Genomic DNA, 54,823 nt, shown 5'->3' on the forward strand with positions numbered 1-54,823 from the left:
CCTGCGGCTATAGATGCCACATCACTGCCAATTTGGGCAGTGGCGCCATCTCCTGGTCCCTCAGGAGCGGCGTTAAGTCCAGTATTTGGGACGTCAGTCCTTGCAGGCACATTTGCAGCAGGTATATGTGATCTCATCACTTTGGCAGTATCAGAAAACGCATCAAGCAGAGTATCTGCTACGTCCTGAAGCTCAATAATTCTTCGCACTTCAAGTTCGGACGTACTGTACGGTACGGGGATAAAGATGAGACATAGTGGGGACAGACCATGACAATTCTTGTCGTTCCTGCTGAATATGTGTGTTCTTATCTCCCCCTAACGACGGGAATACTGTCTCATCAAAGTGACAATCCACAAATCTAGCGGTAAAGAGATAGCATGTCAAGGGTTCCAAGTAGCGGACGATTATTAGAGCCTCATATCCAACATATATGCTCATTCGTCTCTGTGGACCCATCTTAGTACGCTGTGGCTGCGTAATAGGCACATAAATGGCACACCCAAATATGCATATGTGCGAGAAATCAGGCTCGTACCCAGTCACTAGCTGTAACGCAGAATAAGGTCAGGTTGCACTGGGTCGTAGACGAATTAGCATCGCTGCATGCAGTATTGCATATCCCCAAGCGGAAACAGGGAGATTGGTGCGCATAACCAATGTTTGTGCTATCATTTGTAGGCGCTTAATGGCGGCTTCCGCGAAACCATTTTGGGTATGAACATGAGGAACTAGATGCTCTACATCAATCCCCAGTGACATGCAATAGTCATCGAATGTTTTCGATGTAAACTCCCTAGTATTATCAAGTCGAATTGACTTAATTGGGTGGTCCGGGAAGTGAGCCCGTAGACGGATAATCTAGACTAGGAGTTTAGCATAAGCAGCATTTCGAGTGGACAACAACGCGACATGTGACCAGCGTGTCGACGCATCAACCAATACCATAAAGTATTTAAAATGTCCACAAGGTGGTTGAATTAGTCCACAGATATCCCATTGGATTCTCTGTAAGAACAGAATAAGTATTTTTGGATCTTTTGCGTAGGATGGTCTCGATCCTAATTTCCCTAAGGAATAGGCTTTGCAAAATGAGCGAGGGACCTTAGAAGCAACCAATGAGGATGTTAAATGGGCCTAAGCGTCAGAAGCGCTATTCAAAGAAAAATTGGTGACTACATCACCCATCATGGCGTCATGGCCATGGGAAGAGTCATCCATGGTGTCATGGCCATGGGAGACGCCTACCATGGCATCAGAATAAGGGACGGCAGCGGCCCTAGGCCGGCGGTGGATGGCGGCGGCGGTTACACTCAGTCCATGAATCAATCTTTGATTCTTGCTTCGTTTCGCTCAAAAGAATGGATGTCCGTGTGTACAGATCATCATATCATGACCAGGATGTCCTAGTCAGTCATGCCAAAGCCACTATGTGTCTGAATCCAAAAGATCTTCTCTTATCACATTATTGGATTCAATAGGTCGAATTGTAGTGACATAAAGTCCACTAGATTGACACAAAAGCTTCTCTAAGATGCGCTTCCGTCCGCAATCATTAGTGTTAATGCAAAGAAACTCTTTTCCGTTCTCTGTATGCATTTCCACATGGAATCTGTTGGCTCTGATATCTTCAAAGCTCAATAAGGTTCGATTTTCCTTAGGAGCGTAAAGAGCTTCTGTGACATTAATCAAGGTGCCGTTTGGCAAGAGGAATTGGGTCATTCCATGTCCTTGAACCAATCCTGATGGCCCAGCCATCGTAGTAACAGAGGAATATGTAGGCAACATCTCCAAGAATAATTGCCTATGGCGGAGAATGGTGTGCGTAGTCGCACTATCTGCAAGACATTGTAGTTCTCCAGAATTCATTCCTAAAAGAAAAAGCTCATAATTAAAAATGAGTCATAATAAAAAGAACTCAACTTTTATTAATAAGCCAATGTAATTACATCATTGTCTCTTTAACCAAAGAAAATCTAATCCAATGAACAAGCTAATGCAAAACAATGGTAGTCCTCTAACATCTTTCGGTAACTCCAAAATAAATGTGACCAGGTGAGCAGAGAGATGTCGGTGGAGCAGAGCTCACTTAAGTACCACTAATCTCAAAACCTAGGAAGGTTATCACACTTACTTTGGATGAGCCTAATTTGAAGAAAGACTAAACCATTGGCATTTACTACAAAAATAATATGGCAATTGCCTACATCTCTTGGAAAATATAAAAGACTTAAACAAAATCGTCAGTTTCTTGATCTTGGCCTTTGAAGTCTTCCACCCTCAGAGCGAGATCGCCTTCTTGATCTTCTTGCTCCATGTAATATGCTTCCCTTGCTTCACGATACATCTTGTATGCGTTGGCAACATTCTGGGATGCATTACAAGATTTGGCCCAATGTCCGGACGCTCCACACCGAAGACAAGCATCATTGTGGTCAGGCTCCCTTGATCGAGGCGCTTTTGGGGGGCGTTGGGCATGGCTATTATCCTTGGTGGCGTCACCACCACCATAGCCGGAGGCTCTGCCTCCCTTTCTCCTCTCACGTTGACCTCCACGGTTCCATGCACGCTTATCTTAGCAGTTTCCTTCCTCTTTGGGGCGAGAATATGGACCAGAACGTCCAAAATTATCCCTAGTCTTAGGGTTTTGCTCTTTGCGTTCGCCCTTAGGGGTGTGACTATAATTAGAGTCCGGAATTGACTTGGTTCCCACGGGTCTAGAGTTATAGTTCTTCACAAGGATATTGTTGTGTTTTTCAGCTACATTCATGGCTCCAATTAGCTCATGAAACCTTGTGATGCGTCCTGCATTTACATCGATGCGATAGTTCTTGGCAATCATCAATGCAGAGATGGGGAAGGCAAAGAGAGTCTTCTCAATCAACATCGTATCAGTGACATTCTTGTCACAGAATTCCATCAAGGATTTGATATGAAGGGTTTCCAAGTTGTAGTCAAGTACAGACTTGAAATCACAGAAGCAGAGGCTGTGTCATCTCACTTCTAAATCAGGAAGCAGGGAGTCACGAATGTTGCCAAATCGCTCTTCTAGTTCTACCCATAGCTTTCTAGTGTCTTCTTCATTAAGGTACTCATTTTAGAGCGCGACATTCATGTGATGTGTCATGAGAATAATGGCCTTAGCCTGGTTTGCCTCCATATTAGCTCTATTCGCTTCCAAAACGGCAGCTTGTTCAGGAGTAGGCACGTTCTGACTTGGCTCAAGGATCGTACTCAGAATCCTTTCAGCCTTAAGATGCTGGCACATCTCATGAACACATTTGTGATATCCTACACCTGTTGTCTCCAGTGGAGTAAAGTCCAACTTGTTCAGGTTACTCACCCTGAAAAACAACAAGAAAAGAGGGTTAGTTTAGGAGCAAAAAAGGCTACCACGAAAATAAATAAAATTTCTGAGCGTAGTCGCTCCCAAGAAATTAGGAATTTCTTAGCGATTCAAGAGGGGTTGGATTAGATCGAAACAATGATGTGTTTGTGGTCGATCGTAACTTCTCAACAAACTCTAAGTTTGGAGGACTCTACAAGCTCCAATCTTGGAGTGAACACGAACCCCTACAGTTCAGCTTATGGTCTCCCCAATGCAAAAGAAATTGGGGTAGAAGAAGGGAGGTTGCAAGTCTCCGAGAAAAAACGAGAAAAAGAATAAAAACTTCAAAAACGGGAATTTTTAGTAAAACCTACCTTGAATTAGAGTTGCTGGAAAATTGGCATGAATTTGGTCGCCGAAAGTGGCCGGAAATCCTCTCCGGAAAAGGGTCTGGTCGCCAGTGGCCAGAAGTTGGCAGGGCTTGTCTGGTAGAGAGGCTAACTGAAGGCAGGGGCTGCGCGTGGGCGTAGGAAGACGTGCGCGAGGCTGCTGGGCGAGGCGTGCTGCTAGCGAGGCTAATATGCTCGGCAGCTGTCGCAAGGGGCGCACGAGGGGGGCTGCAGGCCTGTGTGAGGGCTGCTGCGCAGATGTCGGCAGGAGTTGGCAGGGGCGAGGTGCTTGTGGGGGCTTGCGGGAGCTGTCGGCAAGAGGCTTGCGGGAGCTGTCGCCAAGAGGCTCGCGAGGGCTGTCGGCAGCAAGACCAGGGGCGCACGCGAAGCAAGCACAAGGGTGCTCAGGCGAGGCTAACGGGGGCGGTTCAAGAACTTCCGGTGGCCAGTTCGGTGGGTTTCCGGCCGGTTCTGGAGGTTTCGCCGCCGGTTCTGGGCTTTTGGGATCGAGGGCTTCAATGTGTACGGCGGTGGTTGCTAGGGTTTAAAGGCTACAAAATTAGGGTTTCAAGGTTAGGGCTTCCTGTTGATAACATGTTTAAGGAAATCGATATTTGGGAGAGAAATTGTTGTGTCTTTCATTGACAATAAGGGCCTCTTTATATAGAGGATTACAAACATAGAATCATAGTTGTACATAGAAACATAATCGTACAATGAATGGATATATATCTACGAAGATATCTCCGAGATATCACTAAGATTAACCTTATTACAACTTGCACAAGTAACCTAGAGTTTGGGCAGACACATATTCTGAATATACTTGAACATATATACAAAATAAAAAAAACACTCTTTATGCAAGGTCTTGTGGCATAACTATGGTGAAAACCTTAACGGCATGAATCGAGGGCATGGTTCTTGCCAGCAGGCAGGACCTTACACACATTCTACACCTGCCTTTTATATGCATTGCGGCAACGACAAGATTTGGTTTCTTGTTTCCGTAATCTGGTGGTGGTTCTTCCGCTAAAAGGGTAATGGCTAGTTGGCTTCTTGTGTGGTTTTCTAGTCATTGTTTGGAAGCCAAATAGTTAATATGATTCTTTGATTGGATATGGCTATGGCTTATGAGCGGTATCTTAGTGATTTAGATTGACTGTGATGTAAGCCGAATTTGAATCTAGATATGAGATTGGGGTCGGTTTACGGTATATTGATTATTGAATGAGAGTTGCAAGTCAGACGATTAGTTTATCTATATTTTTTTAGGCCTTTGTTATGGGCTCAAAGTGAATTTTGGCCTTTACACGTATATCCATGAGCCAATAGTGGATGTCGCTAAGCATAATTAGCCTCTAGGTCATTTGTATTCTTCACAGTAAGTTTCTTTTGAATCAGAAAATATCATCCCAATATTAAATTTAAGTAAGCTGTAGAAAAACGACACACCCCTAAGGATAGTAAAAAAGAGTCATTTTCATAGAGTACTCTAAAAAGCCTATTTTAAAAAACAGAATAAGCACCCAGCACACCTCCATGGCCCCGTTACACCTACCTTTTAAAGTTTCACTCCTTTATTAAACAAAAAATCTAGTATTCTGAAGTAAAATAAATGAGTTAACAGAGTAACTAGTTTTTTTGCGACCTAAAAAATTTAAGCAGTACTAGGAGCAGAAGATGACATCTCACCCTCAACTCCCCAATCTGAAGCACCCGCCATATTCCCCTTATAGAAAAAAGAATAAAGGCCAGAAATTAAAAAAATAAAGTCCTAAGGCAAGTTGGAGGCCCAAGCTGCCCAAGCTGCCCAACCAGACCAATCCCCAACTCTATCGTCGTCCACTGCAATCTTCCAGCCATCGCAGGCCTTCATCATTGATACAATCGCCGCTAGACAAGAAGGGCCCACAACCTTCGACCCCTCATCATGATTGACTCCACAGCCAACCCATTGTCGTGCAAGTGTAGGGACAACCCACCAAAACCAACCACTGAGTCGACCCACCATAACCCCCAGTGAGATGAGGGATAGGTTCTACTGACATTCCAGCACCTCTGTCGTAACCACGACGCTGCGCCCAGACCACAGCCCCATTTAGGGCTGTCAATTCAGACACGACCCGATAACACGACTCGAAACCCGCACGAAATAAAGCTGGTTGAACCCGCACGATTAAAAAGCGGGTCAGTCGTGGGTCAACCCGCCATGACCCATTTAATAAATGGGTCAGCCACGGGTTAACCCGCCAACACGAAGTGAACCGGTATAACCCGATTATGCTATACTTCTTCTTGAAATTTTGGACGTTGGGAGTATTTGATCATAGGATTAGACAATTTGAAATATTTTGCTTTATAATTATTGGATTTAATTATTTATGAATATATATATATATATATATATATATAATTATTTATATTCTTCGTCTTGTGGAGTTTTTAGTGAATTTAATCAATTTATGCATTTTTTTAGTCAAATGGGTCGCATTGTTAACCCTTAAATGAGTCATTTTGTCTAACACGACACGACCTATTTGTTAAATGGGTTAAGCGGGTTTAATAAATAGTTTGGGTTTGAGTTTAAATTTTTGACACGATTATTAAATGGGTTGGGTTTTGGTTTGTATCTTGCGACACAACAAATATCTTGACCCGACACGAACCCAATCCGACACGACCTATTGACAGCCCTAGTGCCCCCATTGCTAGTAGCCCAAATCGGCCTAAGCAGTCGGGATTTGATCGCAGGTCCCCAATTCCAACATCTCAAATGTGGCGCCCCTCCATAGTTGTCACCATCGCACCACAAGCCACCACCACGGTCGACCGACCCCAGCCAATCCACCCCATCAGATCCACCACCAAACTCCGCCCGCTCCAACTTCGGACACACCAAGACACTAGTACCAACAAAACCAAAAATGAGGAATGACACCAGGCCTAGATCTACAATTTTATCCATGATTATGGAGAAGGTATAGGAGCTACACCCACCAATTAAGGACTACGACTCTCAAAACCCTAGCAGAGCTAGGTCGGCTTTTGCAAATTTTGTTATGCTGCTAATGTACTTGGATAGTAATTCCTTTCTTCGGGCCCTACATAGGCATGTCATTGTTGATATTTTCTTATTATGAATAAATTGGCATCCTCCTTCTAATCAGAATAATCAATAATGTAAACCGAAAAAAGAAAAGAAAAAAGACTAATAATGGATATGTACATATAAAATCTTGGGAACAAAAAAAAAATGATATGCTTGAATTTGTTTGTTTGTTTTCTTTTTTTTTTAACAAATGATATGCTTTAATTGTTAGCCCACACACTGAGTTTGTTTGATTATGCTGGCTTCTTCAAGACATTAAGTACACATGAATCATGTCATAAAAAAAAAAAAAGTATACATGAATCATGTGTATTAGCAAGTCACAATCTTGCATTGCTGATAGTATTGCTTGTATTAATTCCACTAATTCATCAATATCTTGAAGAGTTGAACTGTTGAAGTTGACAATACAACTACCCCTTTGTTATCTTTAGAATAATAAACGGGACGCCCCCCCCCCCGGCCTAGTTGAACATGACTTGGTTATGAGAGAACCAAATTTTGATAGAAATTTACATTTTTGTTTTGTAATAACATTCACATTATCATTAGCTTTTGTTTATTGCGTTGTACGTTTATAATACAAGAGAATGAGCAAAGCACATATGCATGACAAAGCCAAAACACAAAGGAAAAAAGTCAGAGACAAACATGTCGGTGGAAACATTTGATAGTCGAATACTTTATGAAAATGAAAAAACAAATCAGAGCCGTAATCTACGCTCAACATTTATATATGTATTTTTCTCTTCTCATCATTTGTACTTTAATTATTTGTTTGTTTGTTATGTAGAAAGAATAACAGGAACATTAGAAGCAAAAAAAATTACACAGAGGCATGGCGCGCAGACAAAGCCATGACCTAAGTAAACTTACCCGATCATGGTACTATAAGTGCAAGAATTATTAAACAATGGCTTTAGAATCACAAAATAAAAATAAAATAAAAAAGTTAACTCTCCAGATGGTAAGCTGACACATCACTAGCTTACGCTCTGACCTGAGTAGCGTGAGATACGTGAAATCCCGTGTGAATTAGCAAGGTCCCGTTTGGATGGCAGGAAATCATGGTATGGAATGGGAATTAATTTCATTTTCCATTCAGACGTGCCGTTTGGTTGTAATTAAAGATTGGAAAGGAAATAAAAAATAAGATTTGACTGGAAATTGACTCCCTCATAAAGCCTGAATAGAATTACCTAGTCAGGGGTGGTATTCTATTTCCATTTCCCAATGTCAAAGGCAAAATTACATTAATTATCCCTCTAAAAATTTATATTCCCCACCAATAGTCCTTATAAATTGATGTACTTTAATTAGTAAGAGGGCATTATTGAAAATTATAATTTCATATTTCATTCTTATGACTTACCAAACACTACAATAGAAATGAAAAACTAATTCTAAAATTTAATTTCTAGTAATATTCCAAACACTCACATGGAAATACCAAAACATATTCCATTCCATATCCGTCTGGAAAGGAAAATAAATCTTTTTCCAATTTTGACATTCCTGCGAACCAAACGGGGCCTATAAGTGCAAGAATTATTAAACAATGGCTTTAGAATCACAAAATAAAAATAAAATAAAAAAGTTAACTCTCCAGATGGTAAGCTGACACATCACTAGCTTACGCTCTGACCTGAGTAGCGTGAGATACGTGAAATCCCGTGTGAATTAGCAAGGACCACCTTGCAAGGCTAAATACTCCTGAATGATCGATAGACGATAGTGAAACAAAACTTAGAGGGTAGGGTGAAAATCACCCCATTGTCATCAAGGGCCTATGTACAGTCAAGGATTAAAACATATGTATCTACATATCTATCTGAACTTTGAAAAACAGAGATATCGGAAATATCAGGGATATATCAGGAATATATGGGAAAATAAATCTTTTTTGAAAAAGTCAATTTATTGGAATTACATATAAATACATATGAATGTTAACTTCATCTACCTCCAAAAAGAGACTCTAGGTGGTTGAAAAGTCGCTCGGTGGTCTATGAAAGTACAATAATCAGACTAAGACATATGATCCATATAGTACGAATTGTTTCATCATGAATTCTCCTCGCCCTGATTCGTCTTCAGGGAATTTCTCCTCACCTGGATTCCACTCTTCACTAGGATTTCCCCTAAAGAGAATACTCCTCACTCAGATTCGCTTTGAGGAGATTTCTCCTCACCCATATTCACTTTGAGGAGATTTCTCCTCACCCATATTCGCCTTGAGCAGATCTCTCCTCACACAGATTTGCATTTAGAGAATTACTTCTCACCTAAAATCGCCTTAAGGTGATTTCTCCTTACCAAAATTCGCAGTGAGAAGATTTCGCTTCACCCAAATCTGCCTTCAGAGGTTTCACTTCGAGGTATTTTTCTCAAACAAGTTAATTTGCCTTTTTATTTGGCCACATCCTGACAAGAAATCGTTGTTAAAATTTTACACCCTGATATAACCTCCATATTCCATAATGTATGTTTATCTGTGAATAATTGATTTTTTTTTTTATATTTTTTTTTCCATCAGATGTTACAGATATTTTTTCATTTTATTGAGGATATATCCTAAATATACATTATATCGGAGAAATTTCGCAGAAACAGTGGAAGATACGATATTTTCCCCTATGATATATTGGTCCCTCCAAAAAGAGAGATATCGAAGAATATGTTAGAAATATTGCAAACGATATAGTAGGGCGAGAAAGGTCAAATAAGCTTTTGGAAATAGTCACTGATCGGTTGAAACATAAAAACATTTCATGTAAGTAATACATTTTAATATGTGATTTGATCATTTTGACAGCAAAAACATTTTGCTTTAATAGTTTTGTCCCATTTACCAATTAGTACTCGCGTACGACTTGGACAATTGCAAGTTTGATTAGTTTTTTTTTTTTTGATCAAATAAGAACTTCATTAATAATGAACTGCTTACAACGAGTTATAGGCGACATCTCTAACCCAGAAATGGCCTCTAGACTTCACACTGGAACTCTATAATGACTGACTCTAAACTTGCACTACAACTGTATGACAAAGACAAACGCGCAGGAGCAGTGACCCCTTAACATCTCACCTCTTGTCCAGCCAGTAATAACTCTAAGACTAGACAACTCACTTGTGTCGACATTAAACTCACCAACCAGAGTCCTCCTGACCAGCATTTGATTGACCAAGTCAACACTCGTTGTGACCTAAACTCAATCAAATGGATTACCAGACATTCAGACCTGGCACTAAAAAAGCCAACACCATCACCTCCCTATTGTCAACACCATCCATCCACCACTGCTCCAAAACGCCATCACCTCCGACCCGATCCCAGACAGGAAGGACCCACTAGAAGGCCAAGGATGATTGTCTATGCCAGACTTTTTCGCCACCGCTGCTGACCCAACTCCAGAACAGGAACGACCCCCAAGACTGCGAAATAGAAGATTGTCTCTACCACACCTTTAGTAGTGTCTTATTACCAAAAAACCAAACCCTAAAACACTAGTGACAGCCAATCCCGCCACCATGGCAAACCCGATCTTATTGCCAACAAAACAACTTAAAAAACAACATTAAATAAAAAGATAACCAGGGCAGGGCCCAAAATTGAGCCCAAACCCCACATCCAGCCCAAGTAGGAGAGGGCCCAGCCCAGTTCTTGCACAGCCCCCCATCTTCGTCCCCCCATTCCTGACGTGCCACCACCTGCGACGAACATCCACCGTCAGCGTGCCCCGAAACCAGTTGTCTCGCACCATCGCCGACCATCCACCAACCCGGTCGCGCCACCGCCAGAAATCCACAGCCCACACCCCAATCCAGAAGTCCACCCAACCCAGATCGAGTCGAGGACTCGTAGCGCCAACCCAGAATTGATCGACAATCCACCACCATCTCTGACCATCCAGGACTCGACCCGCCACAAATCCCATCTCCTTCGCCCTCTTCACCCCCAGACGTGCCGCCCAACCAACCCACAACTTCCACCTGTAAGTACTGAACCACCACCCCCCAGCAACTCTGATCTCCCCTACCACCAGCCATCAAACCCAACGATCAAGAACTAAGCCACCCCGATAGAAGGGACCACGCGCGATTACCCAGCAACAAGGCCCGTCCGACGACAACGTCCGTTGACGCGCCGCCGGACGGAGGTAAGAGAGTTTTTTTGAAAACCCTAGCAGAGTTGTTAGAGCAAGTTAGGATTTTTGTTAGTGTTTTTATGAGATTTAAGCTACGCAAGTTTGATTAGTTAGGGGGCAGTTGTTGTTGCGGGTTTTGTTTGTTAATCGCTGTTTTTGTTTTTTCTTTATTGAAAAAAAAAATGGACAATTGCAAACTCCATCATTCCCTTAAATTTTTCCTACACTTTATCAATTGATCAATTAATCAATGATTACCCCATATATATTTAGGTATTTTCACTGTTTTTTTTTTTCCTGCTAGTCATATTTCTTCGCCTTTATCTATATTTGCCAAAGAATTCGTCTTTTGTATTTCTCTGCCAACCTGGCAGGAGCACCCTCACGCCTCTGTTGCCAACCTGCAGTCAATGGTACCGCCACCATCTCCAACAGTCGCCCTTTCCACGGCATAATCTAACAACCTTAGGCCGGAAACCAGGATCAGATCCACCCGAATTGCAGTATGATCCAACCACTAGCTCTTCCGATCACCACCACCTGATGATCAACTACTATATAAAACCGACAACCGAATCTGCACACCAACCCAAATTGGAACGCTGACGCGACTTGACCCCGACGCCGACCTACTATGCCTAGATCTCGACCTAGTATGCCTCGACCTCGATTTGTTACACTCGCCGGACTTTAACCCAGCAATCCGACAAGCCAAGGTTCGCCAGATCCAAACCCGAACAACCACAAACCCAACCCCGCAACCCTTGAGGAAAAGGTACCCGACGTCAAGCGTCACTACGCAGGACAGGATCCGACTAGAGGTCGGCGCCGCCGCTGGGAACTCGAAACCCTAGAAGAGTCGCAGAAGGGTTTCGCTGTAAAGTTATTCACATAGATTTCAAAATAATTATTAAGAGCAATCATCGTGAACAATTATAATTGGTTTGGAGAGATATGTTATGTTTGACTATCGTAATAATTTATGATATTTCTTTTATCAAAAGAATGACATATAAATTAATATATTTAATTTTTCTTTTTAACAATTAACATATTTAATTTTATGTTATTTGATGAAATTATATTGTTGTTTAATATAATCCTAATTCATATTTATGGCTACGCCATTGATTGTCATTGGGGAGTGAAATAGAACATGAAATAAGCTCCCACGCAGGAACAATTCTTAGGTTCACCCCTAGGGTGAATGAGCATATTCACCCCCATTGTCGATTAACATATTTTTACTTAATAAATTTATAATTCAACGGTCTATATCTTAAATTATCCTTTAAAGATCATCTCTGTAAAAAATCAATCGAATCGGAAATTATTTAATTATCTAATTGAATCAAACAAATGGATGGTTCTAACAACACTTACTACTACTATAATGAACCGTCTATGTATTTCATAGAAATGACTAACTAAAAGGTCTTCAATTTGATTGATTTTTTACAGAGCTATTCTTTATATTACGTTATACAACATGAATGGTTGGATTAGAAAATTATAAAGTTATTATGCGTTAATCGCAAGAGATGATGAATTTGTTCATTCACCCTAGGGCGAACCTAATAATCTTTCCCCACGCAGTGGGAGGAGCGTTGGCCTTTGCTGCGTGCCTGTTAAAGAGAGCCGGCGACTCATAGGCAATGGCTTGGTTAAAGGAACCCACTAAAGCCGTAGATCTCAGATTCTCACAGAATCCATCCTATACCCCCCACCACACTATTCAATCCATAACTTGGTTGTTGTGATCAACTTGTGAGAGCAGGACAAACTCAATTTTAATTGAGGCAACTTGAGCAAGGCAAACACATCATTATAATTATGAATTTGAAAACATACAATGCGGTTGCCCTTTGAACCAAGCTAGAGGTTCAATGAAAGAGTCATTAACTATTTAACTTGACATTTCATCGGTCAAGTTTTGATTGCCTCTAGCCAATTACTCTCTTCGATATGGTAATTTCTTCGTTCTTCGCCACGATACAAAGCGAGGTGAAGCCAAACATTGTTAACCAAATATATACTTGATCAACCAGTATAGTAATAAATTACAAGGAGAGCTTCTCGTCGCCATGCACACGATGCCTAAAATTGTTGGAGGAAACGAGGAGCCCGGAACAAACCTGGGGTGTTGTTTTTTGAGTTAAATACTGCTTACTCCCTATACTTATAGGGTTTCATCGTTTCAGTCCCTGACCTTCGAATTTCACCTAAAAAGTCCCTGAACTCCCAATTTCCTCTCAATTGGTCCCTGCCGTCAAACATCCGTCAAAAACTCTGTTATTTTCTCCTAAAAAGTCTATTATACCCTCAATTATTTTAAAAATATATATATTTGTCCTCCTCTATTTTTTTATTTTTTATTTTTTTTTTCTTTTTACCTCTTCTTCTTCCGGCTCTCTCGCCTCCTTCTTTTCATCTCCTCATCAAGATGGTTCCAATCCACAGACCTTCAAGAGGTGAAATGAAAAAAAGAAATAAAAGAGAGAGAAAAAAAAAATAAAATAAAAAAGTAAGTGAGGGCATAATAGACATTTTCAGCAACTTTAACAGAAAATTTTGACGGCAGGGACCAATTGGGAGGAAATTGAGAGTTCATGGACTTTTTAGGTGAAATTCGAAGGTCAGAGACTGAAACGATGAAACCCTATAAGTATAGGGAGTAAACAGTATTTAATCCTTGTTTTTTTATACTCTCTCCCCCTGAACAAAGCTTTCGAGTTGGCTCTGGCATTATTCCTTTTGAACGTGAAACATATAGAAGATCACAAAGACATGCATCTAGCTCCTTGATTATCGCAAACACGACAACATGTAATCGTAAGCCATTGGTTGGTTGGTTGCTTCCAACAATATTCTCATCGATGAAAATGAAACCATTGCCCTCCCAAGTAAAACTATCTTGGGTTTTCCTTGACGGTGAGTCAAGCACTACGTATGGATCTGCTAAAAGACCAAACTTTTCAATAATGGCTTCTAACTGACCTATCATCAATGAAAAATGGGGTTCAGATTTCAGAAATAAAGGAAAATAACGCTGGCTGTACTGAAGGTGACATATGATGATTGAGGGAGTAGTTTAGCATTAAAGATAGTCAAAAACCTTGTGATTTTCTGACTTCGTGGCTTTGTGCTCCTCAATCCCCACCGCACTTCCTCAGAAATATATATAGTTGACCTCTCTTCTATCTCCACAAATACCAAAGACGATATTATAGTAATGCAATTTGGCCCGAAAATAAGAGTTGAACAGACGTCGTTTTGGGTGTGGTTAATTGTATTCCTTTTGTTACCGACAAGTTGTAAACCCAGGAATATAAACTTCGGTTTGACTTGGAAACAGTATAATTGCACGGGTTTCCATCGGTTTACACAACTTCAATCTGCAGTAAATATCACCGACTAGATAACTCAAATTGGAGTAAAACTTGGGGTTAACTAGCTTGAGAAAATATGGAAAAGAGGGTATTATTCATCAAGGAAGAATTTATTGTTGCTTGGTGGAGGAAAAAGAAAATGAAAAGTAATAAAAGAAAAAGATAAAGAACCTAAAACTTTATCCAATCTTGGATTAATTATTCCAAGCAGAATCTTTAGTGTAACGTAAGCAAATGAATTTACAACGTAAAATAATTGTAAACGAGGGTTTACTAGCCAACATACGGAAAAAAATCGCAATCACACTTGTGCATATCAAAAAAAAAAAAAAAAGGAAAAAGAAAAAAAAAAATTCTACACTAGTATTTTCTTTAGTGGAAGATGACAAATTCTATTATTAAGAGGAGGAAAAAACAAACTAACTAATATTGTGGAGCTGAGGGTTTCAAATTTCACTAGGATCAATAAAAGATAGTCCGGATGAAAAAACCGGTGAATTGGCATATTGGTTATTTGTAAAACCAACCTTGTAAAGTCATGAAGTTGAATCCCATTGGCATATGGGGTACTAGTTTATGACATGTTGCAGAAAGCCATAGACATATTTTTTAATCTACTACTTTTTGGACCTCATGCACACCAATGGAAGAAGGTGGGCTCGTTGACACTAGGTTGTGTCGACTTGATGATGGTTAGTATGTGAAATTTCACGCGTTATGCATGTGTTAATTGTTAGACAATGATTACCGTATTTCACTCCGATGTCCTGTTTAATAGCGATAAACATGGCTCGTGGCTTACTACTACATCAATATTTTCCAAACCTAACCATCTGTTTAAGTGTTGAATTTTAACTAAAAAAGTTTCTGTGCAATTTGTAGTTATCCATCCACTTATAAGTTATATTATCTTTTATTACTATTCTGAAGTGATATATTCCGATCGTCTATTGCTAGACTCTTTTTTATTGTTTTCCTATTGATGATTTTGTTATTTCTTTCAGGTTAGCATCAGTTATGGACTGAAATGATGACTTTGTTTAATTTTTTGCTATTTTTGTTAAATTTGACAATTTTGTTTTTGAGAAAAACACCAATATCATTAGCAATGTAGCAATATTACATAACGACTTGTCACATAATGACTCTGAAAAAAAAATCTAAACAAGACAAGGCAGCGAGGAGGAGGGGATTAAAAACACATCAACGCAAATAACTCACATTTTCTGTACAAAGATTTAGGTTTTCTGTTATGATCAACGGCATTGAAAGGCGTCAAATGAGAGATTTTGGGTTCTAAAATGGTAAAAAATCAACACAGAAAAAGAAGTTACCACCAGAAAACAAAAAACAGCTGCGAAGCTCACAGAACAAAAAAAAAAAAAAAAAGGGAAAAAAATGGGGGAGGGCAGCTACAGCGAAGCTCACAAAGTCGTTATCTATATAAATCCCTTTGTTGGGTTATTGCCCATATCCCGTCTCCCCTCTCTCAATCTGCTCCGTTAAACCCGTTTTAAATTGGGTTTTCACGATTGGTTGCAGGGAGGAAGAAGAGGAGACTGGGATTCACCCTTTTTTTTCTTGTATTATTTTGATTCAGGTTAGAAAGAAAGGTACTGCTCCTCCTCCTCCTTCTTCTTCTTCTTCTCTGTACTTTGTTCTGTTACTCTAACTGGCTCTCACTCACTCACTGTGTGTTATTACTCTGGTGGAACTGGCTCTGTCAGATCTCCCATCATCGTTTTGCTTTTGTTTTTTGGGTCTGCCATTTCGTCATTCATCATCTTCAATCATGGGTTTTTCTTTGTTTTAAGCATTGGATCTGGGTTTTGGACAGTCACACTTGTTTCTCTCTTTCGTTTTTACTATATTGGGATGATGATCACCATCCCAACTCGTTTAGCAAATGCTCGTTTTTCTTTTGTTTTTCAAACTCTAGTTTTGCTGGCTTGATTCGTGTTCACAATCAATGCTGGGTGAGATTGTTCCTTTGTATGAAGTCTCTTGGTTGCTCTGTTTCAGAGAGGTTTAGGTGGATTTCAAGCTGTGTTTTTTTTTTTTTTTTTTGTGGGTTTGTTTCTTCACGCTCAATGATGTGGAAAGAAAGCAGCTGATTGGCGATGGAATCATGCATAAAAACTTTTCTTACGCTTCAAGGAAATGATGGAAATTGCTTTATGCTTTTTCTTTCTTTCTTTCTTTCTTCCCCACTTTAAAAATTTCTCTAGTCTGATGATGGCTGTAAAGAGAGTCGCTGCTGCTTTGGCCTTTTCTGACTTGGTGAGTTGAGTGAGTAGAGAGAGAGAGAGAGAGAGAGGGGGGCCGGATTATCAGGGACGGCAGAGGTCGATGGGCCCATAGTCATGTGAGAAACATAAAAAGGAGGAAGCGTCGGTAGTTGCCATCAAGATCTTATAGTTTAAGCGATCGGCAGTCACTACTAGTTTACATTTCACCACTATAGGTTAATTTTTTTGTATTCATATTTCTCTCGTTTTCTCTCTTGGAAGCTAGTTCTTGGATGGAGTAGGTTTGTTTGTTATTTCTGAGCTGGGATCTGGATCTATTCGGGAAATAGACACAAACTCTCCACTGTGTGTGATCCACATCTTATGTTGTGGAGTAGGTTTCCTTTAGTAACACGTATGTTGTGATGTAGATGAGGCTTGTATGGATCAGTCTCTCTGTGACTTTGTCTGAGAAATGTAGACCAATGGAATATGTGATGTTGAAGTTTGATGCATTTAGTACTCATTTTCACAAGATGAGTCTAGTTTAAGTGGCTCTGATTCAGGGATCGGGATATGTGATTCAGGGCATTATGTTTTATGCTTGCTACTTGAATTGTTTTTCCTCTGCTTTTGTGGTGAATGATTTGTAATGTTTGCCTTGTACCTCTGCAGATAGTTAATACCTTTCCAAATCCATGAAGTATAATAAAGAAGCAAAACCGGGTGCGCAGGAGAAAAGCTCCAGGGTTTTACAGTTGGCAGTACCCTTTTTCTTGCTATGCGGGTTTTCATTCTATCTTGGTGGAATCTTCTGCTCTGAGAAGACCAGATTGGAGACTAATGGTGTCAAGATCGCAGTTCCATCTGCTAAGGAGTCACTGGCGGCCCCTCTCCAGATAAAAGCTGTGTCCTTCCCTGAATGCAGTGCCGACTATCAAGACTACACTCCTTGCACAGATCCAAGGGTATGCCCTTAATCATTGAATTTATGGTGCTGCGGGCTTTTGTGTAATCTTTGAAATTCTCTATGTGTTTCAAATTGTGATGACAGTGATCCATGTTTGTTGTACAGAGGTGGAGGAAGTATGGTGCTCATCGGCTTACCTTCATGGAACGCCACTGCCCTCCAGTATTTGAAAGGAAAGAATGCCTAGTTCCACCTCCAGATGGATACAAGTCTCCAATCAAGTGGCCAAATAGCCGGGATAAATGTTGGTACAGGTAAATATTTCAACAGTTTGTTTATATCAAACGACTATGTATTGTAAGCTCAAATTACAGTTTTAAACTTCTATATGTTGCAGAACATAAAAGAATGTTTCCATTTGGTAAGTTTGTCTGTCTGACTTTACCTTATGGCTCTGATTTCAGGAATGTGCCATATGATTGGATTAACAAGCAGAAATCTAATCAGAATTGGCTGAGAAAAGAAGGAGACAAGTTTCTTTTTCCTGGTGGGGGAACTATGTTTCCTAAAGGTGTTTCTGCATATGTTGATTTAATGCAAGATCTTATTCCAGAAATGAAAGATGGCACTATCCGAACTGCCATCGACACTGGCTGTGGGGTGAGTCCAATTTCATCTTTTAAAATTTCTGGATTTTATCATGTTCACATAAAAATGAAACTTGCTGGTGGGTGAACAAATACTGCCTTCAGTATTTACTTGGTACTTATGTAAGCATAATTTCGTCAAACATGTGAGTTGAATTCAACCTGTAGCCAAATAATAATCAATTTTTTAATGTTGCGTTAGCTGTTTACAAGAAACATTTATGTCTCTTACAAGTAATTCTATTTCTGAGAAGGTACATCAGTTAATCTGTTTAATTGATTAATTTCTAGGTTGCAAGTTGGGGAGGTGATTTGTTAGATCGTGGGATTTTAACTGTATCTCTTGCACCAAGAGATAATCATGAAGCTCAAGTTCAGTTCGCATTGGAACGTGGAATTCCAGCAGTCCTTGGCATCATTTCCACTCAGAGGCTTCCTTTCCCCTCAAAGTCATTTGATATGGCTCACTGTTCTAGATGCCTTATCCCATGGACAGAATTCGGTACTTCTCTATCCAATTGCTATCAGAGTCTTTCCATTCTAGGCATTATAGTTCAATATACAGAGATTTAGTGGCCAACAATAAAATGTTAGCCTGCAATAGCAGTGGGAGTACACATGATCTTTTGACAAGGCTGTAGTGCATTTTACCTATTAGTTCAGCAATATGAAACATAAACATCAGAAGTTAACATAAGGGTTCTCAGCATGCTTTAACTATGTACTGAGATATTTCTAATGTTAGTTTTGTAGCACTTTCATGTCAGTGTATATGCTCCTGACAGTTAAACTAGTATTAGATGTTAATTGCTATTATCCTTCTGCCAGGTGGAATTTACCTGCTAGAAGTTCATCGCATTCTTCGTCCTGGAGGTTTCTGGGTCCTCTCTGGTCCACCTGTCAACTATGAAAACCGCTGGCGTGGATGGAACACAACTATAGAAGACCAGAAAACAGATTACGAGAAGTTGCAAGATCTGCTAACTTCATTGTGCTTCAAATTGTACAACAAAAAGGATGACATTGCTGTTTGGCAGAAGTTGTCAGACAATAGTTGCTATGATAAGCTCTCTGAACCAGATACCTATCCTGCAAAGTGTGATGATAGTCTTGAACCAGATTCAGCATGGTACACTCCATTGCGCTCTTGTGTTGTCGTTCCAAACCCAAAGCACAAGAGGTCGTCTTTGGACACCATCCCTAAATGGCCAGAGCGGTTGCATGTTGCACCAGAACGTATTTCTGATGTTCATGGTGGGAGTGCTAGTGCTCTGAAGCATGATGATGGCAAGTGGAAGATACGATTGCAGCACTACAAGAAGTTGCTCCCAGCAGTTGGAACAGATAAGATCAGAAATGTTATGGACATGAATACCGTGTATGGAGGGCTTGCAGCAGCCTCAATTGATGATCCCTTGTGGGTCATGAATGTGGTTTCTTCCTACGCTGCAAATACACTGCCTGTGGTCTATGATCGGGGCCTTATTGGAACATACCATGACTGGTCAGTTTAAATTGATTTATAATCATTGAAGCTTTGATGTGCATGAATAGCATACTTTTGATGCCTCTCATTTGATCATCAGGTAGTCTTTTGTGTTGATTTTATGGTTTTCTGGTTTGCAGGTGCGAAGCTTTCTCTACATATCCCCGAACTTATGATCTTCTACATCTTGATGGCCTCTTTACTGCAGAAAGCCACAGGTAACAGATGGATTATCCATGTATATTTTCTTTTGTGGGGCACCTTTCTTGTATTTTTGAAAGCTGATGATGGATAACTACTGTTAGCATTCACTGTGAATACAACTGTATAAATGATTCTAATGGATTGTACGTTCCACAGATGCGAAATGAAATACGTGCTCCTAGAGATGGACCGCATCCTACGCCCCAATGGCTATGCAATAATTCGGGAATCCAGCTACTTTGTGGATGCTGTCGCAACTATTGCCAAAGGGATGAGATGGGGATGTCGCAAAGAAGATACCGAGTATAGTGTTGAGAAGGAGAAAATATTGATCTGCCAGAAAAAGCTTTGGTATTCATCTAACCAGAGTTCTAGATGATGAACATAGAAAACCCAAAAACCAAGTCGATCTCTTGGAGGGCTGGGAAATAGGGATAGAAGAAGCGGAAGAAGCAGTTCAATACCATTCACATTTCACAGAGAAAATTTACTTCATTCTATAAGAAGCCATGGATACTCGATTAAAGTCTCAGTACCCAAATAAGGTGGTTTAATTGACATACAGGGCTCTTCGGATAGATATATATTCTTTTATAAGGTGTCAACATGTATTCAGTATAATGTTATTTTTTTTACCCGCCCTCCCATTCTGTGGTCATTTGTTTCTGGTCATGTCAAGCTGTAATCTAATGATATCTTATGATTTGAAAATGTGCAATGGGTTTGGAAAGGAAGAACCCGATAGATTTCTATTTTTGTCCTAATGAACTCTTTTTGCTGCTTCTGATTTTACGTATTAATGATCTGCTGCAATTGTGAGGTGCTAATTTGTTTCTTTGTATCTTGAGCTCATGTAAAGATAGGTGTCTGCACTTGGTATATGTATATCAGGTGCACACATATCTACATGCTGAAGCGAAAAATAGTAAAATACAAAGGCCGTTCGAACGATTGAGGCTGCGTTTGGGGGGGGGGGGGGGAGGGGGGGGGGGGCTTTTTAAGTTCCTGTGCTTATAAGCAAAGCACCATTTGGTGTTTGGTAAACCATTAAATGACCAGCTTTGCTTAAAAGCAATGGCTTTTTCAGGGCAAAAGCAGAAGTCAGGCAGCCCGTCCTTTTGGAAGCAAAAACAGGGTGAATCAATCGAACTGTGTTTGTGTTTCTCTCGTCTGCACTGCAAACCTGACACTCTTGAGCTTGGTCAGAGTAAGTTCTATGGTTATCTTAATGAATGAATGTAATGGCCTCCTAAGCACTATGCTGAGGTGCAAAAATGGTAAAGTAATGCCACACAAAACAGTACTTTCTATACTCAATTTCTTATTGCAAAGGTGGCTAAACCATAGTTTATCCAATATAAAAGAAAAATCATAACCATCATATTGATTGTTTGATAAGGTAAGCAACACGACAATAGATGCCCCATAAGAGGTATGGGTACCCAATACTTATAGAACTAAAAATGAGGATGCTTATAGAACAAGCGAAAGTCAGGCAGCCCGTCCTTGTTATTTGCAGCGGACAAGCGAGAGACAATGAAGGTAGCCTGTTCTCTAGTTTTGGAGATAGAGAGTGCATGATTGGAAAAAAAAAAAAAAACCAAAAAAAAAAAAACCAAAAACAAAGAAAATTCCTGAGAAATTTACAAATAACACCTATTTTGGTGGAATTTGAAGTTTGAATTTTGAGTCGGTGTCTAAGGACAACATGCCATAAATGTCACATCATGAGTAATGACAATGGACTACAGGAATATAGTTACATATATCAAGAAGGAAATTAAGTGATATTCATAATTTTATGTTTGTAAATATACATTGAATTTCTCTTCACTTCTAGGATTAACAAGATTCAATTGTTTCATCATGTTTCTAATATAAAATTACCTGGAATTGTCATTTTTTAATTTAGTCAATAATATAGTTTTGTTGAAATATATAATGACACTTGGTTTAATGTCAATACAACCCTTATTGACACTGGTACCTATTATAAATAGATATCATTGATTATCATCAAATTTTCATCCTACGTATTCTTGTATGCATGCATTTAGGTATATAGGGGCCATTATGATGAATGCCACTTTAATAAGGATTAGTTGAATACTTTCTAATCAACGGTTTGGGAGGTACACATTTTGATTATGGCAAATAAATCGTTAGATGTTTATGCATGCGTGAGTAGATCACTTCTGAATTTTTTTTTCCAAATTGCTAATCATTAAGGTACCGAACTAGATCAAATCAATGACTGAATCAAATCTGTCAAATATGAGCCGTTCATATTCATAACTGATAATTCAAGATTATGAATGCCTTAAACATTTTCAATTTGGTTGAAAAATTGCATAAATGATCTACACATAAATATCTAAACATCTAATGGTTGATTTGCAGAAATGTGATTGAAAAGTTAATCTCACAAAAAAGTCATCAACTAGTCCTCATTTTAGTGGTACTCGTTAGAAGGGTTCCCTAAACTTAAATATATGCTTTTTCTATTTTATAAATACTAAATTTTCGGTTATTGTGTGAAATTGTGAACACATCCAAACTTTGATGTAATCAAAAGAAATTACACCATTGTTTTAAATTTCTATGACAAATATAATTTATTCATCCAGAGACAGCCTTAATGTAGATGGTCACTGAAAGTGGGAGAAAAATACTATTATACCAAAACAATATTAATACATAAAATGAAAATGAATTCTTCCACAAATGTATATTTACAAAAGTATATATTTGTAAACAGAAATATATAGTATATACAAAAGAAGAGGTCTGCTCACCTAATGGACAGTTTTTAAGAGACTGTGAGGGACAAGTGAATCTGATTGAAAACAAGTGCACTGTTTTAAGTTGTTATAATTTCAGCTTTTTAATTTAATATATGTAGTCAAGATACATTTGTCCCTCACAATCCTTTAAAACTGTAAGCAAGCTTGTACAAAATGCGTGAGTATAGTGATATACACTGTATTCAATATAAAAGTGAAAATTATACAAAACTGAAACTGTATACGTTTATTTCTAGCCATCAGCTTCTTCTTGAAAGTCTCTTAAAATTATCTTACAAAAATATCTGAGCAACCAAATTACAAAAAGATGACATATGCATATTGTCATATTCTTCTTGGAAATTCATTTTGACCCGAGATGAGCAACAAAATTACAAAAATATCCTTTGATTCCGTAGACGGAACGAGTGGGCTGCTATAAATAGCGGAAAGGTATGCAGAAATTAGGTAAATTCCTTGGATAGCACGACGTATTTGGCTCTCTCTTCTCTCTCCTCTCTCTCTTATTATCGCACAAACAGAAACACGGAGGAAATCGGTGGATTTAGGCAAAATCGGTTCTACATATCGGAAACTCTGGAGTCCACCTCTTCCCGTCCTTGGCGACGGTGCTTATGCCGCTTGGCTTTCAGGTTCGCTTTTCGATCTCATCTCATCCTTTTTTTGTCCTTTCCGTCCAGATTTGTTTTTATTCGATTTATTTGGATTTATTCGATTTGTTTTGCAATTTGAGATTGTGTTCGATTTGGATTGATATTCGATTTGGTTTTCGATTCGTCTCGTTTCGATGTACCCCGGGGTTTCGAAATCGGGGTTAGATTTTTGGTGGATTTGATTCGAGCTTGTTTGGTTTTGCTGAGATATTTTGGGGAATAGTGAGGGCGTTAGAGTCTGATAATTTGTTGTCTTATGCCTTGGTTCGTCTGGGTTATGATGAATTGGTGGAAGTTTTGTGAATCTCGGATTGCTTCTTAGGGTTATGTAATAGCTATACCTTGCTTCTTAATTGGGCTATGGATTTGCATTATCTATGACTTGAATTGGTAGATGAATTCATTAATTCATATATTTTGTTGTCTTTGAGTCCCGTATTGGCTTTCTGTATGATATCATCCGAATTGTAATTCGCTACCCCAAAGTGTTAATTTCTATTCCCTTTGATCTAGTTTTGTGAAAAGGGTCTTCACGGTTGCGCGAATTTGCTTTTGAACATACGTGAGTTATTGAGCTATATGTGCAATATCAGCTTATGGTTTGTGGTTTAGGATTTCAATTCAATGAAACAGCATGCATTTCTGTGGTGTGTTAAATTTATGATACCTCATACAGCTGAAAATGTTCACCGTTTGTGGTTGTTTATGATATAATCTAAGTTTATTGTAAGCTATAGAGAAGCTGGGTCATTATGTGCACTGTTTCAATAATGATTAAACTTTTACACCTGTTGACGGTTTGGATCATTATGTGCAATATTCACTTTGAATGTTTACGAAGTTTAGCAACTCTTCCCCATATTTTGTCTGCACGACTCATCTCACCTGCATTTGCTTGTAAATTTGTATCTCAGGGTGTGCTGGGCTTGGAACTAAGGAGCTGTGATATATTTCTCAAGACATGGAGCAAGTACGCCTTTTGTCAAATTGCCACCAGTACCGAGTTTTTTCTTTCCAGGAAGTGCTTGACTGGAGATTTCTTGTCCTTGGAGATTTTCTTCTGGTTTCCTTTGTTAATTGCACTTAGTGGTCAGTTCCTCTTAGATGATCAGTACAGGAGACGTGATGCTATCTACTTCTAAGTTAGGTGTTGGATCTTTAGTGCATAGTGCATTGCTGATACAACATCCACTTGAATTTTCTGGGAAAACTTCTTCAGGGGTACGGCATATCTGACATAAATTTTTTGTTTCTAATTACTTATGCTGTAAAGCTTTAATATCCTTAAACATCCTTCTTGTTTCTTATGACAGGGCTGAAGTCTGCTGATCTGTGACTGAAGATCTCTACAGAGTTAATATTAGATAATCAGTTGCGTCAAACAAAGCCCGTGCAGACTGTTTATTAGATAGCTATTATTTTCTTGTTACTCTTGATGGGTACTGTGAGAAGCAAGATATCAATTCCACACTGATGTTTACTTAGTATAGAACTATAGATGAGAAGCTATTAGTTAAGTTTATAAAAGTTGGGTGACACTGTCTTGAGCTAGGAATTGTTCTTGTTGGCCATACCAATCGCTCTGGTCTGGTTTTAGATCGGTATCGATATGTCCTGTGGTACTTGTCCTTTCTTGCCATCCATGCCATTTTGTAGTCTTGAAGACGGGGAGTTAGTAATGAATAAGGCTGTGCAGCCCATCCACCATAAGATTTCTGGTTTTGTGCTCTTGCATATCTCCTCAGAAAATTAATGTTCGATTGAGCGGGACCAGCAGGGCAGTTGTTTATATCTTACAGTGTTTTTTAAGGATCATCTTCTGAAGATAAATGCCATTTATCTTTTGCGAGTCTTTATGCTTTCACTGAATAAAGAAAGAGCTGCTTTGAGTTCCTCTGGAAGAATGGAGAGGTAAGTTTTCTTCTTGCATAACTTACCTTGATTTTGTTTGTTGGTGGTCCTACTAGGATTAGTTTTTGGCTGTCATAGGTACAAGTTAATAAAGGAAGTTGGTGATGGAACATTTGGAACTGTGTGGCGTGCTATTAATAAGCAGACTGGTGAAGTTGTAAGTCTGTTTTTCAGGTCCTTTAATGTAGCCCATGCTTCATATTTTTTGTTTTTTTTTTTCTTCTGCTTAGAATCAATTGGACATTTTTACAGGTTGCAATCAAAAAAATGAAGAAAAGATATTATTCATGGGAGGAGTGCATAAGTCTTCGAGAAGTTAAGGTGATTTGAGTAACCACATCCATTTTAAAAAGCACTATTTGTTTTATTTTATAAATCTAATCACATGTTCCTCTGCAGTCATTGCGTAGAATGAATCATCCAAATATTGTGAAGCTCAAGGAAGTCATCAGAGAACATGACATCTTGTACTTTGTGTTTGAATATATGGTGAGCGGTGTCTTAGAAAAACTTGCTATTGTTTGTTATAATGTTATTGAAGAGTGTCATTGCTATAATGCCATATATTTTATTGCAGGAGTTTAATTTGTACCAGCTTATGAAAGATAAGGAAAAGCTTTTCCCTGAAGCGCAAGTCAGAAATTGGTGTTTTCAAGTTTTTCAAGGCCTTGCTTACATGCATCAGCGTGGATATTTTCATCGTGACCTTAAGCCAGGTAATTGTTGCATTGTAAAGCGACCTTAGGAAAGACTTTTCTTAGGAGGATCTCATATGACTGAATTTCTCTTTTTTAGAATCAGATCGCCAATTGCTTTTTGGGGTTATTTTTTTATTATTATTCTTTACCTCAATATCCCTTAATTTGAAAAGAATCTTGGTGTTTGTTAATGCTTGAATGACTATTTGATTTGTCAGTGTCAAAGCCAATTTTCTTTTCTTTCATTACTTTATGTTATATATATGTCATATATGTATAATAATCTTGAATAATCCCTTAATGAATTTTCGTATTGACATTTTATTTGATATTTTTGACGTATACGTTTAAGTCAGGGGGACAAATTTCAGACCCAAAGCTATTATCTTAATGTTCATAAATTCCCTCATAAATAAAATTTATTTATTCCTAATTTTTTCTTTTTGATCCCAAACCAATGGTTTTATTCTCCTCCTCTGGTTTAAACATGTTGCTTGGCTAACTTCGTTTTCATGTATTTTATAAATAGTAACTGACAAATGTTGTAGTTTCATTGTTTTGCATTCCTTGTGCTGTTTATTTGTATACTTTCTGGCAAGCGAGTGAATATAACCTCTCCCTTTTCTGCTTCAAACACTCACACTCGGTCATTAAGACACAAAAAGGGGTATGAATAGTATTTTGGAGAAGAAAAGAAGTGTGAATATCACCACCTTCTTGCAATTGGGTTTAATTCTATCTCTTGTGGCTGCTAGGTGTGAATATAATCTCTAGTTGCATTTGTGGTCTGATTCTTGCTTTTATGGTTTCGCATATTGCTACATTATTGTGTTCTCAATCTCAGTTGGGAATTGCTTCTTGCATACTCTTTTGGGTGTTATTTAGAAGAACTTCCATCGCTTTTATTTTTGTCTTCAAGTTGTTCACTTTAACTCCTGGATAACAGGACTCTTTTGTAACACCACTGTACCTCAATGCCTTTGCAGAGAACTTGTTGGTTACCAAAGATTTAATCAAAATTGCTGACTTTGGTCTTGCTCGGGAAATTGAATCCCAACCACCGTACACTGAATACGTGTCGACACGCTGGTCAGTGTTATATACTTAAATGTGTTGGTCTAGCTTTACAACTATTATCTGTGGATGCATACTGATTTCTGTTATATGTTGACTCTAACTGGTGGACATTTAGGTACCGAGCTCCTGAAGTACTGCTTCAGTCATACCTGTATAGCTCTAAAGTTGGTGAGTGTTTGTTCGGGAGCAAATTGTTATTGAAGTAGAGTCATTATTGATAAATAATGTGGACTCCCTAATTAACTTTTGCTTTAACTATCAGATATGTGGGCGATGGGTGCAATCATGGCCGAGTTGTTTAGTCTTCGCCCTCTTTTTCCGGGTGTTAGGTATCTATTCCTTATTAACTATCGAGTTGGTTTCTGTTGATTTTATTTGTTGTTAGGATATACCTTTTTGGCATGCTAGAATTGTGCAGTTGATAGATCAGTTTATTTGGTTTGGATGTTCTCACCTTCCATCATGCTTGCAGTGAAGCAGATGAGATACACAAAATTTGCAGTGTGATTGGCACTCCAAACAAGGATTCATGGGCAGATGGGCTTCGTCTTGCAAGGGATATCAACTACCAATTTCCACAGGTCATTCTTTTATTTATTTTCTTTATGCATAGGGGTGTGTGTGTGTGTGTGTTCTAATAGAATCAGTAGGGTTGGGAAATGGGAAATTTTGCTATTACACAGTGAAGTCATCTCTGTATATCACTTCATGAATTATTTTTATAAGGTTATTGTCTATCTGGTATTCATAGGTCAAAGAAATTAAAGTTGGATTTTTTTGCACTATTTTCATTGCAGTTTGCTGGTGTTCATCTTTCTTCTCTGATTCCATCAGCTAGTGATCATGCAATTAGCCTCATTAGAGTAAGTCGTATTTTGTATTTGATTTGTACATGGGTTAGATTTTGGTAGTAGAGAATATTATTCAAGAAGAAGTGATGTTTATTCACTAGTAGCCTTCTGACTTGAAACTTCCATTCCCCTGTGCTATATCTTCTAAATATGTAGTCACTTTGTTCTTGGGACCCTTCCAAGAGGCCAACAGCTGCGGAGGCCCTCCAGCACCCTTTCTTCCAGGTACTGTTTTGTTAGTGCACATTGAGAATAATGAATTATTATTTTATAAATGTTTCCATACTCTGACATGCACTTCTTTTCATGTGGCAGAGTTGCTATTATGTTCCACCATCCCTTCGTCCCAAACTAACGACTGCTAGGACACCACCATTTGGTTTGTTGTCTAATCTGATAAATGCTATGTTAATTGGCTGGCAGTTCCATATAAATAGTCAATTTTAACTTGTTTTTTTGCGTTGTTAATCAGCTGGAACAAGGGGAGCGTTGGAGCAGCAATCTGCTAGAAAGGTCTCTGGGACTTTATCCAGTGCAAAGCTCACTAGCAGTTTTCCTTCTCCAAAGTTGCATGCTTCTATAGGCACGGGTAATTTTGAATTACAAAGTTAGCTGAACTTATTTTGTGGACAACTATCTTTATCAGATTGTTTTGTCTTGGCTACCTTTCGAGTCTTCACTTGTCTTTTGCCAAGGTGCTATGATGATGGGAGAGTCTGGCAAAACATATATATTCGCAACTGTGGTTAATTGTGATGAAATTTGTATATATAAACTTTTAAAGGTATTGCTTACCATAGATGGAGTAAACCAGTTAGGCGGTGGGACCCCTAGGTATTAGTAGGGACTATAACGGGAGTGGGGCAGAATATATATCCGTAACAGTGCTTAATTGTATGAAATTTGTATATTCATTTTAAAGGTATGCAACTGTCGATGTAGTTCATCAGTAGGTGGTCGGATCCCTACGTTTAAGTAGCTATCATGGCTGGTTCAGAAAACAATTTCGCATTGACGGCAAAACTTAGATTGGAACTTCTTTAAATTTTCTGTGTTTTCCAAGAATAAAATTCTCATTTGAAGTGAAGTACTGCAGATCTTTTCATCATTTTGCCTGTTGAACTTGTATAATTTTTTAATGGAGTCTTATGTGTGATAAATATTTCAGGTGTGCAGCGCAAATTGGATATGGCTAACCAGGTGAGAAATGCATTTTTCTGATTCATTTTCTAGTGATCATGCCAATCATGCTTGTCTTATATTTGCTTTTGTTCTTACTAATTATTCTTTTTAACCTTTAATAGGATGCTAAAAAGAATGATAAATACTTGAAGAGCTCTGCCAATCAACAAAAATATCGGCCCCCTGGAAAGAGCAGTCCTAGTGAGTGGATGCATTATGTTGAATAGATAGTTGGTATTAAATTTTGTGACGTAGATGTTGCTGGTTTGCCTTCCATAAATAACTCTGAAAATTGTTGGTTAGCAGCCTCTGTGAACAAGGCACGGGTTCCACGTGGTGTTTCAGATGCATCTGAGAAGCTATCGAACATGACAATTGGTTCCCGCAGGCATTCTGTGGGGCAACCGCTGCGTCCACCTGCCATGAAAGCTGGAGCCCAGTGGTTTGGCGAGACTGGAAACTTGTATCTCAGGCCTGTTCAAGAGATCCAACCTGGCAGATCCTATTCTCGGAAAGTCGCGGGATGATCGAGGATGGGCTCCTTTAAGCTATATATATGTATTATATACTGTTCCTCTGTGGTATCTATCACCTGCTGCTGTTATGTGGATTTGTCCGAGTTTCATGTTACAACTGAACTATATAGATGCCTCGGCATTTGGTTTTAAGTGTGGTATAACCTAGTGGCATGCTCTGCTGCCTAGTTTTATTATGAGTGTATTCTGTGTTGGTTCAGTTCCATACAGTTGTGTTTTAAACAATTACCTGTTGCTTCTAAATACTGACCTGGGTTACCAGAGAAAATAAATGGAAGCAAAGGTTTTATCTTTGTATAAGGAAGTTTGTTACTTAATGTTTTACCACGTTGATGCAGAGTCCTAAAGTTGCGCATCATTTAATTTTAGTTAAATTTTAATCAGAGTAGTTACAATGTTATTTTGGCTAGTTACTTATGCTTGTAATTTTTTCCATATTAGCTAAGTTTTGAATAGAAACGAATCTTCTAAAAAATTATATATAAAAATTAATTTTCACTCTATATTTAGATGCGTTATAATTATGTTAACGGTTTAGGCCTTTTGTTAAATATGAGTGTCAATTTTATAATTGGTTTTTTATTGCTTATTTGTTTTTTCACAGGTATATTAGTAATTAGTGACACTCATAATTTACTCAAATTGTGTTAAAAAATAAATGAGATTACACTCATAATTCTAAAGACGACTTGAGTAGAAACCCTAGTTGTAGTGATTCGCGCCAATTGACGACGCTTGACTGATTGTGTCTGACGCCGATCTGGGTCAGGTAAGCCTGTTTCTCTGGATTTCATTCTGGGGGCGTGGAGAGAGGCTTAGGAAATTGACAAGTTGATCTCGAATTCGATTGATGAGTCTGCGATCTTGGTTGCGGCGGATTGCTTGTTTTGGCTAGGTGGTGTGGTGGTGGGGATGGCTGACTGGGGCGGTCGTCCTCTTGACTTGGCAATGGTGCTGACTGCTGAGGGCGCATGAGGCAACTCAGGGCGCTGACCTTCTAGGCTATTGGGTTTGGGGCTCAAGATCTGGGCCTGGGCTGTGTGGGTGTATCTTTTTGGCCCATGTGAGTTGGTATGGTTCTCTTGAGAATTGGGCGAGGTGGGAGGGTGCCTTGCCACCCTCATCTATTACTTATGTTTTGGGCTGGCCTGGCTCGAGAGTTTGACCTATTTGGGCGGTTTTTAGGCCTTTCTGTGGTTCCTAAAGGTGAGTCTGACTTCAGATCATGGTTTTGGTGGAGTTGGTAATTTTTTCGAGTTTGACTTGTGTATTTCAAGCAGCTTATGGATAAGAGTTTGGCTTCTATTCGTTTGCTAGGAAGAAGCTTTCTGTTTTATACCACAATTGGGTATAGGCGAATGAATGGCTAATCTATGATTTTTCCTAGAAGACACAAAGTTAACTTTTGTTTCTAGTTTTGTTTTAGAAAGCGAGCTCAAATAGATTTGTAATGAGTTGCAATGCTTAGATAGGAACTTAGTTGTTACCCCGCAAATAATCACAATAATATTGTGTTGGGATGAAAGTTATCATAATACCCTCACATTTTAGGCATATGAAGTGAGTTCAAAGAAAAATTTGAATGAAACTGTAGAAAACATGACGAGGAACGTAACTTTAAGTTGTAAATCAGCATAAATTAGAAAAGTTATGGCCTAGTTTAACAAAATTAAAAAGTGAGATGGTAAATCAGCAATCATGATTTCCGCCATTATGCCTTCGCAAAATCACAACTATCAAGTTGTTCTAGGATCCCTTTTTTTGTTATTTTTTATTTTATTTGGTGACAAAACTCTCATGCTTTCTTATTGTAATTTTCCAATACCCATATCTCAATAAACTCTATATGCCAATAAAAATCCAAAAGAGTCAAAGGTACCCTTAAATTAAGCAAATTCCTCTTTGTTAAAATAAAATAAAATTATGTTGTCGTTTTCTTCATCTCTATAAAATAGCCAATGCATGTCTCCAAATAATCAAAAAATTCACTCACAAATATTTCTTCCTTTCCATTTCATAATTTGACTGCAAGCTTGCCAATGGTCTTCTTATGCAAAAATGATTTACTATGTTCTACAGTTTTTGGTCTTCGTATCAACAACATCTTGACCGACAAAGACTTAAAGATAAGGGACTGATCACTGATGGTCTTCTTATGCAAAAATGATTTACTGTGTTCTACAGTTTTTGGTCTTCGTATCAACAGCATCTTGACCGACAAAGACTAACGACGCGTGTAATTCACGTGCCGTTAAAAGCCCAAGGTGGGCAGAGGTAAATCCTAAAAGCAAGAAAATTTGTTGGTGTGTACAAATTATTAGTCCTTATCAACTTTAGTTCTTTACTGATCTTCTGATGTCCTGATATTCTCAATGAAAACAAAAGATACGAAGTAATTAACTAGCTGGCTACCTAGGTAGCTAGCTTGGTGCCAGCCGTAAGTTTTAAAAGACCGAAATGATGTACGTTCTGGTCTGAAAGAGTAAAGTTATGATGAGTAGAAGAAAGTGAATGCTCCTCGATGCTCTAACTAGCAGGTAGGAGGATACTTGGTACGTTACTAACCGTCCCACGCGCTTGCCCTACTATGCGCGCCAAGACTTTCCTTTTTTGGACAAAAGTAAGATTTGGTGGGGACCCGGTAGGGTAGGTCACCATGTGTGTGGCATGCGAAGGAGTTAGCTTTTATCTAAAAGCTCGAAATACCCTACTGAGGTGGTCCATGAAACCATAGGCAGAGATATTTCTGTGGCATCCTGTGGGAGGAATTCCACAAATGCTCATGCGACTAAAATCTAATGAAGAACTAAACTTGGCGACGGCTGTGTTTTCTCCGGAGGATTTCTCTATTTCTATTTCAGAATCAGACTTTCTTAGTTTCCCCTTCTTCATCCTGCTGGTTATGATATTGATTCATGATACTAATCTTGACCAAGTCTAAACCTAACACAAACCATAACGCTCAATATAGAGATACAGTAAAGAAGTTTGGCTCAAAACATAAATTGTCTCCAAATATTACTAAATAGGGAAAAACATTTGCAACAAGCCTAATAAAACTTATAAAAATATGCAACACGAAAACACTTCAAACCCTCTTTGGTCATTTACCACTCGAACATGGCCTTGGGGAAAGTCACCTAGTTAGATTTCTATAGGGCTGGCAAATCCAACCGATCCAAACCAGCCAACCGTGTCCGTCCCGAACCAAGGGATTCGGTTACCAGCCACTTCGGTTACCGACATTGTGGTACGGCAACCGTACCGATATACTATACTTGGTACGGTATCGGTATTGAATTTTAATAAACCACGGTATACCGTACCGTACCGTATATTTAATATAATATTTAATTAATTTAAATATTTATTCTACAATCAATCATAGCCGTTGATTTTTTTCTGTTTTATTCCAACAACCGTTAGATTAGACTTGGAAAACCCTAATCCCAAATACATCGATCCCTCTCTCACTCTCTGACTCTCTCAGTCTCCGCCTCTCTCCAGTCTGGAGACTCACCTCGTCTCTCACTCTCTCTCTCTCTCGAACCCGATCGAAAATGGACCTGAGCCTCTGCCTCTCAAACTCTTGGTCCAAATCCAAACTCCTAATCCGATCCCTAATCCCTCAGTGACTCAGTCCATCTCTCGACCATTCCCTCAGTCTCTCTCTCTCTCTCAAACTCGAGCCTCAGTTCGAAGAATCGAATCCCTCGACCCATTCGATTTCATTTCACATCAAAGCGATTCGATTCACATCAGTCGATCAATTGTTGCAGTACTGCTGGTGAGTAGGAGCTCGGTGCTTCAATTGTTTTGGATTGTTGAGGTTCAAGACTTCGATCTACCCAGTTTGTCATATATTATCAATTTGAATATATGGTGTATCTTTTTTTGCAATGTTCTTGACATGTTTTCTTATAATCTGATATGTAAAAAATCTTTACTGGGTTGTTGTGATTATATGTTTTCTGGGTTTTGACTAGAGATGATTCGAGAGCTTCTGACTTATCAAGTTATCATAGATGAATTGTTATCACTTTGCACATCTTTATTTTCCAATGTGTTTAATGCTGACTGATCTCGATGGGCCATGATATTTAAGCATATAATGAACAATATGAATACATAATCCAATGCTTTGTGTTGGGTTGCTTTGCCATATTCTCATTTACTGCATTAACCTGCAAATTTATTTTCTTAGCAATTGATACTTGATAGGTTACTGAGAAAAGTGAAGGGTTTGCAAGAGAAACCATCTAAACTCGGCTGAATATGTTTTCGAGTTTGTTTTAGACAAACTCTTGAATTGTTGGTATATGTGTTTAATAAGCAATCATGCACTTCTTGCAAAAATTGTTTTGATCGGACAGAAGGTTATTCCAATCATTATATCCCAATTGTAGGTAGCCTTAACAAGAATCAACTTTTTGGAATTGAGGAGTCTGTTATTAGTGGTGTACTCATCCTAAAACGCATTCCAATCATTGTCAAGTTTATTAGGCAACCCAAGACTCATTTACAATTTTACTTTTTCAGGTGTTCCAATCTCGAGTTGTCAACAATTCAAGAAATCTTACAATCAAGGCTTAGAAGTCAGCACTGGAGCAACGTAGGAGTACTGTAGTTGGTCGGTTTGGACCAATAGGTCAGTTTCAAAGTGATATATATTTGTAAAGTTAGATGATGAAAATGTTATATATTATATATATGTTTGATGTTTGTATTAATATCACAATGTTTGATGTTTGTTTCTTTTTTCTGCAATTATTAAAATGTTTGATGCTTGTCTGTTTTGTTTGATTCTTTTTTCAAGTTTATTTGGATCATAATGTTGTTTATTTGTTTCTTTTTTCCTGCAACTATTAATATCTGACAATGTTCTATGTTTGTATGCTATGTTTGTTTCTTTTTTCTGCAATTATTAAAATGTTTGATGTTTTTTTGTTTTGTTTGATTCTTTTTTCTGCTGCTATAAATAATGTTTGGATGTTCCACTTGTTTCTTTTTTCTGTAGCTATGGGTACTCAAAGTGGTAATTTGAGTCAGACTAGTAGCTCAAGCCCTTCGATTAGTTCTGGCATACATATGACGGGTACTGCAGCTTTGGATCATTCCCCTTTAGGACAAGCACCTTTAGGACAACCACCACCTTTAGGACAAACACTCCCACCTTTAGGACAAACTTCAGGTTCAGCTGCTGAATCTGATCCTACCAACTCCCAATCCCAGGGAGCAGCTACTGCTGGGCAGAAAAGAAAAGATCCTGCAAACAAAAGCCCTCTTTGGGCACATTTTACTAGATGTAAACTCCCGAACTCAGACCTAATAGATAGTTGTTGGTGTACTTGCAATTCTTGCAATGAGAGAGTGTTATGTGATACTAAAAAGAATGGCACAAGCTCGATGTGGGCACATACTAGGAAATGTGCTACTCATCCATTACATGCAGAACCTGATCCTAAGCAGGCTAAGTTGAATAGAGATAATGTGAGTGGAGGAGCCTCATACCATAAGTATAACAAAAAGAGGTGTGATGATAGGTGCATCGATATGATTATCAAGGATGAGCTCCCTTTTAGGCACGTGGAGAAGGAGGGATTCAAAGCTTTCTGCAAAGAGTTAGAACCTCAATGGCCTGGAATGGACAGAAAGCAGGCTGCCAAGGGTGTGCTAGATAAGTACAATTTTGAGAAGGCTGTTTTGTTGAGTCAATTGAAGGCAAATGAAACTCGGATCTCAATTACTACCGACACCTGGACATCGATCCAGAATATAAACTACCTGGTACTAACAGCCTACTTCATGGATAGTGACTGGAAATTGCACAAAAGGATCATCAACTTTTGTACAATTACTAGTCACAAAGGAGAGGAGATTGGAAGGGTAGTAGAGCAGTGTTTGAGGCAATGGGAGATCACCAAAGTTTTTACAATCACAGTAGACAATGCTAGTGCTAATGACTTAGCTGTGGCATACATGAAGAGAAGGTTGACCAGTTACAAGACTTTGATGTTTGAGGGAGAGTTTTTACATTTAAGATGTGCATGCCACATTATAAATTTGATAGTTAAGGATGGTCTGAAGGAGTTACAAGATGGGATTGCTGCTATATGGAACTGTGCCAAGTATGTTAGGAGTTCATCAAGTCGTCTTGACAAGTTCAGGGAGTTTGCTGTTCTGGAACAGTGCAGGGCAAATGCCAATGTTCCATTAGATGTAATCACAAGATGGAACAGCACATACCTCATGCTTGAAGCTGCACTTAAGTATGAAGCTGTGTTCGGCAGAATGGGTGAAGAAGACTGCAATTTTAAAGCTTATTTCGACGAAAGGGACAGAAATGGCAAACCCAGGGTTGGACCACCATCTAGTGAGGATTGGAGGAATGCAGAAGCATTTTGTTTGTTTTTGAAGAAGTTTTATGAAGCTACTGTGAAGCTGAGCGCTTGGAAGAAGATCACTGCAAATATATTATTTGTTGAAATGGTTACATTGCAAACTGAGATTGACAAGGCTATCATTGCAGAAGACCCTATTTTGAAGAGGGTTGCCACTTCAATGAAGACCAAGTTCAACAAATATTGGGGAAGCTTCGAATCGGTGAACAAGATAATCATGATAGCTAATGTTCTTGACCCAAGATACAAGCTGCAGTGGGCTAAAGTAGCAATGCAAAAAGTCAATGCAAGCTATGAGACAATTCATTCAATACAAGGGGACTTAAAGAAAATTTTGCTGAAGATGTATGATGAATACAAGGCCAATGAAGGCAGCAACGAAGCTGAACCGTACATGGGAGAAGGTCTAGGATTCGAAGGGGATGACTTGGAGAATCTTGATGAAGTCAGCAAACAAATAGCAAGAGAGAGGATGGCAGAGCAGTCACAATGCATACGAAATGAGGTTGATCAGTATTTATCGGATAGGTATGTTAGCCTCCTTGCAAAGAATTTTGAAATTCATAAGTGGTGGAAGGCCAATGAGTTAACTTATCCAATCCTATCAAAGTTAGCAAAGGATGTTTTTGCTGTTCCTTGATCAACGGTGCCTTCGGAGAATGCATTTAGTTTGGGATCAAGAGTGGTGGATCCTTTTAGAGCTTTATTGACACCAAAAATGGTGGAAGCTCTTGTTTGCAGTTCGGATTGGTTAAAATCTGATCCCCCAAACTTTTACAAAGATCCCACTGAATATGACCTTGAAATGTATCACACTTTGGAGGAACTTGAGAGGGGTAAGCTACTTATATTGTTTGTTTCTTATTTTATGAATCATGATATTATTTTTAACCTTGTCTTTGTTATTTTGCAGAAAATGCTTTTAATCAAGGAATAGAGTCATCATTGACCAGTCTCAGCTCTACACAAGCTGATGCATAGCAGGCAGCAACCAACATCGTGAGCTTTCTTGTTCAACGTTAGAAATTGCAAAAACTTCCTAAATTCTTCTTCATTGATTGAAGGGCTAAATACTATTTAGTACCCTGTGGTTTGAGCCCAACATCAATTCAGTCCATCGACTTTCAATTTCATCAAAAACACCCCTGCATTATCAAATCCCATCTAATAGATCCTTCCGTCATTCTTCCGTTAACTGCAACCGTTAACTTGCTGACATGGCATGCCACATCAGCTCCTGTGGGCCCATCTCTGAGGCAAAATTCCCAAATTGCCCATGCCTCTCTCCCATCTCCAGAAGAACTCAACTCATCTCTGTTGAATTTCCACATCATCGGCTTCAACCCCAGAAAGCTCATCAAGCCCACCGCCCTCCCTCCCCACAACAACCCTTCCTCCCTTCGCCGCAGCAACCCCAACCCGCCGCCTCCCCCGAAAGCCCCAACCTTTCTCCCAAACCCGACCTGACCCAAGATCGACCTTGATTTCAGCTCTATGGATGAGAGCGAGAACCTGCTTTCGGTGATCCGGGCCATGATTATGGTTCAGTTTCGGGAGAGAGTATTGTTTATGCTGGTGGAGTCGTCGAAGCTTCTGAATCAGCTTGAGACCGACGCAAAGGCCTCGCCGAAGGAGTAGGCAGCGCTGCACGAGGTGGGCAGAGAGAACCGGGGGATTCTGGCCATGTCGATGGCGGAGGAGAACAGTGGTGTTATCTTCCTCCACCACATCCTCTGCTCAACCTTTGTCAGTTCTTCCTCCACCACATCCTCTTCCCAGACTATATCTTCAAAGTGAGAGAAAGCGAGAAAATTTCAAATCAAACAGATTTGATTTGGAGAGCTAATTCTCAAAGAAGGGTTGTTGTAGTAGATCTGGAAAGGGAGAAGAAATCAATGTTCTTGAAGCTGTGGAGTGTGTCCCGAAAGCCCCAACCTTTCTCCCACTTTTGCTTTTTTTTTTTTTTTTTTTTCCTGGGTTATTCTTTACAATTGATTCATAAAGTACCTTTTTCTTTCTCACGAAGTTGAAACTTCTTCGAGCTGGGCTAATGGATCTAACAAGAAAATTATGGTACTAGTAGGGATTGATATTTATGAACCCATGTAGGAATTGATTGTGGGGTGCCGGGGAACCAATTGAGGTTTTCAATTGTTTTTGCTATTAGTTTCAATCTCTGTTTGCAATTGGGGATGTCGGTAGGTTGCAATACTAGGAATGGCTCTGAAATCGTACTCGGAGATGTTGTAAATGACCCGAGATTGGGTGTCACACGAAATTGGATTTCTTGCTTTCTGGGGATGAAGATCAGTTCTTGCTTATGGGGACGAAGACCAGTTCTGATGGAGGCATGGACAATTTGGAAATTTTGCCTTAAAGATGGGGCCCACAGAAGCTGATGTGGCATGCCATGTCAGCGAGTTAATGGCTGCAGTTAACGGAGGAATGACGGAAGGATCTATTAGATGAGATTTGATAATGCAGGGGTGTTTTTGATGAAATTGAAAGTCGAAGGACTGAATTGATGTTGAGCACAAACCACAGGGTACTAAACAGTATTTAACCCTTGATTGAATTTGCAGAATTGCCAGCATTCTAATTCTTTTCAACTAAAATTGATTTGCAGAAAGTTTGAGTCTTTGAGTGAGGCAGGGAGCACAACAAGCAAATATGAAGTGACGATGAGATGAAATTTGAGTCTTTGAATACTTTGTTTTAAACTATTGTCCGCTTTGTTATTGTATGATTTATTCATTTGTGTGAACTGTAAATGATGATATGAGGTGATGATGAGATGAACTGTAAGTGATGATATGAATTATGAACTGATGAACTGATGAGTGATGAACTGATGAGTGTAAGTGATGAATTGAAGTAGATGTGAGAGAATGAGAGACTGAGAGTTATAAGTTTTTTGATTGATTTACATTTGTGTATGGTTTGGGATTTGTGTTATAAGTTTTTTGATTGATTTACATTTGTGTATGAGAGTTATAAGTTTAAATTCATAGAAGTTAATTGATTGTTTTTTATGTGCTTTCAGTTTTTCACTTGTTGACAGGTTAGGGATTTAAAATTTCCATTTGGGCCAAAGCTGAAAGCTGGCCCAATCTTAAACTCGGTTGGAGGCCCAACCAACCGATACCAACCGGTACCGAGAAGTCGGTATACCGACTTTTGTGGCCGGTAGTGGTACTACATTTTGTGTACCAATAAGTTCTGGTACGGTAGGTGGTATTGGACTTGAAGGTCCGGTACCGTACCGAACCCAGCCCTAGATTTCTAGATCCAGTCGTCTTCTAAGGTAAGTGGCTTTGACACTGCTACAACAGAAACATTTGCAATACAAGCACAGTGTTGCACTTGAAGGTGGCTTCAATGCTAACACATGACCTTGTCCCTACTACAAGAACGTGAATATCTTGTGACTCCTTACTTGCCAAGACATGAATAATCCTCATGGCAGACACATAGCGATGCATCAAGATATTGTTATAAGGCAATTGTCAATTGGGATGACATGGTAAGACTTATGTGCAAAGGATAGACCACTATATTCAGGGTTGAAAATGCAGACGATGCTAGCGATAATATGAGCATTGAAGAAGACAATAATAGCTTTAGTGGCACGTAAGGTTTTCAAGATGATAATTTAAAGAAGAAAACCGTTTCTTCTACTTCAACAATTTCATCACCGCCAAAAAAACTCAAGGTGGAAGAAATAATTGTTGTGGCGGTATATGAAATGGCTTATTTAATTAAAGAGATGGCTTCTAGTATGGTTTCAACATCTTCAAATAAAGCCAATGTGACGGTTGATGAAGTTTGTGAGGAGCTTATGACAATACCTAATCTACGAGAAGATCTTCGCTAGAAAGCAATTAAATTAAATTATTTGCTAACGAAGCAACAAAATTGCAAGTATTGAAGAAGACTCCACTTAAGAAAAAGAATGAATTTATTTTAAAGTCAATGCCATGAGACTTTTGAAATTGTTGTAGGGTTTTGTTGTGATATAGAGGATGTTATTATTATTTTGTTATTAGAATGTTGACATTTTCAGTCTATGAATTTAAGCGGGACGAAAATCGTATAGTGGACTTTGAAATTGAATTGATATTTTGTTCAAATATTATTTAGTTAGAAAAAAAAAACACAATTTTTTTTAAAGAAGACAAAAAAAAAGAGATTTTTTTTGTGAAAATCTCATAATTAAATCCCTTAACTCAAACAAATTACACAACACAAGTTATTTGTATATCCCTCACTTAAAGCTCCTATCATCTCATAACCCCTTCACCTTAGAAATCCATCAACTTGAAGTTCCTTGGAACCTTCAAGTCCCCTACCCAAACACTGCCTAAAGTTTGAGGCATAATTTACCCACACTTCAAGACACACTCTACGTTTTAACTTGTCTTTATTGTATAAAAAAAACTCATATCGCAAAAAATTAATCACTGGAGTTTAGGCCATTCGAGATTTTGGTTTCCAACATTCTAAAACTATCACATTGGTACCTCAAAATTAATTTCCGACATACATTTGGTACCTTTCGTTAATTACACAGTTAACTCTTTCTTTTTGTCAAGGGCATTTTGGTCTTTTCCTCTCTCATGTTAGTTAATTAGTTGTAATTACTTCTCATTTTGCATATACTAGTACTATTTATGCTTTCCATTTTTATTATTGATAATTAGTCATCAATGACTAATTATCTTGATCAAAACGATTATGTGTTTTGTGGTGAGAAAAAAGAGAGAGGACAAGACAAAAATACCCTTGAAAAAAAATGAAGGAGTTAACGGAGGGCACTAAAAGTATGTCGAAGATTAATTTTGAGATACTAATGTGATAGTTTTAGAATGATGGGAACCAAAGTGTCGAGGTCCAAACTTTAGGGATTGTTTGTGACATTTACTCTAAATTGTTTGTAATACTTTTTTAATTTTTTTTTAATTTTGTAATGCTCTCATTACACCAATGATTTTTTTAAAGGATAATATGAGAATATTATAGACAATTTATAAAATTCAGAGAATGAAAATGTAAAATGCTTGTAAATTGACATGTGGAGATATATTAAAATTAGTTTCACAATTGAACTAATCCATGTCTTAGATAATAGACGATTAATACCTCTATATATAACCATGTAAGTACACATCTGTTGGATATAAAATACTCCGAACAATTTCATACAAGGGTACACTCACTTTGTACATTAGTAAACTAGCTTAAATTGAAATGAAATTGTCTACTACTATTGGGAATTTATCTACATTTAATATATGGTACAACTTTTACAACTGTCTTAATATAAATTAGGGGCTGTGACCAGTTACCCATTTTTAGCCCAAAAAATGCCCACTTACTCCACCAAGAGTTTTTTAACCCCATTTACCCAATCTTACATCTATTGACATTTTAGCCCCTGTTAATTAAATTAAAACTCATCCATCTCTTATCAGTCTCTCTCTCCTTCCCAAACTCTCTCTCTCTCCCCCCGATCTCCACCTCCACTCTCTCTCTCTCTCTCTCTCTCTCTCTCTCTCTCTCTCTCTCTCTCTCTCTCTCTCTCTCTCTCTCTCTCCTCCCCATGATCTCCACCTCCGGTCTGTCTCTCTCTCTCTGATCGCCGCGCCGGAGATGCAGTCCAAATCTGAACACGACGATGAAGCTCCAGTCGGCGATCCAACGTTCTCGTCGCCGTTCGATTGATCGGCGATCCAGCCACTCCAACGTCCTCGTCGCAGTTCATCGGCAATGTGTCTACTGCCCCTAACGCTGCCCCTAAACCCTAAACTTAACACGAAGACATTATTTGGGGGCAGTAATGTGTCTACTGCCCCCCACTAAACCATTATTACTGCCCCCCACTAAACCATTAAAACTTGCCCCAGTTTTGTGAAGGATTCTGACTTCGTATGAAGACATTATTTGGGGGCAGTAATGTGTCTACTGCCCCCCACTAAACCATTAAAACTTGCACCAGTTAAGTGAAGGGTTCTGACTTCGTATGAAGACATTATTTGGGGGCAGTAATGTGTCTACTGCCCCCCACTAAACCATTAAAACTTGCACCAGTTTCAAGGATTCACAGTGTATTGCACTTTATCACAAACAAATCAACAAGAGATGATTACTGTCTCCTAAGAAAGACATTATTGGGTGGCACTAATGTATCTACTGCCCCCCAATAGACCATCAAACATTACACCGCTTCCTATGTTTCGCAGATTATACAAGTTATTCACACTCAAAACAACAGATAATGTCTAAAAACCCACATTATGAGGGTCAATATTCTGTCTACTGCCCCCCACTAGACTGACACAAACAACACAATTTTTTTCATTTATCAACTACTGCAATTTAACACTACATTTACTTTGGAATAGCAGTTTTCAGTCCGTCAATAAATAAAGCAGTCATCATTGGCCCCCAATACAAAGTCTACTGGGGGGCACTAATGTTACAACTTTTATGGGTATGACTGCACAATAGCAGATAGCCATTTTCAGTCCGTCGTCGATTCCTTCAGAAGGTCAACCCCGGCCTCGCCGAGCTTCTCAGCGACGAGGACCGTCGGCTTGGCGTCGAGCCTGGCAGCGGAGAGCACGACGACGAGTTTCGGCGCGGCGATGGCTAGAGCAGGCGTCGTGGGCGACCTGCCGGAGCGATGGAGGGAGGGAGAGAGAGATCCGACGTCTTCTGGAGAGAGAGAGAGAGAGAGAGAGAGAGAGAGAGAGAGAGAGAGAGAGAGAGAGAGAGAGAGAGAGAGATAGAGAAATCGGTGAGGGGGGAGGAGAGAGAAATCGGTGAGGGGGAGAGAGAGAGAGAGAGAGAAACTGAGAGTAGAGAGATTGAAGGAGAGGGCAAAAAAGTCCCAAAAATTAATAAAAAGAATTAATTGGGTAAAGGGGAAATAATCCCTTAGAGTGTTTTGGGTAAATGGGGTTTAAAAACTCTTAGTCGGGCAAGTGGGCACATTTTAAGCTAAAATTGGGTAAATGAGCATTTTCCCTATAAATTATTCTTCAACTACGATTGATCTAATAATACATGGTAGATTAGTTCGATATAGAGATAGACTCATTGTAATGATATATTGAACTAGGTAGTGTCTAGTGTATTAGTAAACTTCCCTTGAGAGTCTTAAACACACACAGATTTTTTATACTATATGTAAACTCACGCCTGTGTCTTGTGGGTTTCATTTTACTTATTTGCGGAAACGAATATGGCCAAACCCCTCCTCCTCTCCAAGGTAACCGCCTCTCTTCTCTCTTCTCTCTCCTTACACTTTTTATATATATACTGTGTTCGACCCAATCGGCGGTGACTGAGATTTGGTTGGGTTTGTTAGCATTGATTGCGAAATGAGCCGGTCGTTGGTGGGCGGTGGAGGTCACGCGCCGCCCTTCACAGTGTCGCAGTGGGCGGAGATGGAGCATCAAGCCTTGGTTTTCAAGTATCTCAAGGCCGGCCTGCCTGTTCCTCCGGACCTCTTGGCCCCTATTCGCAACAGCTTCAACCTCATCTACCCCGATTTCCTGCGCCACCCCGCCTCTTGTACGACATTCTCACATTCTCAATCAAGTCTAATTCAATTTAATCTCTGATTTTCTGCTCAATTAAGTTAATTAATGTCTTGGTTGTGAAGAATTACAGTCGTCTAGTACGTTAGCTTAGAAAATTGAACATGAAAAGTCGCCATAGATGTTGATTTTCTGTGGATTACTCGTTTCTTTTCGCTCTAAAATGTTGGCGTTAGCTTCAATTTTGTTTCTGTGCTTCATTTCAGGAATTAAACTGAGTTTTTTGTATGCTCTTAAGTGATTTAGGTTATGGATTTAGTGTTAGTAGATACTTCCGGTTTAGTTGTGTGTCGATTGTTAGTGTTAGTCTTATCATCTGTTTGTTATGTATTTCTGTTTTCTTGACTTGGGTGGGGTGTTTTTTGGTGATGTATATGACTTCTATTGATCTGTTGCAGTGACTTATGCTTCCTTCTGTGGGAAGAAAATAGACCCCGAGCCAGGGAGGTGCCGGAGGACAGATGGCAAGAAGTGGAGGTGCTCTAAAGATGCACATCCAGACTCCAAGTATTGTGAGCGGCACATGAATCGTGGTCGCTACCGTTCAAGAAAGCTTGTGGAATCACAAACTGCTTCTCAATCTCTGTCAACTGTGGCATCGTCAGACATAAGGACTGGGAGCCGTAGCCACAGCGGGAGCTTCCAAAACATGCCCTTGCACTCACCAGGAAATAGTGGAAGTCTATGCTTTGGAAGTGATGTATCTCAGTTGAAGATGGAGCCTATACCCTACGGGATAGTGAAGCGTGGAAACAGGTATATCTATTACCTTGTTGGTTTATTAGTAGAATTGCCATGACTTTTGTGAGTGTTGCATACCTAACAATTGTTCTATGCTACGACTAGTTTACAACAGAAGAAACTGTAGTTTGTGCATAATATATGCTTGGTGTGCTAAAGTTTATTATCTGAGAGAGTACTCATCTCCCCTTTTGTCTGGTTCCTGAAGTATTGGTGACCAAAGCCTAAGATGTGAAAGACGTAATTAATACTATGAATCTGTCCTCGGTTATGCCAACAACAGATGATGGCCATTTTGGAGTTTTATTACTGCTGTAGTTTTACATCTGAGTAAGATATTTTTGAGACATCACCCTTCACTGCATCAGTCCTGAGCATTTCAAAGACTTGATAAAAATGCCACACAATTTGAAGGCTTAATTACAATGTATAGTGCTTGATTGAAAAACTTGATGTGTTAGGAGTAGTTAGTAGAATCTAACTGACAATGCCTTTGTAGCTATAGGCAAAGGCATTAGTTTGATTAATAAAAGGCAGCTTTTGGTCATCATATAATGCCATATTTTCAACATGCCAGTGTTGAAGAATCCTTTCTCTGCCGTAGGTTTGACATGACTGCCAGCATATTGTAAATGCAGTTGTTCCTTCATGTTTCTACCCGTATGCAATTTTGTTTCTGTGTGTCTGTGTGTAAATTTTAATTTCTCTTGCAAATTTGCGGTAGACTGTAAATGTATATACAAGGTGGCTAGGAAAGGTTTTGGGAGTTGATGGAACTCAACCAAGTTTCCAACAATCACAAGTGAAAATCTAGGGGTGTGTTAAAGATTTAAGAAGGGTTTACTTCACGGTTCTTTTTTATCTTAGTAATTGATGTCTTGGCAGTTGATTGTTCAGGCTAAAGATTTCAGCTTGATTGAGGCCCAGGCCTTTGAATAAACAGTTCAAAAGTGTTATGGTGGGAGATGATGGAGGAAAGGTCTCTAGAGTTGTGGGTGGCAGTATTGGCGTATGGCCTTCAAATTATCCAAGGCTTCCTTTTGGTCTAACCCATGCTCATTGACCTTACTCCATATGTGGAAAGAGTCAGGAGGTGATAGGATGGTTGAAAAAGGAGTCTGGTAGCATGTCTTGGGTTCAGTCAGTCTCATGTAGTATTTTTTACTTATTTCATGTCTATTAAAAATAAGAAGCAGAGTGGCCAAATCGTAGAAAAGTTGAAGAGATATTTTAGTAGAAGGGATGGGTGTAATTTGAAGATAGAACAGACCATTTAAGGAGTGTACTGTAATAAAACAACTGGTTCATGATGGCAAGCTTACGTTAAAATTTGGTTAAAATACGATCTGGAAAAGTTTTGGTTCCTTGTTATACCTATTTGTAATAAAGTTTTCTTATCTAAATTTTTGATGATGAATCCAGACAACAAATAATTTGCCTTGGTGAATACTAGAGAGTTTGAGAAGTTTCATTGTTATGAGAGTAAGCATGATAGTGTTTGTAACCAAGGGATATGTGAGAGAAGAAATTGGACAAACTTTCGAGAGATTGATGGAATTGAATAAAAAATGGGCTGGCCCATAGGCAGTCTTGGCCCCAGCCTATAGGTGGCCTACATCGAGCACAGCCATACCGCAGCTGGCACATAGGCTGCAGACCTTTTGATTTGAGTGAGTTTTTGGCAGCGACTGTAGCCATCATGTAATGCAGATGCTGATAGATAGTTGATCAGAACCTCAGCTTAGTTAGCTTTTTAAATTGTTAATGGCCTGCCTTTAGGCTTTGACACACCCTTGGTCACACTCTTTGATTTTTGTTTGTAAATTGTTCGACTCTTTTGCTTTTACTTGTGTGGAACTTTCTTGTCTTGCTTTGTCTAGTTATAGGAACGACCTAGTTAAAACAATGGTATGCTTGCATTGGTTAGTATGATGCCAAGTCTCTGTAAGCTACTGTACCCAAAGAAAAAGGAAAAAATGTCAAACATAACAAAAGAAACTCTACCATGTCAACTTAATAAGCTAGGCAAAGGAAGGCTGGAATGGCGATTTACTTAGTCTCTTAGAAGAAACAGAAGAGGGTAAAATAAGTGAAGTGGTGTTTAGAGGGCCGCAGTCATGCTCACATTATATCGTCTACCAGAATAATTCAATGTGAATTTGAGGCAGTTCTCTTCTTTTTGTTAGTAATCCTTATGCCTTTGCTCTTGGATCCCTGCATACATGTAACTACTTTGTTGTGGTCACACAAGAAAGGATCTGAGACTCGCATTGAGAAGAAAACAGAAGAAATTTTATGAAAGTTGAAAATTGATTTCTTAGACATAGCGTATTGAGAATTGGTTTCTAAAAACCTAATGGTTGTCTCGATATAATGGAATGCAGGGTCCTCGATGGAGCAGAGGAGCATAATTTTATGCCAGAAGCTTCAGGGAGTGCGAGATCTGCTGGGGTGGATAGTACTGTAGACAGTCCATGGCGTCTTATGACATCTCGAGTTCCCTTGAACTCCTCATCGGAACCTAGAAATGGTTCTTTTTTGCTAAACAACTCCCAGCTGCAGACATTGCAAGATAGCGAACCATTGACTGTTGATGCTGCTATGACCAAACAACAGCAACGGCAATATGTTGGTGGAGAGTTTGGCGTACTGAGATCTCTAAAACAGGAACAGCATTCTCTTCAGCCTTTCTTTGATGAGTGGCCTAAATCAAGAGATCTGGGTTTCCATCACAACGATCCTAGATCAACCAATAGCTTATCAAGCACAACTCAGCTGTCAATGTCTAACCTGATGGCTCCCTCTAATTTCTTCAAGGAGCGATAAATCACCCAGTGCCCAGTGGTATGATTTTTCTTTGGACTATCTTCTAGATACTTTTCCATTCTGCACAACAGAAAAGGACAGAATTAATCATTTGATTTACATGATCATGCAGATGCCTATCCTTGAACCTGTGAGCTGAATGTGTGAATCTTCTTGTGTCTGTGCTATGTGGGGTTCCTGTTTCCTGTAATTTAAGCTCTTATGTGACCACTATGTTTTCTTTTATTTGTATTTCTGACATTCATGCATGTACTACAGTAATAATGAGTTTTAGATACTCTGAAGCATGAATGCTGTTCTCTTCATCTCGGGGTGCTGTACAATTCATGCTTCTCAGAGATTAAAGCTCTTATGTAACCAATATTGCTTAGGCTATCTATTTGTAGTTTCACTTTGCTCCTGTTATGGTTTCTACGATGTGTTTTGGGTATTCAATCACAACCAATTAGTTGTTAAAAGTCTGATCAGTTTATGGGAATATACATATATTGGAAAATCCCTATGACGTTTATACTTCTAGGATTTACTCTTGCTCAATCACTTTGTAGTGATCCTCTAATCTCTTTGCCGGGTATTTGTTAGCAAGATAAATAAAATACCAAAGGGATACGTATTGTCTACCATAAACTTGTTATTTTGGGGGTTTAAGTTGTAGAGCTTATAGGCAACTTCATAAAGAAACTTGGAGTTGGATAGTGAGTAGTTGCTTCACTGTGGAAAGTGGAAACCATCTTACCTACTTGGCACCAAGCCTTCAATTCCTCAATTGGCTCCCCACCCAAATTAAAGCTTATTAGTTGAATACGTTCTTATGCCAACTTAACCTTAATAATTATTACGGAGTGATCTATATTCTTCTAATAGTCAACTCTCTAAGATGCTGGGAAATTAGTGAAATATACAGATCAACTAAGAGTAGAATTGGATGATCACAGAAAGATAAAATGAAGTTGACTAAACCACTAAAGAAATGCCCGTAGAATTTCTAAAGTAGAATTGGATGATCACAGAAAGATATTGACAAAAGTCAACTTCATTTTGACAATATGTATTGGCTTTTAATAAGAAAAGGATAGACAGGGCTTTTGTAGTGATCGTAGAAAATAAAAATTTTAGCTATGTTGGTCAGACTTTGTGAGAGTTGGACTATTGAATTCAACTTTCGTTTTCATATATTCCTTGGACCAGAAGAACTTGGCAGTATTAATTTCTTTGCTGATTGAATCCTTGCTTGTCACCTTATCAATTCGTTTTCAGTGTCAAAACATATGCATATCTCTGGTGACAATGCATACAATGAAGAGAACTCGGTTCTCCCTCATGTTGCTGTTACACTGTTGTATGTGTAGCTTTACTGGTGTTGTGGTAGCAGCACAAAACAAGAATGTCAACACAGACCAGTTGGCTCTTCTTGCTCTCAAAGCTCACATCACCAGTGATCCTCAGAAAATCATGACCAACTGGTCCACAGCCACCTCGGTCTGCAACTGGGTTGGCATTACTTGTGGTGCTCGCCACCTTCGAGTGGCGGTCTTGAATATCTCTTACTTTGGTCTCACAGGAACCATTCCTCCAGAGCTAGGAAACCTGTCATTTCTTGTTCAACTGGACTTCACCAATAACAGTTTCCATGGCACTTTGCCCATGGAGTTGTCTCGCTTGCGTCGATTGAAGTTGATTAGCTTTGGATACAACAATTTTATTGGTACCATTTCATCTTGGTTTTGGTCCTTATCTAAACTTCAAACCTAGCTTCTGTTGTTTGGTAATCAGTTTTCAATTTTCAGGTTCCTTACCCACTGAAATCTTCAACCTATCTGCACTGGAAAAGATTGATCTGACCAATAACCATCTATCAGGTACTTAAATTCTTACATCAGCAATTTCAGGCTTATATTTCGAAGAGTATAAATTCTCTCATGTGGTTGTATAACAATTGATAATACATGATTTATGATGTTCCAACCCATTAAAATGGTTCATCTTGATACCTTCTGAATATAAGACAAGCTTATTTCTGTTGGATTTTGAATTTTTTGTGTGCAAGATAAATACAAAGGTGTTTGAGCAAAAGAAGAAAAGAATTTACAACACCTCTAAACAATATGTGAAGTTTATCCATGAATTCATAGACTTTGGATTTGCAATGCACAGCTAAGATTGACCGGAACACATTCAAGTATCAAAATCCCAAGTCCATCTTTTCTTGTGCATGCAATTACAAAGTTAACAGGTTACAGCTGCAATACAAGGCCTATCTTTCCTTTGCTTGGGGTTTTTCCTTTGAATTTCCCCAAGAAAGGTTTTAATGAGGCCAGAAATATGCTCTCTCAGCCTTGTAAGCCTTAGCTACTCTATTAATGATGTTGTTTGGTTGAAACTAAAAGGTAGCATACCAAGAGAAATCGGGAACTTAACAATGCTGAAGGAGATAATCCTTGATGGTAACAACTTCAAAGGTATGGCTTGGATTTGTTTGCAGTGCAGTGTGTCGTAAACCGCCTATGTACTTGTTAATTCATTCCTTTACCATAGACCTGCTGATTTTCCAGGAATTCCAAACGAGATCGGCACTTTAGCTCAGCTGGAGGTGTTGAATGTGCAAGACAATGCACTAAATGGTCCTTTGCCTGTTGCTGTCTTCAACTTGTCTTCTTTGACCCAAATGGGACTAACAAAGAACAACTTGACTGGTAGTATTCCAGACAATATATGCGAAAACCTTCCCAGTATTCAAGCACTTTTTTTGTCTTACAACCAGTTTGATGGTCCACTTCCATCCAAATTATGGCAATGCAAAGAGCTTCTCTATTTATCACTGTCGTTTAACAAATTCAGTGGAGGCATACCCAGAAATATTGGGAACTTGACCAGTTTAATGCATATATATCTTGCGGCAAACAATTTGCAAGGTATTTCATCCAACTTGTCAACTCATCTACTATTTTCTGTTCTGTTTTTCCTGATACTATCTAGATTTATTATAACTTTAATATTTATATGCCTATTCCGAAACAGGTTTAGGTTAGTCTCTTAGAATTGTTAATTTGTTAATGAGTCTATTAGCAGATTAGTTATTTTATGAAGAAGCTGAAAAATAAATGTGCTTAGATTACATCAATTTTCATGTATAGTAATAATATTAGATGTAATATGAAGTATCTAATAATCATATGAAAGTTAGAGATGTAATAGCCAAAGGTTTGAAAGTTAAACTTGGGTACAATGTGGCAGGTACTATACCACATGAGATTGGTGATCTTTCAAAATTACAGGTTTTGTCACTTCCAGGTGTTAATGTTCATGGTGTTATCCCATCCACAATCTTCAACATGTCCTCACTGATAGGAATATCGCTAGCTAGTAATCAGCTCTCAGGTAGCCTCCCAGCAAACATAGGCCTTGGGGTTCCACATCTAAAGCAGCTTCTTGTATCAGGGAATAACCTCACTGGAGCAATTCCAAACTTCATCTCTAATGCCTCTAACATCATAACCATAGACATGGCCGCTAACTATTTTTCGGGGTTTATTCCTAGCAAGCTCTGTGCCTTACCATACCTTGAGCGCCTAAACTTAGCAGAGAATTATTTGACTATTGATACTTCTGCTCCAGAAGTAAACATATTCTCTTGCTTGTCCAATCTTCAAAATTTAGGGACGCTGTTACTGGCAAAAAATCCACTAAACGCCATGCTTCCCATTTCCTTTGCCAACCTCTCTACATCACTTCAATATATTGATCTAAGCGAATCCAATGTGATGGGTAACATTCCTTATGATACTGGCAACTTGAGTAGCCTGACAGCCTTATTCTTAGGTACCAATCAATTAGGTGGACCAATTCCAACTTCAATGGGAAGCCTACAGAATCTCCAAGCTTTGAATTTGAAGGAGAACAGATTGCAAGGACATATCCCAAATGAACTTTGTCAACTTCAGAATCTAGCCTTTTTACTGATTGGGGTAAATCAGCTCTCTGGTTCAATACCTTCTTGCTTGGGCAATTTAGCTACATCACTGAGAAGTCTATATCTGGGGTCCAATTTTTTAAATTCCACAATACCATCTACCTTGTGGGGACTTGCATATCTCTTGCACATAGACTTGTCATCCAATTCTCTAACTGGACCTCTCCCAGAAGATGTTGGTACTCTGAAAGTTGTGATAGATATAGATTTATCAAACAACCGTTTATCTGGTGGGCTACCGAGCAGCATTGGGGTTCTACAGGATTTGGTCACTCTCGCCTTGGAAAATAATAATTTAGAAGGCTCTATTCCTAGTTCATTTGGGAACTTGCTAAGCTTAGAACTCTTGGACTTGTCTAAAAACAATCTATCTGGAGTGATTCCAAAGTCTCTAGAACAAGTCTTGCATCTCAACTATCTAAATTTGTCTTACAACAGACTGGAGGGAGAAATTCCAGCAGGCGGACCTTTCAAAAACTTCTCTTCTGAATCATTTGTCTCAAATGGTGCGCTCTGTGGTGAATCCCGACTGCATGTTCCATCATGCAAAAACAGTTCAGTGAAACCACCTTCAACTAAAGCTAGTAGATCCATCTTGAAGTTTATTATTCCGGGGATAGTGTCAGTAATACTCCTAGTGGCCTCCCTATTGGTGTTGATACTGCACAGGAAGAAGAATGTGAATGTTGCAATGGAGACTACCTTGTTATCTCAACCCCTATGGAGAAAAATTTCGTACTTGCAACTTCGAAGTTCAACAGATGGGTTTAATGTAAGCAACTTACTTGGAACCGGGGGTTTTGGCTCAGTGTATAAAGGAACACTAGATGGGATAGATGTGGCGATAAAGGTTTTCAATTTACAGCTAGAAGGGACTTTCAAAAGTTTTCATATTGAATGTGAGATGCTAAGCAAAATTCGCCACCGAAATCTTATCAAGATCATTAGTTGTTGCAGTCAAACTGATTTCAAAGCAGTGGTACTGAACTACATGCCTAATGGGAGCCTTGACAAGTGGTTGTATTCTCAGAGCTTTTCTCTGAACACCCTGCAGAGGTTGAATATAATGATAGATGTTGCGTCGGCATTGGAATATCTGCATCATGGTTATGGAACAACTATTGTCCATTGTGATCTGAAGCCCAGCAATATACTACTGGATAATGATATGGGAGCACATGTAGCTGATTTTGGTATTGCAAAACTCCTAGGCGGAGGAGATTCTATGACACAGACAATGACCCTCGCCACAATTGGGTACATGGCTCCAGGTTATGCACTATTGCTACTTTATCTTTCAGTTTAAATATCTTGTACTGTCCTTAATAATGAACAAGTTTAACTTTGGATTTTCTTTCCCTTATTTCAGAATATGGAATGGATGGAATAGTTTCCAGAAGAGGGGATGTGTACAGTTTTGGTATTGTACTCATGGAAACATTCACAAAAAAGAAGCCGACAGATGAGATGTTTGTTGGGGAAATGAGTTTGAAGCAATGGGTTGCGAGTTCACTATCATCTCCAGATGCAACAGTTGAAGTTGTGGACGCCAATTTACTTGGGAAACAGGAAGATGTTAGTTTCATAAGCAAGAGGGTCTGTTTATCATCCATAATGGAATTAGCTGTAGCTTGTTCTGCAGAATCACCAGAAGAGAGGATGAATATGCAAGATGCTTTAGTGACACTCAATAAAATTAAGGTGAAGCTTTTGGAAGACGTTGAAGGTGGAGGTGTGGTTTGAAATCATCATCTGCAGCATACATTTCATGACTACATTTGATTCAGTCCTTTTGTATTAAGGAGTCCTTTGACTGCAGTTCATACTTCATAGAAGAAACACAGAAGATTACTATTAAACTGAACGCTTTCCCTGGCTCTCAAACCATGTCAAAATCAATAAAGAATCATTCATAAATCACTAGCTTCATATTGTTGATAAACTCATGTGTGTGCAAATTTTGAAGTTGTTACTCTCCATACATAATTGCTATAATTTCTGTTGTTTATTATTCCACTGGTATTGCTCTTGCTCAATATACTCTCTGAATTGATCCCCTAGTCTCCTCGCTGAGTATATATGACGGAGGATAAAGACCATGCGGAAAGCCTCCTCAACTTGAGAAGTATCAGTTCGTAGCTTCAAGGCCATGGTTGATCATCTTATTTTTGCCACAGGTTCAAGAAACCCAAACGTGGAGCGCCATATTGTTTCCTCGGAACACAAATCTGAAAACACTGTCACAGACATTAGCAAGTTGATGTCTTTAGCAAGTTGTTACATATAAAACTAAAATCAAGGGTTCAGCTTTTCATCTTGAACCAGCAAATCCTGATCCTTGGGAGCAATTCTCCAAGAAATAGGTCTACAAAGATCAACCAACACATAAAGTTTTTATTGAAGTTCACATTTTCCTAATCAATCAAAAGACCAACATGAAACTATGGATGGGAAAAAAGTACATGCAGAATGTACAATGTACAATTTGCCTATACATACAATGCATAATACTTGGGGACTCCCGTGGTACTTGTGACGGACAAAATAGTATGTAATCCAGGCAGGCATCATTTTTTTTTTTTTTTTGTTTGTGATTATTTGAACATTCCTCCTCATTCACTCCGACATTCACTTAAAATATGAAAAAAAAAAACACTAAAGTAGTGAATTCTTAGTTATTAGTATATGATATCGAATTGATAAATGTGTTAAAATGATCGATGACTCCTCCACACAAATTACTCAATCAAATTAATATTAATTGAATGTCGGAGTTGTTTGAGCCCAAAAGTAATTTTGGCAAGATCTTTTAGTGGATTTAGCGCAGCGGGCCGATACCTGCGGCCCAAAAATAAGCATACTCGGGTTTGGGTTACAGCTTCGCCCATTCCGTGATCCATAAGGAAAACGAAACCTTATTGGAGTCGGGTAGCGGAGATTGAATAGGAAACTTCAACCAATAATCCTTCTATGGCAAGGAGCAGTCGAAACCCTAGGTATATATACCAGGTTTCAAGGACGAAAAAAGGCTGTCTCTCAAATCAATCAATCCTGGCGATTACAAAGCCTCCCCCGGAGCAAACCTTCAACCTCGTTGAAACCCGGCGACCGTGCTTCCAGTCCTAGTCTCTCCAAGAGCCGACTGTCAAGTGCTACTGCCACCGATACTACCAGCGAAGCAAGGGTAACGCCCTCGCAACCCAGCGAAGCTAAAGTCACGCTTTAGCAAACCCTGTGCTTTCTCAGAACTTCCCAGTGATTGCTCTGCTTAGTCTACAATACTAAGTATCGATTCGGTGTCGCGAAGAGATCACAACCAAAGTCCTTATCCGTAAGGCAAGAAGTCCTTTCTCGGAAGGCAGAGAAAAGAGCCTTGTGATGAGGTTGGTGCTCTCCTCGTCCACAACGCTTGAAGAAGAAGTCAGGTCAAGGGACTCCCCCGACGACTGCACCTCACGGTGCTGGCACGCCCGCGCAATCACAGCGGCAAAAGAGACAGTTTGCAGGCTAACTGGTTTCCGCGTCAAACAGGAGTACTAAAAGACTTTGGTGAATATGTATACAAAATAAATTTTGGCCTTTTTGCAACTAAAAACAACATTCAATTCATGAAATTATTCATTTAAAAATTATCCCCATAAATTATCCACAGGAGATTTAAGGTGACGTTCAGTAATGTTTTCGTGTCTATATTTTCATTTTATTTGGAAAAACTGAAAACAATAGTCGGC

The 54,823-nt window shown here is 39.0% G+C and overlaps 5 protein-coding genes across 8 annotated transcripts; all 5 read left to right on the forward strand.

Moving 5' to 3' along the window:
- The first annotated feature begins 15,820 nt into the window (after positions 1 to 15,820).
- On the forward strand, positions 15,821 to 20,605 carry LOC133742413 (probable methyltransferase PMT20). Its single transcript, XM_062170069.1, has 8 exons — positions 15,821 to 15,979; positions 17,270 to 17,562; positions 17,670 to 17,818; positions 17,969 to 18,164; positions 18,443 to 18,653; positions 18,980 to 19,655; positions 19,778 to 19,855; positions 19,998 to 20,605. Exons 2-8 carry the CDS (start codon positions 17,293 to 17,295, stop codon positions 20,218 to 20,220), a joined length of 1,803 nt encoding a protein of 600 aa, XP_062026053.1. The 5' UTR covers positions 15,821 to 15,979; positions 17,270 to 17,292; the 3' UTR covers positions 20,221 to 20,605.
- A 2,484-nt stretch (positions 20,606 to 23,089) lies between these two features.
- LOC133741949 (cyclin-dependent kinase F-4) lies at positions 23,090 to 29,886 on the forward strand. Of its 4 annotated transcripts, none has more exons than XM_062169656.1 (18): positions 23,090 to 23,277; positions 24,213 to 24,519; positions 24,612 to 25,209; positions 25,288 to 25,366; positions 25,462 to 25,530; positions 25,609 to 25,698; positions 25,787 to 25,925; positions 26,894 to 26,996; positions 27,100 to 27,152; positions 27,247 to 27,313; positions 27,457 to 27,565; positions 27,782 to 27,847; positions 27,992 to 28,060; positions 28,151 to 28,214; positions 28,308 to 28,424; positions 29,004 to 29,035; positions 29,140 to 29,218; positions 29,321 to 29,886. In XM_062169656.1, the coding sequence occupies exons 3-18, from the start codon at positions 25,154 to 25,156 to the stop codon at positions 29,542 to 29,544; spliced, it is 1,416 nt and encodes a 471-aa protein (XP_062025640.1). In that variant the 5' UTR covers positions 23,090 to 23,277; positions 24,213 to 24,519; positions 24,612 to 25,153; the 3' UTR covers positions 29,545 to 29,886. The 4 variants fall into 4 exon arrangements, with proteins under 4 accessions (XP_062025640.1, XP_062025642.1, XP_062025643.1 ...); XM_062169658.1 differs by having other exon boundaries at positions 29,324 to 29,886; XM_062169659.1 differs by having other exon boundaries at positions 28,308 to 28,418; positions 29,324 to 29,886.
- Positions 29,887 to 33,101: 3,215 nt separating this feature from the next.
- On the forward strand, positions 33,102 to 36,594 carry LOC133744678 (zinc finger BED domain-containing protein RICESLEEPER 3-like). Its single transcript, XM_062172748.1, has 2 exons — positions 33,102 to 33,340; positions 34,093 to 36,594. Exon 2 carries the CDS (start codon positions 34,432 to 34,434, stop codon positions 36,592 to 36,594), a length of 2,163 nt encoding a protein of 720 aa, XP_062028732.1. The 5' UTR covers positions 33,102 to 33,340; positions 34,093 to 34,431.
- Positions 36,595 to 43,108: 6,514 nt separating this feature from the next.
- On the forward strand, positions 43,109 to 47,522 carry LOC133706463 (growth-regulating factor 5-like). The gene is made up of 5 exons (XM_062132001.1): positions 43,109 to 43,224; positions 43,324 to 43,529; positions 43,954 to 44,311; positions 46,681 to 47,140; positions 47,235 to 47,522. Exons 2-4 carry the CDS (start codon positions 43,337 to 43,339, stop codon positions 47,120 to 47,122), a joined length of 993 nt encoding a protein of 330 aa, XP_061987985.1. The 5' UTR covers positions 43,109 to 43,224; positions 43,324 to 43,336; the 3' UTR covers positions 47,123 to 47,140; positions 47,235 to 47,522.
- Positions 47,523 to 48,271: 749 nt separating this feature from the next.
- LOC133706462 (probable LRR receptor-like serine/threonine-protein kinase At3g47570) lies at positions 48,272 to 53,066 on the forward strand. Its single transcript, XM_062132000.1, has 6 exons — positions 48,272 to 48,827; positions 48,910 to 48,981; positions 49,510 to 49,581; positions 49,675 to 50,034; positions 50,357 to 52,363; positions 52,462 to 53,066. Exons 1-6 carry the CDS (start codon positions 48,410 to 48,412, stop codon positions 52,833 to 52,835), a joined length of 3,303 nt encoding a protein of 1,100 aa, XP_061987984.1. The 5' UTR covers positions 48,272 to 48,409; the 3' UTR covers positions 52,836 to 53,066.
- The last annotated feature ends 1,757 nt before the right edge of the window (positions 53,067 to 54,823 follow it).

The sequence above is a fragment of the Rosa rugosa genome, chromosome 4 (assembly GCF_958449725.1).
Source record: "Rosa rugosa chromosome 4, drRosRugo1.1, whole genome shotgun sequence".
NCBI classification, from domain to species: Eukaryota; Viridiplantae; Streptophyta; class Magnoliopsida; order Rosales; family Rosaceae; genus Rosa; species Rosa rugosa.

What these genes read in the sequence shown, in the direction of transcription:
- LOC133706462 (XM_062132000.1), top strand. Translation starts at nt 48,410, where the DNA reads ATGCATACAATGAAGAGAACTCGGTTCTCCCTCATGTTGCTGTTACAC. An exon ending in GACCAATAACCATCTATCAG is followed by an intron (nt 48,982 to 49,509) that starts GTACTTAAATTC and finishes TGAAACTAAAAG; the next exon opens with GTAGCATACCAAGAGAAATC. An exon ending in TGCGGCAAACAATTTGCAAG is followed by an intron (nt 50,035 to 50,356) that starts GTATTTCATCCA and finishes ACAATGTGGCAG; the next exon opens with GTACTATACCACATGAGATT.
- LOC133706463 (XM_062132001.1), top strand. Translation starts at nt 43,337, where the DNA reads ATGAGCCGGTCGTTGGTGGGCGGTGGAGGTCACGCGCCGCCCTTCACA. An exon ending in CCTGCGCCACCCCGCCTCTT is followed by an intron (nt 43,530 to 43,953) that starts GTACGACATTCT and finishes GATCTGTTGCAG; the next exon opens with TGACTTATGCTTCCTTCTGT. An exon ending in ATAGTGAAGCGTGGAAACAG is followed by an intron (nt 44,312 to 46,680) that starts GTATATCTATTA and finishes AATGGAATGCAG; the next exon opens with GGTCCTCGATGGAGCAGAGG.
- LOC133742413 (XM_062170069.1), top strand. Translation starts at nt 17,293, where the DNA reads ATGAAGTATAATAAAGAAGCAAAACCGGGTGCGCAGGAGAAAAGCTCC. An exon ending in CTCCTTGCACAGATCCAAGG is followed by an intron (nt 17,563 to 17,669) that starts GTATGCCCTTAA and finishes TTTGTTGTACAG; the next exon opens with AGGTGGAGGAAGTATGGTGC. An exon ending in CCATCGACACTGGCTGTGGG is followed by an intron (nt 18,165 to 18,442) that starts GTGAGTCCAATT and finishes ATTAATTTCTAG; the next exon opens with GTTGCAAGTTGGGGAGGTGA.
- LOC133744678 (XM_062172748.1), top strand. Translation starts at nt 34,432, where the DNA reads ATGTTCTATGTTTGTATGCTATGTTTGTTTCTTTTTTCTGCAATTATT.
- LOC133741949 (XM_062169656.1), top strand. Translation starts at nt 25,154, where the DNA reads ATGCTTTCACTGAATAAAGAAAGAGCTGCTTTGAGTTCCTCTGGAAGA. An exon ending in GAATACGTGTCGACACGCTG is followed by an intron (nt 26,997 to 27,099) that starts GTCAGTGTTATA and finishes GTGGACATTTAG; the next exon opens with GTACCGAGCTCCTGAAGTAC. An exon ending in GCATGCTTCTATAGGCACGG is followed by an intron (nt 28,425 to 29,003) that starts GTAATTTTGAAT and finishes TAAATATTTCAG; the next exon opens with GTGTGCAGCGCAAATTGGAT.